The sequence below is a fragment of the Grus americana genome, chromosome 22 (genome assembly GCF_028858705.1).
Source record: "Grus americana isolate bGruAme1 chromosome 22, bGruAme1.mat, whole genome shotgun sequence".
Lineage (NCBI taxonomy): Eukaryota > Metazoa > Chordata > Aves > Gruiformes > Gruidae > Grus > Grus americana.
Genome location: NC_072873.1, coordinates 6,835,549 through 6,903,948, shown reverse-complemented (window position 1 = coordinate 6,903,948; position 68,400 = coordinate 6,835,549). Strand labels below are relative to the sequence as shown.

At 54.1% G+C, this 68,400-nt stretch overlaps 3 protein-coding genes and 5 gene segments (V, D, J or C); 5 read left to right on the top strand and 3 right to left on the bottom strand.

Moving 5' to 3' along the window:
* Window positions 1–9,244: 9,244 nt before the first annotated feature.
* On the top strand, window positions 9,245–11,879 carry LOC129195238 (T cell receptor alpha variable 26-2-like). The segment is given in 3 exon segments: window positions 9,245–9,296; window positions 9,823–10,183; window positions 11,855–11,879. Coding segments are annotated over 3 exon segments (438 nt in total).
* Window positions 11,880–12,719: 840 nt separating this feature from the next.
* Window positions 12,720–14,846, top strand: LOC129195237 (T cell receptor alpha variable 18-like). The segment is given in 3 exon segments: window positions 12,720–13,034; window positions 13,828–14,137; window positions 14,774–14,846. Coding segments are annotated over 3 exon segments (429 nt in total).
* A 6,528-nt stretch (window positions 14,847–21,374) lies between these two features.
* On the bottom strand, window positions 21,375–22,216 carry LOC129195372 (feather keratin Cos1-1/Cos1-3/Cos2-1-like). The gene is made up of 2 exons (XM_054801316.1): window positions 22,087–22,216; window positions 21,375–21,709 (listed from the first exon to the last, which is right to left on the bottom strand). The coding sequence occupies exons 1-2, from the start codon at window positions 22,214–22,216 to the stop codon at window positions 21,375–21,377; spliced, it is 465 nt and encodes a 154-aa protein (XP_054657291.1).
* A 7,290-nt stretch (window positions 22,217–29,506) lies between these two features.
* LOC129195371 (T cell receptor alpha variable 4-like) lies at window positions 29,507–33,333 on the top strand. The segment is given in 3 exon segments: window positions 29,507–29,558; window positions 29,927–30,226; window positions 33,193–33,333. Coding segments are annotated over 3 exon segments (450 nt in total).
* A 6,202-nt stretch (window positions 33,334–39,535) lies between these two features.
* LOC129195370 (feather keratin Cos1-1/Cos1-3/Cos2-1-like) lies at window positions 39,536–40,386 on the bottom strand. Its single transcript, XM_054801314.1, has 2 exons — window positions 40,248–40,386; window positions 39,536–39,870 (listed from the first exon to the last, which is right to left on the bottom strand). The coding sequence occupies exons 1-2, from the start codon at window positions 40,375–40,377 to the stop codon at window positions 39,536–39,538; spliced, it is 465 nt and encodes a 154-aa protein (XP_054657289.1). The 5' UTR covers window positions 40,378–40,386.
* A 7,243-nt stretch (window positions 40,387–47,629) lies between these two features.
* On the top strand, window positions 47,630–51,751 carry LOC129195236 (T cell receptor alpha variable 3-like). The segment is given in 3 exon segments: window positions 47,630–47,681; window positions 48,048–48,413; window positions 51,531–51,751. Coding segments are annotated over 3 exon segments (639 nt in total).
* A 6,993-nt stretch (window positions 51,752–58,744) lies between these two features.
* LOC129195369 (feather keratin Cos1-1/Cos1-3/Cos2-1-like) lies at window positions 58,745–59,541 on the bottom strand. Its single transcript, XM_054801313.1, has 2 exons — window positions 59,457–59,541; window positions 58,745–59,079 (listed from the first exon to the last, which is right to left on the bottom strand). The coding sequence occupies exons 1-2, from the start codon at window positions 59,527–59,529 to the stop codon at window positions 58,745–58,747; spliced, it is 408 nt and encodes a 135-aa protein (XP_054657288.1). The 5' UTR covers window positions 59,530–59,541.
* Window positions 59,542–67,472: 7,931 nt separating this feature from the next.
* Window positions 67,473–68,400, top strand: part of LOC129195368 (T cell receptor alpha variable 4-like) — a 4,320-nt gene continuing 3,392 nt past the window's right edge. Inside the window, 2 exon segments of the V gene segment in view lie at window positions 67,473–67,524; window positions 68,210–68,400. The exon segment at window positions 68,210–68,400 is cut by the window's right edge and continues 109 nt beyond it. Of these exon segments, the coding sequence occupies window positions 67,473–67,524; window positions 68,210–68,400 (243 nt within the window).

The window sequence follows — 68,400 nt, the reverse complement described above, 5'->3', positions numbered from 1 at the left end:
ACAGAGCAACACCCTTCTCCTTTGGCAGTATGGGGAGTGTCCACAGAGGGAAGGACCACAAGGCAGCCAGGCTTGAATGCAGCAGAACTTTAATGAGTCAAAAGAGGGAAACAATATCACACCAAGTGATGGACAGCAGTGCGGGGCACACCAAGGTCAGCCAATTGTCTGCAGTCCTTGGCCATGGAAAAGTTCTTACATGGTGTCCGAATATCTGCACAACAGGTGGGAACAGATGCTCTGACCAAGCAGGCTGTGGTGGGACTTTGCTGCCAAGGGGAACCAAACCACAGGGAAAGAGAGGCACAGCCATGCCGCTATTCTGAAAACACATCCAAAATCTCGATCGTCTGCCCAGCACCATCTTCTGAGTTCCTCAAGGTCTCTCAGTGGGGTGTTTCTAGCATCTTTCTCAGAGGAGGCACCTCCTGCCACCATAGCGGCTAGAAATGCCAGAGAGGTCACAGCACCCAGAGGTGATGGGCACTCCATCACAGCTGAGGATGCTGCCAACAGCAGCAGAGGTGGACGAGCCCACAACGGTGCTCTGTGGGAAGGAGCTGAGGATGGGGCCGGGCAGGGTCACCACCACAGCAGGCAGCTCAATAACAACTGTGGAATTCTGGCACTGCCTGACACAGGGCTCGTTGCAGCTGTTGGCCAGTGGGGTCAGGCCACTTGGCTGGCATGGCAGGCACTGGTTGTAGCAGGACATGTCTCTAAGGGTGGAGGTGCACCTGGCAGAGAGGGCAGGGAGGAAGAAGATCACAGGGGTGGGTGAGGAGCAGCCTTGTATTTTCTGTGTCACAAAGGAGCCAAGGCCACCCCTGAGTGGGGAGCCGGAAACTGTGCCAGGAACCACACGGTCTTCATCATCCTATAAAGAGCAGCCTGCCTCAGACAGGGTCTCTCCTAATGTGTATACAAAACCCACCTCAGCCTCGTACCAGGCTCTGTGTAAGGAAACCGTCTCTGCACTTTCCTCTGTCATGACAAGAAGATCCAAACTCCAGGGCTGGACAGAGCCAGTATCAGGTGGGATGCCTATCAAGTGGAGATCTCACTTTGGACGAGGAGGAGAAGGGGCTCCAGACTCACCTGGTTCCCGAGGAGAAGGAGACAGGAGAAGAGGATGAGAGAGCAGGGGCTTGGGCTGGCTTTTATACCTGCCCTGTGTTGCTGCAGGACCAGAGGCAACCTTTGCAGAGGTAACAATTTTCTGACAAGCTCGTCTTGCATGCAAAACATCACAGCTAATGATACGGGCTGTGCTTTCTTTTCCAACACTGCTGCCTTTTCATTTCCAAGTTTGTGCCATGCCCATTCCCTGATGAAGGCTTCTTCTGAGCGCTGGGGTGAAAGGCCCTAAAATTTCTAGGGCAGGAATGCAGCAGTATGGGCAGAAGACTCAGCTCAAGTGCTGGATGGGTCCAGAGCAGGCAAGTGACACAAGCCTGAGTCCCTCTGTTGGGACTGTTTGCAGTGTCGTTCTTAGGATGAAGCCCCAGCAATCCTCAGCTGGACAACCATGGGATCCCGTGCATGAGGACGTGCCACATCCGTCTCTTTCCCTCCCTCCTCAGCTCACTCTGATGCTCACTTGCTGTTGCCTCCAGAAGTGTTTGGGTTGTGCTGCTAGGTTTTGACCCCATCCTGCCTAACACTCATCAGTCCCCAGGGGTCCTCAGCAGAGTCCATGGTTCGTTGCGTTCCTACATGTGTTCTTGTCTTGTGTGTGCTTGTATGCAGACAGGTTTGTGTGGATGCATGTGGGAGCACAAACCTCTGCATGATTGAACGACGATGGCACCAGCCTGCTAGAGATCTGTCCAGGGAAGAGGCCCTGAAATGCCACCCCTGCCTCTTGAGACCACTTTTCCCAGCCTCTCCAAAGCTCACACTTCACTGCTGCTGATTCCAGGCCCCAACAAGGATGGTTTCGCTCCAGCTTGAATCCTTAGTCTACATTCAGTGCTCTCCCTAGCAATAAAGAGTTCCAAAGGATGGGGTTTGCTTTATGCGCAAGTAGAAAGGCTGACGAATGCTGCTGACCATGTGCTGGCCATCCCTGAGTGGATCTGCTTCCACTGCAGTCTTGGTGGTGCCTGGGGTGGGACACAGGTCCTCTCTCATGTCCATGTCAATGTCAAATGTACTTGTGCAGTTCATCAGGCCGATGCTGTGCCAGGCAGGCACTGAGACTGTGGATCAAACAGGTACTGAATGAAAGGAACTTGAAGCCTGATACTGCTTTCTGTGAGTGGAAGGACCAACCCTGTGGCTTGCGCAGGAAAGCAAATGACTTGACGGCCACTTTGGACTTCAGCCTACAAAGACATTAATGCGCTGCACTAGAATCTCATTTTATTATTGAAAAAGAGTGGAATCAGGTTTGAGGCCATGTTTCCCAAAGTTTGCTACTCTCCCAGTCATGTCCAGAACAGACCCTTTTCTGACAAGGGCTGTTGTGCACAGTGGGTAAATTTCTGAAGCCCATCTCCCCTCCGGAATGTCTGTCAGCCTGAGCTCACGTCTAAGTTGCACGCAGTGCAGCCAAGGGCTTCTCTCCTCCCCTTTAGTGACCTTCATGAGATCAGTGCCAGGGAGCTCTGCTGGGAGAGCTCAGCCAGGGCTGATTCCCCTCTCCATGGAGCTGCTTTTGAGCTGAGGCTCTCGTGTAGATGAGGGCCCACCTCATTGCTTTCTCAGGAGGTCACAGGCACTGTGGAACCAGAGTAGGGCAGGAGAGGAGTGTACCTACAACTTAGAGCTTTGACACAATTCTTCACTCCTTTATGATCAAATTAGTGAGAAATAATAAACACAGTAAGAGTATGATAAGGTGTGTGGGAAATTGGCTGGATTACCAGGCTCAGAGAGTTGTGACCATGGTGCAAAGCCCAGCTGGCCGATCCTTATTACTGGGGTCTAGCAGTAGAGACAAAGTAGCAGGAGCAATAGTGTTTCATGTTTTCATGAACACCATGAGTAATGGGCAGTGGGGAATTAGCAGCAGGTGTGTGGATAATACCTGGGGAGGTAGTATGTGTCGGACACAGCTCCTATTCAGAGGACCTGGACAAGCTGGAGACATGGGCTGACTGGAAGCTCACAAAGGCCAAAAAGAGCAAGGGCAAGGTTTTGCTCCTGAGGGAGGAACCAGCCCATGTGGTCATGCAGGCTGGGGGCTGGCTGCCTTGGCAGCAGATGCACAGAAAAGGATGTGCGGTTTTAGGAGACACCCAGCTGAACGGGAGACAGCAGTGTGCCCTTGCAGCAAACGGGACCAACTGCATCCTGAGCTGTGTTAGTCAAAGTGAGGCCAGCAGGTGCAGGAAAGTGACCCTGTCCCTCTGGCCCTTGTGAGACCACCTCTGCAGTACTGCATCCAGGTTGGGGCTCCCTGGTCCAAGAAGGATATTGACAGAGTGAAGTGAGTCCAACAAAGGCCACCAAGTAGATTAAGGGGGCTGACAAACATGACGTGCAAGGAGAGTCTGAGAGAATTGGGCCTGCTCTTCTTGGAGAAGAGCTGTCTCAGGGGAGACCTTCTTGCCTTCTACAGCTACTCTTCAGAGGATACAGAGAAGATGGACCTGGTTCCTGGAAGTGCCCAGGAGGCAGAACATGAGGAGTTCTGATAGTTGGGGTTGTTCAGCCTGGAGAAGAGAAGGCTCTGGGGAGACCCAAATAGCAGCCTTCTAGTATCTAAAAAGGCCTACAGGAAGTGTGGTGGCCACCAATTATAGAATCATAGAATCATAGAATGGTTTGTGTTGGAAGGGACCTTAAAGATCATCTAGTTCCAACCCCCCTGCCATGGGCAGGGACACCCTCCACTAGACCACATTGCCCAAAGCCTCATCCAACCTGGTCTTAAACACTTCCAGGGATGGGGCATCCGCAACCTTTTTGGGCAACCTGTTCCAGTACCTCACCACCCTCACAGTAAAGACTTTCTTTCTAACATCTAATCTAAATCGACCCTCCTTCAGCTTAAACCCATTACCCCTTGTCCTGTCACTACACTCCCTGATAAACAGTCCCTCACCATCTTTCCTGTAGGCCCCCTTCAGGTACTGGAAGGCCACAATTAGATGTCCCGGCAGCCTTTTTTTCTCCAGGCTGAACCAGCCCAACTCTCTCAGCCTGTCCTCATAGGAGAGGTGCTCCAGCCCTCTGATCAGCTTCGTGGCCCTCCTCTGGACTCGCTCCAGCAGCTCAATGTCACTCCTGTACTGGGGCCCCCAGAGCTGGATGCAGTACTCCAGGTGGGGTCCCACAAGAATGGAGTAGAGGGGCAGGATCACCTCCCTCGACCTGCTGGTCACACTTCTTTTGATGCAGCCCAGGACATGCTTGGCTTTCTGGGCTGCAAGCGCACACTGCCAGCTCATGTTGAGCTTCTCAATCAATACCCCCAAGTCCTTCTCCTCAGGGCTGCTTTCAATCCATTCCTCACCCAGCCTATAGTTGTGCTTGGGATTGCGCCGACCCATGTGCAGGACCTTGCACTTGGCCTTGTTGAACTTCATGCAGTTTGCACGGGCCCACCTCTCCAGCCTGCCAAGGTCCCTCTGGATGGCATCCCTTCCCTCCAGCGTGTCGACCACACCACACAGCTTGGTGTCGTCGGCAAACTTGCTGAGGATGCACTCGACCCCATTGTCCATGTCACTGACAAAGATGTTAAACAGTGCCGGTCCCAGTACCGACCCCTGAGGAACGCCACTCGTCACCGTTCTCCACTTGGACATTGAGCCGTTGACCACAACTCTTTGAGTGCGACCATCCAGCCAATTGCTTATCCACCGAGTGGTCCATCCATCGAATTCATGTCTCTCCAATTTAGACACAAGGATGTCTTGTGGGACAGTGTCAAATGCCTTGCACAAATCCAGGTAGATGATGTCAGCTGCCTGTCGCTTATCCACTGACACTGTAACCCCATCACAGAAGGCCACCAAGTTTGTCAGGCACGATTTGCCCTTAGTGAAGCCGTGTTGGCTGTTACTAATCACCTCCTTATCTTCCACGTGCCTGAGCATAGTCTCCAGGAGGGTCTGCTCCATAATCTTGCCAGGCACGGAGGTCAGACTGACCGGCCTGTAGTTCCCTGGGTCTTCCTTTTTACCCTTCTTAAAAATGGGGGTTATGTTCCCCCTCTTCCAGTCAGCAGGAACTTGGCTGGACTGCCAGGACTTCTCAAATATGATGAAGAGTGGCCTGGCCACTTCATCCACCAGTTCCCTCAAGACCCGCGGATGCAACTCATCAGGTCCCATGGACTTGTGCACCTTCAGGTTCCTTAGATATTCTCGAACCTGATCTTCTCCTACAGTGGGCGGTTCTGCATTCTCCCAGTCCCTGCCTTCTGCGACCTGGGCAGTGTGGCTCAAGCACTTCCCAGTGAGGACTGAGGCAAAGAAGTCACTGAGTACCTCAGCCTTCTCCATATCCTGGGGAACCAGGTCACCCGTTTCATTACGAAGGGGACCCACATTTTCCCTCGTCCTCCTTTTCTCACTAACATACCTATAGAAGCTTTTCTTGTTGTCCTTGTCATCCCAGGCCAGACTCATTTCTATCAGGGCTTTGGCTTTCCTAACCTGATCCCTGGCTGCTCGGACAGTTTCTCTGTATTCTTCCCAGGCTACCTGCCCTTGCTTCCACCCTCTGTAGGCTTCCTTTTTTCATTTGGCTTTGCCCAGGAGCTCCTTGTTCATCCACGGGGGCCTCTTGGTGCTTTTGCTTGACTTCCTCTTTGTTGGGATGCATCGCTCCTGAGCTTGGAGGAGGTGACCCTTGAATATTAGCCAGCTGTCTTGGGCCCCTCTTCCTTCCAGGGCTTTGTCCCATGGTATTCTACCAAGCAGATCTCTGAAGAGGCCAAAGTCTGCTCTCCTGAAGCCCAGGGCAGTGAGCTTGCTGCGCACCCTCCTCGCTGCCCTGAGGATCCTGAAGTCCACCATTTTGTGGTCACTGCAGTCAAGGCTGCCCTTGAGCTTCACATCCCCTACCAGGCCCTCCTTATTGGTGAGAATAAGGTCCAGCAGGGCACCTCTCCTCATGGACTCCTCTATCACTTGGAGGAGAAAGTTGTCATCGACACATTCCAAGAACTTCCTGGATTGCTTGCGCTCAGCTGCATTGTCCCTCCAGCAGATGACAGGGTGGTTGAAGTCCCCCATACGGACCAGGGCTTGCGAGCGTGAGGCTGCTCCTATCTGCCTATAGAAGGCTTCATTGGCTCAGTCCCCCCTGGTCAGGTGGCCTGTAGCAGACCCCCGCTGTGATGTCCCCTGCCCCAGCCATCCCTTTAATCCTGACCCATAGGGTCTTGGTTGGCTCCTCATCCCTCCCCAGGTGGAGTTCCATGCACTCCAGCTGGTCAATGACATAGAGGGTGACGCCCCCTCCTCGTCTGCCCTGCCTGTCCTTCCTAAAGAGCCTGTACCCTTCCATCCCAACACTCCAGTCACAGGACCTATCCCACCACGTCTCTGTAATGCCAATAGGGTCATAGCCTTGCAGGCACACACACGTCTCCAGCTCCTCTTGTTTATTCCCCATGCTCCGTGCATTCGCGTAGAGGCATTTCAGTCGTGCCCCCGATGAGGCTGACTTATTGGCTGGGGTGGCTGGAATTCTTTTGATGTATCTTCCCAGTGTTACCCCATTGGCTCCCATTGCATCCGGAGCCCCCGGCTTGTCTCCTCTAGGCTTCGAGCATGCTGTAGTGCATCCAGCACGTCTCTGAGTAGTAGGCCGAGGGCCCTCGCCAGCGCCCCGTCCCTCCAAGCTGGGCACATCATCCCACAACACGTCGCTGGCAAGCCTGATGTTATCCCCCTCCCCCTTCGAGCCTAGTTTAAAGCTCTGTCGATGAGCCCCGCTAGTTCCTGGGCAAAGATCCTCTTCCCCCTTTGAGAGAGGTGAATCCCATCAGGGTTCATCAGGCCTGGTGCCGTGTAGGCCGTCCCATTGTCAAAGAACCCAAAGTTGTGGCGTTAACACCAGCCACGGAGCCATGTATTTATGGACTGCATCCGCCTGTTCCACCCAACATTGCTGCCCTCAACTGGAAGGAAGGAGGAGAATATTACCTGTGCCCCCGAATCCTTCAGTGACTGTCCTAAGGGCCTGAAGTCCCTTTTGATTGCTTTTGTGGTACATGTCTCTGCTTCATCCCCACCCACATGGAGGAGCAGCAGTGGGTAGTAGTCAGAGGGCTGTACCAGGATGGGGAGTTTCCTAGAGATGTCCTTGACAGGGGCCCCAGGGAGGCAGCAGAGTTCTCTGAGAGGAGGGTCTGCCCTGCATATTGGGCCCTCTGTACCCTTCAGAAGGGAGTCCCCTACGACTATAACTCTCCTTTTCTTCTTTGTTGGGGTGGTCACGACCCGAGGCATGGGCCTTTTGGGCCTAGGTGCTACCTCTGGAGTAGCTTGACTGACATCCATATCCTCGCTCGAGTCGCCTTCCACAGCCAGAGCCTGGTACCTGTTGCACAGGGGTACGTGGGATGGCAAGGTGGGTGAGGAGGTCTCAAGTATGTGAGGACGGGATCACAGAACATTGTGCACAGCATGGCTACTGACTTCTGCACTGGAACAGGCTACCCAGAAAGATTGTGGATGCCCCATCCCTGGAAGTGTTCAAGGCCAGGTTGGATGGGGCTTTGGGCAACCTGGTCTCGTGGAGGGTGTCCCTGCCCATGGCAGGGGGTTGGAACTGGATGAGTTTTACGGTGCCTTCCATCCCAAACCATTCTATGAGTCTACAGTCTTCCTTGACATGGGGTTCATCACTATGACCCATTTCAGTATCCATCCTCACCTCCTGTTGGTGTGTCATCTCATCTGTCCTGAGGGTCCACTCTGCCTTAGGCAAGTGTCATACCTTCTCCATCTGCACTGCCTACCTCAATGTAATGGCCCCCAATTCTGTGCCCGTGGCCTCAAGTACCTGAGGACAGGATCCCAGAACCCTGCACACAGCATGGCTGCTGACTTCTTGCACCACAAGGATGCCCCTGTTGAATCCCCTCATGTTCAGCCTGAGGAATCAGGAGATGAAAGCTGACCTCACCAGGTGGTCTTGCAGGATGGGGCTAGGCTAGAGTCAGTAGGAATTCTCCCTCTACATGAGACACCTGTGGACTGAGGAAGAGGAGGGAGGATCATGGAGTTGTGAGTCATGATGCCAGCTGGGGAGAGAAGCTGCCTGAGAAAGTGCTGGAAAGGAGGGCTGGGTTTGTTCTTGTGTTTGAGAGGCAGGAAGGCTCCAGCTGGCTCCAGAAAGGTGCTCTTTCTCTCCCAGCAGCACTGATTTGTCCTCTCAGAGGTTCAGCTCCTCCCCCTGTACTTGTCCCACCTCCCCTGCTCCCACCACCTCCTCCTCTGCTCGCCCTCCTTGCCCTGAGAACTGCCCTTCAGCACTTGCTTCCTCCTGCATTCGTGCCTGACAGTCCACACCTGCATGGCATCCCCTGGAGACTTGACCTGAGAGCTTGCTTTTCCTTTCATCTTGATGGATGCGAGCACCCAGCAGAACCCCGTGCCCTTTCCTTCCAGGTGTCGTTTCAAATGCCCAGTTTCCCAATGAGACACTTGGAGGAAATAAGAGTGCTGTAAAACCAGCAGGTACTTCACTTCCAAAACGTCCTGCCACGCCCTGTTGCTGTGCGGTTCCCGCTGGCCAGCAACACCTTCCCCGTGGCCGAGGTGCCCGTGCCGGGGACAGCCTCTGCCCGCACTCCCGCACACCCAGTGCCGCTGCGGGCAGCTCCGCTGCGGCCGCTCTGTCCCGCGGCGCCGCCTTCCTGCTGGCTCCGTGCTGCCAGCGGCTGCTCGCGGGGCCGCTGCCGACCGTTCACGGGCCACTCGGCCGGCGACAGCGGCTGCAAGGGCGGCAGGAGCAGCCGGAGGGGCCCCGGGGCGGGGTCGGTGTGGTTTTGGGGTGCCTTGTCCCCGGGCAGCAGCACCTCCCGACCCGTTGCCGGGGTTCATGAGCTACGGCAGCGCCGGATGTCCCCGCGACGGCGGCTCGTCCCGCTTCGGTCTGCGGCGGGTGGTGCGGGAGGACCAGGGCTCGGCAGCGCCGCGCTCCCCGGCCCCGGCAGGGCTCAGCCCCGGGGCGGAGCTGGGAGGGGAAGAGGGGGAAGGGGAGAGGAGGCGGGGTGGGCGGAGCAGAGAGCCGGGGCTGGCGGGGGGCAGCGAGGCGCGGGCGGCGGAGCGGCGGGATGCGGCGGTGCCGGGGCGCAGGGCTGGCGGGGCTGGCCGCGGTGCTCCTGGGTGCGTGGGGCTGGCGGTGGTGGGGGCGGGGGACCGGGCCGGTGCTGAGCTTGGGGTGTTCCCCGCAGGTCCCTGGAGGCTGCCGTCCCCTCTGGCTTCTTCACGGACCTCGGCTCCCGAGCCATCCTCCCGTCCATCTCTCCCTCTGCTACCATTCCACATTCCCTCTGAAAACTCAACGCTCTATTCTTTGTCGAACACGCCCTATTTTCTACTCCCCCCCGTGCCTTTCCATATAATTCATGCAATCATTCCCTCCCACTTGCTACTTTCTTTCTTTCCTTTATCCCCCTTTTCTCTTCAGTGACTCCCCCCTCTTCCACCTATCATTCATACCTTCCTTTCTCCACCAAGTATTAATGGGCACTTACTGCACATTTGGATATCCTCTGAAAACCCGTCTCCTCCTCATCTCTGTATGGTCCTGGCTGCTTCTGCAGGATTTCCTCTGGGAAACGGCAGGCAGGACTGGGCAGAAAGCAGGTTTTGAAATTTTTTTCCCCTCTCTTTTTCTGCTTTCTGGCAGTGGCTGTGGGCAGAGCCCAGGTGCAGCAGGAGCCGTCGGCAGAGACCACCGAGGGCACCGGCATCAACATCACTTGCTCACACCCCAAAGTTCAAGCGAACAACGTTCAGTGGTACCGTCGGCTTTCAGACCAGGCACCGCAACACATTGTGACAGGAGTCACTGGAGCTAAACCAGTGCCGGACCCGCCGGGGCGGCTGTGGGTGGCGGCAGACCGCCGGTCCAGCGCCCTGTGGCTCGCCCGGCCCCGGCGCGGGGACGCGGCGGTGTATTACTGCGCCCTGAGAGACACGGGGAGAGGAGCCGGGGCTGCGGCCGGGCACGAACCACGAAGCAGGAAGGGCGGCGGGCGGGGCCGGGCGTGTGTGTCGGGGGCGGGGGGACAGCCCCGGCCGGGCCCGCCAGGGGGCGCTGCCGCTCCGCCCGCCGGGGCCGCCTCGCCCCGCCCGGCCCCGCCCGGCCCCGGGCCCCGCGCCCCTTCCCCCGCCCGACCGGCACCGGCACCGGCACCAGCATCGGGCCCGCCGAGGCTCCGCAGACCCCGCGCCACGCAGCCCTGCCAGGGACGTGCCCCCAACGCGGATCCAGAGACGCCCCCCGGGCAGAAACCTTCTCCCGCCCCTCACCCCATGCTCACCCCCGCACTCCCACCGAGGCGCAGACAGAAATCCCCCGGCACGGTGCCGGCAGCGGAGCAGGAATCGCGGCCGGAGCGGTGGCGGTGTCCGGCGGTGCCCGGGCAGGAGCGATTGCAGCCGCCGGCCCCGCTGGCTCCCGGAGAGGAGCAGCGCCTTGCTGCTGTGCAGGGGGAGGCGGGCAGCAGAGATCCTCCTGCCCACGGGCAGCCGGACAGCCCTCGCTCCTGCCGCAGGGACCAAGGGGGCATGGCAGCGCCTGGGCATCTCTTTCATCCCACTGACATTGCCAGGCCCTGGTCGAACAGAAAGACCCAGCTGAACCACTGCCAATACAAGGCCTTGCTTTGAAACCTCAACCAGAAATGCTTTCTTGGTAACTCTGTAAATCAGCTCTGAGACACAGTTACAAACTGATTCCTCCGGCTCCACAGTCCACTTCCCGATTGCTCCTGTGGGTGTTGGAGAGGCATCCTTTCGAGCCCGTAGTTCTACCTGGCCACCAATGTGAGAAAGAGATACTGATTCTCACAGACACCTACAAGTGTATCCCACAGTGGCTAGTGCTCAGGACAGAGAGCTTGTTGCACAGGATTCCCCTTTACCTCCGATTAAGAGCCTTTGGTGTTGAAGTCCAGGAGGCAGGAGAGAAGCTTGGGCTGGGCACTTGTTGAATGACACATCTGAGACTCAAGGTCCAAGCTCAGCAGTGAGCCACAAAGAGATTTGCTAAGTTGCCCTATGGGGCTGAAGGTCTGAGGTGAGTGAGAACTGGAAAGAGACCCCTGATCATGGGGTCCTGGGCCCCTCCAGTCCCCAATGTGGCCTGTGTGGCTGTAGGAGCTGGCTCAACTGTGAACGTCCGTGTTCACAGGCTTCCAAGGCAGGCAGGAAAGGTTCAGCCCTCTTCCCTGCTTCAGCTGGGGACTGGTGTGGCAGCTGTCGCTGTATTACAAGGGAACTGCTTTGCAGTCACTGGAGAGCAGAGGGCAGTCCACTGTCCTGCTGCCATGGTCTCGACAAACAACAGGATGCTGAAGGCGTTGTGGGAGCAGGGTTGTGAATGGGGGCTGCTATGCTGATAACCTGCTTCCTGCAGTCCCTGCCAAGCGTGTGAGCAAAGGTCCCTGGGTGAGAAGTGGCAGAGGAGCCCTGCTCCAGACATTAAAACCAAGTGGCCCTTTTGCTTGCCTGAGTATTGGATTTCTGGGGCCCAGGGTGGGACAAGCAGCTGGGGGTTGTGGGTAATGTGGGTAGGCGAAGGGACACAGAAGGACTGCCTGTACAACAGAGAGCTGTGTTGCAGAGTCTTCTTCCTGCCAGAGGGAGGGAGCGTGTCTGTCCCTGTGCGGCTGTTTTCTGCAGCAGATGCTCTTTACAGTTGTGTTTCTCTTCAGGTGCCTCCTCTATGGCCAGAGGTGAAGGGAAAGAGTGTGCAACACCTGGGCCCAGGCACTTCCTTGTGTGCCTGCTCCTTTCTCCATCCGGACACTCCCAGGGACAGGGTGGACATGGGTGGGTGCAGGGGTGCCTTCTCCATCTCCTGCAGGGCTGGGTGCAGGCCTGTGCAGCTGGCTAGGTGGTTGATGTCAGGAGAAGTTTGTGAGGGATGCCTGTCCCTTTGATGGACACGTCATACTGAAACCATGAGTCTGTAATCTCTCTGGAGGGTTTTGAATCAAAAAAAATTCACTCGATAACCAATGTGATTATTAAGCAGGTATCCTTTATTGCAGTGCTGGGAATCACACCGGGATATTTCCACGAGTGTGCGTCTCGACGAGGCACAAATTGTACGTGATTTATATTACAAAACAGTTACATATTCATTAGGTTTCTGATAAATTTAATACATATTAATTATTATTCCGGGAACTCATGAATATATGCTACTGTCCTGATACGCCTGCACAGTTTCTTTCTCGGGTGGTCGTCAGGGGTCGTCCTCGTCAAATCTTCCTCTTTCTCCTCTTCTTCAGTGTACACAGCTGGGTGACCTCTTCTTCATTATCTCCATTTTGCAAGCTCAGCAACCTTGTTATCCGTCCTGCCCAGATGGTCCCAGGCTTGTTGGCATATCAGGCCCCCTTTATCAGGATGCCTCAAACTTTTTGTCTTTTTTCTAGTTCGTACCCAAGGACTGTTCCCTAATTTACGGCTTCTCTTATCTGGTTTCTACATTCCAACTATTTTACTAATTGTTTTCTTTCATACTGGAGCATGAGACAGGTGAACCCTGAGTTTGTGGGGCCTGACGCAAGTGTTGCCAAACTATATATTCTGTTTTAAAATTGTTCTACGCTAATTAGTTTCCCTTATTCAGCTTTCCCAAGACGGGTCCATGGTAGAGTTTGGGGGAAAGACCCAAAGAGGCCTGCCTGGAGCAGCAGGGAGAGAGTTTTGCTCCACCCTCTGGGCTGTGGTTTGGAGGCCTCTTTGATCTGGCAGAGGCAGCAGAAGACGGGAAGTTGCAAGCATCAGGACCCTCGTGCTGGCAGGTCCTTGGGCACCCCACGAAGGGAGAGCGTGACATGGTCCTCATTTTCCTGGCAGCCCTGGTGGAACTGGCAGACTTTGGTGAGATGTGACTTTCAGGCTGGGGAGAATGAGGCAAGGGTTTGTGCAGCTGGTGGTGGAAGCGGGGAGACGTGAGTCCTGACTCCCCAGGGAAACTGGGAGTGTTTCTGTAGGGAGAGCAGGGGCTGCAGACGGGTACAGCAAATAATCTGGGACATGTCAGGAGGAATGGGCATAAGGGGAGGAACATGACCTCACTTTACATTGGCAGGTACTGAGCATTCCTGCATGTGCCGCTAATACATAGGCAGCCTGAAAGAAGGAAAGCTGCTAGGGAACGGAGCAATGAGGCATCTAGGAGCTTCTCTCCTAGATGTATTGCAGACAATGCTACCAGTCTCTGTAGGGGTGGTCGTAAACCTTGGGGGACAAACAGTGAAGGCTAACTCGGTGCAAGAGGAGCTGAAATGCCATACAAGGACAGGGCAAGGTCAGAGGACGTGTTGTGCCATATGGAGGAGCTGTTCTAGCAAGAAGATATGGTCAGAGGTGGGAGAGGAGCAGCTCACGTCTTCTACTGCTGAAGGAGAGACGAGCAGTTAACATAGCTCAGAGGCAGATATGGAGAGAATCAGTGGACTGAAAGACCAGCATGAAAAGCAGGGAGATGGGGGTGGGGGGGGGAGAAGTGACAAGAACCTGCAGAAAGAAGTGTGCAGGGACAAACAGCTCAGCATTTCAGAGGCTTCAGAGAAAAGTGAGATGGGAAGTGGGGACAGTTAGCAAGCTGATGAAGTGACAGATGGACACAGACACAGGCAAGCAAAGCTGAAAGCTCTTTCTGGCTTTACAGGTCATGCCCAAAAGGACTCTGTGCTCCAGTTCCCAGCAGAAATGACCATCCAGGTGGGACACAACGCGACTCTGCACTGCAACTTCTCCACCAGTGATCCCAATCCATACATGTTTTGGTACCAGCAGTGCCAGACTCAGTCCCCTCAGATGCTGCTGCGGGTGGACAAATGGAAACCTCAAGTGAATTCAGAGAGGTTCTCCTCTACACTGTCTGTGGAGACCTCCCAGGTGTTTCTGCATGTGCGGGATGCCGAGCTCCAGGACGGCACTGCCTATTTCTGTGCACTGAGCCCACAGCAGTGCCCACAGTATGCAGCACTGCACAGAAACGTGGGGCATGCTCTGAGGGGCGCTTCCCTCCCTGCCACTGCTTGCATATAGCTCTGAGCTCAGCCTGCCCAGCAGTGGCACCTGGAGGCTGTGGTGAGGCTGGGTCTCTGCCTCCCTGGCCTGTGCTGCTGTGTAGCACATGGCAGCGTGACTTTTACAGCTGTGTCTAGATCCAGGGTCTTTGATGATGAAAAGGATCCAAGAAACCTGACCTGGAGCAGACCCATTGCAGGTTACACCACGCACAAGCCAAACCAGGCATGTAAATGCCCTCTCCTTAAAACAGCTGGTACACTGGAGCGAGTACTCAGGGCAAGCAACCTATCAGTTTGTCTTCTTGTTCCCTTTCCCTGTGCCTCCACTGATGGCCACAGCTGGAGAAGGAAGCTTGTGTTAGGAGACACAACTGCTCTTATGGTTTTGCCACGTGGCCATAGTAGCCCAAGAAGGGAAGAGCTCTTCCTTGCCCAGCATCTGGATGTCAGCTAAACCCTCAGCAAGTGAAAAGACCCATCAGCCAGACACAGGACAAGATTCTCTGTTCAAGCCCTTCCTGCACTCGTCCACTGCTGGAGAAGGGTCCTGCTCTTTTTCATGTCTCTTCTCCTTCTCAGGGGAATCACCAGTGCTGGAGGGAGCCCCTATGTTCCTGAGTCCATGACAGTTTCTCTGTCCAACAGCTGGTAACCACATCTCTGTGATCTTGTTTTCTCCCAGAGGCAACAGGAATGGCTCTGGGGACGTATTCCCAGGCAATCCCAGCCCAGCACTGCATGTGGAAGCTCATCTGGAGGGTGCTGACTTTCCAGCTTGATCTCACCCTCTGAGTTGGAATCTGTTGCTCCTGAAGCATCATCCAGGTCACCTGAGAAGCCCCAGGGTACTTAGTTGTTGTCCTACTGCTGTTCCAGGATGGCCTGCCTCTCCCAAGTGATGTGGGTCTGCTCTGCCAGCCCTGGTGGAGGCTTTGCGTGCCCCTATTTATCTCAGGGGACTCTAGGCAGCATTGATGGAGTGTGGACAGCAGCCCTCAGGGGCCTGCACTCCACTGTGTCTCAGGTCCCTTGAACATTTCATGTCCTGCTTGTGGTTGATCTCCAGGGCTGCAGAGGGCTTCAACACACCACAGACACGATTCTCCCCCCAAACCAACATCATCCCTAAGGAGGATTGAAAAGCAGTGATGGCTGCCTGGGGACAGATCCAGGCTCAGGTAAAATGCTGTCAGCCTGTGTAGGAATGGCCCAACTCGTGAGGGGAAGGCTGGGTCAGTGCAAGGAGCGTTGAAATTCCTTTCTGCCTGTACAGGTGACGTGCCCAAGGACTCTGTGCTCCAATTCCCTCCAGAAAGGACCATCCAGGCAGGACACAACACAATGCTGCACTGCAATTTCTCCACCACCGATCCCAATCCCTACATCTACTGGTACCAGCAGCTCCCAAACCAGTCCCCTCAGGTGCTGCTGTGGTGAGCAAGTACAAAGCTTGCATGGATTCGGGGAGGTTCTCCTCTGTGCAGTCTGCAGAGGACTCCCAGGTGCTTCTGTGTGTGCAGGATGCAGAGCTCCATGACAGCACTTTCCCTCTGGATTCTGAGCCTACACCCGTGCCCTCAGTGTGCAGTACTGTGCAAAAAGGGGAGGGTGTACCCTGGGGAGCAATTCTTTCCCCACCTCTCCTTGCATGGAGGTCTAAGCTCATCCTGCCCAGAACCCACACACTGGTGCTGTGGTGAGGCTGGGTCTCTGCCTCCCCAGCCTGTGCAGCAGGGAGAAAAGCTGAGCATATTTCAATGAATCGCAGAATTGCTTATGCTGGGAGGCACCTTTTGAGACCATGCAGCCCCTGTTCAAGCCAGGTCACGTAGAGCAGGGTGCCCAGGACCATGTTTGGTCAGGTTTGTCAACTGGTGCCCACTGCTGCTTCTCCTGTCAGTTGGCACTACTGAGAAGACTCTCCTCTTCATTCCCTCCCATCACATATTTACACACATTGCCAAGATCCCCCACGAGCTTTCTCTTCCCCATGCTGAACACTGCCAGATCTCTCAGACTTTCTTCACCGGAATGACGCTTCAGTCCCTGCACCATTTTCCTGGGCTCACTCTGACATCTTTTTTGTACTTGGGAGCCCAGAACTGGCACTCCAGAGGTGGCCTGACAAGCGCGAAGTAGAGAGGAAGAGTCAGGTCCCTTGTCCTGCTGGCCACGCTCTTCCTACTGCAGCCCAGGATGCTGTTGGCCTTCCTTGCCCCCAGGCTGCATTGCCACGGCAGGCTCAGAAACAACACTGATCTGCTGAAACCGAGCAGGACACAGCAGTGAGTATTCAGGAGAAATACCCCAGCTGCTTGTCCAGCTCTAACTCTTCCCTCAGTGTCCACCAATGACAACTGCTGGAGAAGGGGGCTCTTGGTAGGAGACATGACTGCTCCTGTGGCCTTCCCTCCTAGCCAAAGAAATCCAAGGAAGAAAAACGTCCTCCTAGCTGGGCATCTGGGGATCAGTGAAAGCCTCACCTTGTGAGCAAGACCCATCCGTCAGGCACTGGACAAGATTCCCTGTTCAACTGCCTGAGCTGTCCCCCTGCTTCTCATGTTTCTCCTCCAGCTCTGGGGACTCACCAGTACTTGGCTGGGGGGAGTCCCTGTGTCCCTGAGTCCCTCTGGATTCTCTGCCCAACACAAAAATGCTAGTGGATGCATTTCTGGGATGTGCATTACTGGGATCTAGTTTGTCCCTCTTTGCACACCTGTCTTGTTGCGCTAATTCTGTTTTGGAAAGCAAAGAGCTGGCCCTGGAAGGGGGAAAGCTCTGGGGGAAGCTGACAAAAGCAGCCATGGTGGCAGGCCGGTATAGTCTAGTTCCTGCAGTGATGTCCCCTCAGTAGGCCATGTCAGTGGCTGTTGGCAGTGAGGCCTTCCGAGATGGCAAAGGAAGTTTAGGTTTTGTGGAAGAGATGGAATGGGGAGTATATCCAAAGGAGACATGGGTCAGAGGGAAAGAGAAGGAGGCAAAGAGAGTGAGTCACCTAGAGAAAAGTGTCTCTGTGAGGTACTGGAAGGTGGATGAGAAGCCCCATTCCCACCTGGATGAGGTAAGAAAGTGATGATTTGGATCCCACCTGGAGGTGGAATTCAGGTCTGTCCTCATGCTGGGCTGTACAGAAAGACCCACAAGAGAGGATTCCGGGTCTTGTAGGAAACGCAGTATATCTGGGGAGAAAACAATACAGATTTTGGAATATGGCAGTGCAAACTAACTTCTTCCAGAGTGGTATTTCAAGTGACCTGAGTGTGTTACTACACCCACCTTACATCTCGAACCGTTTGCTCATTCGTCCAATTTTTCCCTTTTCCTTCATGTTTGCAACCTCTCAGGCATCCTGAAAAGTGACTGCCATGGATTAGCATTGCTGCAGGTGTTGCAGGGAGACACTTGAAAGGTTGAACTCAAGATGGGGTTTCATCCCAGAGCCTACCTTCAAAAGATCCAGCTTTCTCTGGGAACAGGAGCCTTTCAGCATCTTGAGGAACTCACACACCTGAGGAACTTCAGCAGAGGTCACTGTAAAGGTGTGTGGAAGGTGAAAAGAGGTGGTTCACTAAGTCTGTTAGATGTAGTCCCTTTTCCATTCAAAGGAGCTGGGACCATGACTCCGGAAATAGCTGGGCACTGGTGGTCTGTGGGTGGTGAGCAATTGTGCTCTACATCACTTGTTTTCTCTAGTATTTACCATCATTATTGTTGTTGTTGTTATTTTCCTCCTTTTCTGGCCTATTAAACTGTCTTTATGTCAACCCATGAGTTTTACCTTTTTTTGCACTTCTTTTCCCCATCCCACTGGGTGGGGGAGTGAGCGAACAGCTGTGTGGTTGTTTTAGCTGCCTGGTGGGTTAAAACACAACAGCCATACATGTCTTATCCTTGCAAATGTGAACAACAGCTCTTTAATGTCCCTGCAAAGCCTGACCTTCCTTCCTGAGATCATACACTTTTGCCATGCCTTGCCTCCCCTCGCCTCACCTTTTCTTTCCTTCACCATGCCAGGGGTTGCCCTTACCTTAATACTAGAGGCAGACACTGCCTCCTTCTCCACTGCACTGGGGCTTTGGGGCTCATCAAGCTGCCAGAGAAAATCCTCTCTATCTCCCTTTCACCTGCTCCAATGCTGTGCAGCTGGCTCACTTGCAGCTGCTTGCTCACTGGTGAATGCCAACCGCTTGCTCTCTATTAGGCCTGAGAATGTTCTCTGGGGTTACAGTTCCCACCAACTGCTGTAGCAGGATGTGCTCTGTAAATAGCCCGTTATCAAATTTGTGGAGGACTCTTCTGCTCATTACTGGGCTTTTGGTAAAGGAGGGATGGACAATGTGGAAAAAATATATCTGGTGCCTGCAAATTAGTTCAAGCAGCTACAAGTGCTGCTGTTACCCAGGGAAGACATGAGGGCTGATACAGTCTATTCTTTGCATGCTGAAACGAGGGACATTTTCCAGAAACCAGGTTTGGTGGCCTATGAGAAACCTAAGGTCTCTACAACTGCTCTTCAAAAATACTTGGCACAAGAGAGCAGAGCAATCAGAAAAGGGGGAAAATAACTCCTGCCTTTCTAGAAGAAAACAAGAGAGAGATGGAAAAGCCCCTGGAGACTCCTGAGGACTCCAGCCCTGTTGTTCAGTAAGTGCCTGGTAATATGCATACATGGTATTGGAGGAATGCACAAGTTCCCCTAGTTAAACCAGGGCAGCACAAGCATATTTGTTCTTGGGAAAACCAGGAAAGTTTTGTATACAAAGGACATGGCATTAAGGGTCCAGCCTATTTGATTGAGTGCTTATGTGTCCTTCAGACTTGTGGCCCATCTAAGAAGGCCTGAAGACTGGAGTGTTTTTATGAAACCCATAGCTGCGCTAAATGTCTCATCTTCTGTCATGGGTCATACAACAATCACATTCACTAGGAACAACTAAAAGTGACTGTATGATGCCTAGAAGCATCACACACACCACTTAGGAAGAGGAAGATCGTAGAACCCAGTGGCACACCTTATAGAGTTTATTGTTGAATCTAAAATATTCATACAATCATGGAATCATAGGATGGTTTAGATTGGAATGGACCTCTCAAATGTCATCTAGTTCAATCCCCCTTGCCATGGCAAGTTTATATTCATAAAATCTTGAAAATTTGCTGTCTGTAGTGACCATTTCAAAAATATGTTGAGGTGCAATGGGGCTGAGCTTAAAGAGCACACGCTCAGCCTTGCAGCTGAGTTGCAAATTTTATTTACAGAATACCTTTATGAAAATAGCCAAAAGAGAGGCTGTTTGGAGTCTTCAGAAACATATTTCGAGTAGCTGTAGTAATGGGGAAATCTCCATCTTCCTAATTTACAAAACATGTCAGCATCTATAAGGCCTGAGTAGTGACCCTGGGCCAGGGACCCAGCCAGAGCTGGGACCCATGGTTGCATTGGGTCTAGGTGGGCTTGGTCCTGATGCTCATTGTCCTTGTGTTACCATAGGACTCAGCACTGCCTCCCACAGAACCTGGACTGGGGAGAGGTGCCCCCCATCCTCACCCCATGCAGGAATGACCCTGTCCTCCACCCTGGTCCTGTGGTGCTGGCAGTGTGTGGGGTCTGTGTGAGAGCAAACCCCCACACCACAGAGTCCCAGGGTCTGCAGATGAGGGAAGGCCTTGGCCTGAGTGTGGGGAGCAGTGGTGCTGCACGAAGCACCGGGGCCACTTCAGCCCCAGGGCTCTGGGAATGCTGAAGGGGCTTGGTGCCTGGGGGAAGGCACTCCAACCTGTGCCCTGTGGTTGGGCTGGTGCGTGCCCTGGGCCATTCAGGGACAGCTCATGATTCATGCTGAGTGAAGAATCAAATCCCGCTGTGACTGCCAGGTCTCTGCAGAGCTGGGGGTATCTCCTCTCGCACAGCACCTTTCTGGACCAGAGTTGCGTTGTGGCACTTGTGGGGCCATTGAGGTCCTGGGCCTCAGGAAAGCTGTGCTGGAGGAAGGCAAGGCAACAGAGAGCAGTGTTGCATGTCTGAGCAGCAGTCACTGTCCTGGGGCTGCCTTCACCCGAGAGGGTGCTGGGTTCAGAGGGACAGGGGACTCCAGTGCACGGCCTGCTGTTGCCGATATCAACACTAACTTGTGAACACCTCAGCCAAGAGGTTGGCAACAACTGGGCCATGCCAGATGCTGTGCTGAAGGGGGATAGGGCTGCATGGGGAAGCTGTCCCTGCTGCCCATGCCCAGGTGTGATGACAATGGCCCCAAGATCAGATGATGGAGAGATGGGACAGGTAGAGTGAGGACTGTGGGCCATCTGCATGGCTATTTTCCCATTCCCAATTCCAGCCATCCTTTAGCAACGTATTCTTCTGACTCTCCTTCTCCAGTACACTCCTCCCAAAGCAAGAGGAGCACTCTTCCCCATGACCTTGGGGGACCTCCCTGGGACAGCCCACATGCCCACAGTTCCTCTCTGGAGGACAGCAGTTGTCAGGATTCCTGTTCACATGACATGCTCCAGGGCCAAGGGGGTATTTCTGAGAGGAGACACAGCAAGGCAAGGACTGGTGGCCATTGGCTGTGGTGTAACTAGGGTTGTCTTCCTCAGCCTCACGAGGCAGAACCTGAAAGAAGACTTCCTGCAGTGTGTCCCACCCTCCAATGCCTGTATAGGAGTCATGATGGCTCCTCCTAATTGCCGCTCAAAGCAATGTCATTCTCTCTCGGCGGTCAGTATGCAGATGGAAAGACCACCGGAGGGAAACAGACAAGGTTGCATCAATTTATTACTGAGTCTAAAGAGGGAAATGAGGTCAATCCAAGTGGAGGTCCCCAGTGCGGGGACAAGCAGGAGCAGCAAAGAATCTGTTTCCCTTTTCCTGTTGACAGAGTTCCCCCAGGACCAACCTGTTGACCTGCCTGGCAAAGGGAGACAGGCAAGAAGATTACTCCATGCTGTGAGGTAAGCACAAGGCACCAAAGACAAGAGAGGAAAAGTGTGAGGGGAAGAGAGGAAAGGTAGGCATTGGCCGTAGTTTCAGAGAGCTCAGGCTGGCCCAGTCTTGCCCTTGCTGTGCAAGCCAGAGATGGTCAGCTGCCCTTAAAACAATGCCACAAAGCTTGATCCTCTGTCCAGCATCATGTTCAGAGTTCCTGGGGGTCCTTGTCCGAGGCCGTTGCCAGTATCTTTAGCAGGGGGGGCATCTGCAGCCACAGTAGCAGCTGGTGATACAGGAGAGGTCACAGCACCCAGAGGTGATGGGCACTCCATCACAGCTGAGGATGCTGCCAATGGCAGCGGAGGTGGACGAGCCCACAACGGTGTTCTGTGGGAAGGAGCTGAGGATGGGGCCGGGCAGGGTCACCACCACGGGGGAGGGCTCAATGACGACGGTGGAGTTCTGGCACTGCCTGACACAGGGCTCATTGCAGCTGTTGGCCAGCGGGGTCGGGCCACAGGGCTGGCAGGGCAGGCAGGGCTGGCACTGGTCGTAGCAGGACATGTCTTGGGGCAGAGGTGCACCTGGGAGAGAGAGTAGGGAGGAAGCAAAACATGGGGATGTGTGAGGAGCAGCCTGTCACCACACCATGAGGGAGCCAAAGAACATGCAGGGCCAGGAGGTGGAGGCTCGGCAGAGATGTATGAGAGCTTCTTGGCCTCGTTCTGCCAGGGCCCATAAAAGCCACAGAGCTCCTATGCAGCCACTGTTTAGCCCCTGATTCCAGAAGCCATCTCAGTACAGTCCCAGCTTTCCTCCATGCCTAACCTTCTCCCCACTTCCCTCTCTCGTGACAAGCAGCCCCAACATCTGGCACAGAACAAAGCTGGTGTCACCTGAGAAGCCCACTGAGATGAGACCTCCTTTTAGAGAAATCAGAGAAGGAGAAGGAGCTTCCGACTCACCTGGTTCCCAAGGAGAAGGAGGCAAGAGAAGTGGCTGAGGAAGTGAGGAGTTGGGTTGGCTTTTATCATGGACCTTTGCTGCCAGAGGCATCCCTTGTAGAGGTGATTATTTTCTGACAAGCTCATCTTGAATGCAGATCATCCCAGCAAATGCTGTGGGCTGTGTTCTGGCTTCCTGCACTGCTGTCTCTTCATGTCCTGCTTTATGTCAGGCACATTCCTCAGTGAAGGCATCTTCTGTGTGACAGGATGAGAGGCCCAAGCATTTCTGGTGCAGAACACGTCAGTGTGGGCAGAGGACTCATCTCACATGCTGGAAGAGTCCAGAAAAGATCACTCAAGATGAAGTAAACAGCTGGCTCAGACAACACACACGCACAGACACACACACAGGCACACACACAAATCTAGCCCTCTAGACATGTAGAGTCAATTGGGAAGACTCAAGACACCCAAAGAGAGGCTGTCTGCACTGCCCAGGGCCACTGCACAGGTCGTGGACTTGACAGAGTCTTCTTCTGCATGTCCTGTGTCCAAGGGTTCAGTGTGGCTGAGGGAAGACTGGTCTGCACTCGGTGAGAGCCGGAGATGCAGCTGATGAGAGTGAGGTTCCCAGCATGACACTTTCACTGACACAGAAGGCCTCTCCCTGCTCTCTGTCTGTCCTAGAGTACCCTGGACATGGATATGGCCTTTAGCCATGGCATGGAGGTGGTGTAAGGGCTGGTAGGAGAGTTTGTGTGTTCACTTCTGATCATCGCATGATGAAGCAAGCCGTGCAGAGGTGACCAGGTAGGCAGGCCATGATACGAGCTCATGCTAGCTGGGGAGTTCAGAGGCCACAAATGATGAAATGCAGGATCAGTGTCTCCAGAAGGATGGTTTGTCCCATTTACCATGCACATCTGCTTTGGGATGGGCTAAGTCCAGTGTGCGAGCTGATGTCTCCTCACTGACTGTGGGGAGAGTCTACAGAGTCTGTTAGAGCAGGTCCAGAGGAGGGCCACACAAATGATGGGAGGGATGGAACCCCTGCCCTATGAAGAAAGGCAGAGAGAGGTTCTCCTCAGATTTTAATGACACGGCTTCTCCGCAAGTCTACCACATCCCTAAGACTCCCAGCAGACTCTCTGAGAATGAAGCAGCACCCACAGTAGAAGAAGAAAGACCTAGGGAGTTCCTACTGCCATTTGGACATGCACAAGTTCACTGGATGATGCATCAAAGGGGGTTCTGAGAGCTGACTGGGCAGCCCCTGGAAGGAAGATGGAGCAAATACTCTCACACTCACTCACAATGTTTGTGTACACTCATGCTTGCATTACAATTGAAGAAACTCCTCCAAACTTACATGTTCCCATCTACCCTTAGTGATCTCCTTAAGGGAGATGTGGGGGTTTGAGACCAGCCCTAGATCTGGAAAGGAAGTGGAGTTTCACTGGGGTATTTACACAGCCGCAGAACAGGGTGTGTCTAGGACAAGCCAGACTCCCCACAGCCTGCAAACACTGAGGCTGGGACTCCAGAGGTGAGTGTGACTGGTCCCAGTAACAAAAGGCACTCAGACTCTTCAAAGCATTCCTTCAAATGCCGTCTATTAGCGCTAAGAACAGAAAGAAAGAGAGGACAGTATGGGTAACCTTACCTCCCTTCAGATGCTTAGAACCCTGAGCTGCTCTATGTCAGCTGCTCTGACAGAATGAGAGAATCACAGAAGAGTTGAGGTTGGAAGGCACCTCTGGAGGTCATCTGGTCCCACGCCCCTGCTCAAGCAGGGCCACCTAGAGCCAATTGTCCAGGACCGTGTCTGGGTCAGTTGTGAATATCTCTAAAGAAGGAGACTTGGCAACCTCCCTGGGCAACCCGTGCCAGTGCTCTGGCACTTGCACAATACAATATGTTGCCCCCTTGCCAGGGACAGGACACTGTGCAGATCCCATCCACAGAAGGGTTACCCTATTGTGGTCAGTTGTGCTTTGAGAGCATTTTCTCAATCGGAAACACCTCTAGTCACCATTTCTACTGTCAAACACTACAACCTTGCCAGCTGTTTAGTACAGGTGAACAACTACCAGCAGCTTTCACATCCCTGTTTCTTAGGGTGTAAATCAAGGTGTTCAGCAGGGGAGTCAGAGTGGTGTAAATAACAGCTGCATCTCTGCCTGTAGATGGTTTGAACCACCATAGAAAAAAGGACCTCTGGCAACAATACACTTAGACTGAACTGTAACACCCACATAGATCTTGTGCCCTTTTCCTGCCTTTGCAAGATCAATTTTCTTGGACAGGCTAACCAGGGGTCATGCCAAGAGCCACGAGCAGCTGTCCCTTCTGTCACAAGACATGCCATCCCTCCCTCTTCAACCAGGATAATTGCTGATGGTATCAATCTGAAGAAGGACCTTCTGCTTATTACGAGGTCTATTGTGGGAGGGATAGGAAGTCCAGCTGTGCTGCTGGAGATGATGGGTATTGATAGCATGACTAGGGAAGAAGGATTTCTGACATGGAAGTGAAATGCCTTTATAAAAGTTTGGCCTTCAGTTGTTTTGAGAGATGTTTCCTTAGGCATAAGTCCCTGGTGCAGGACAGTGGAAGGGGGTTTTCCGTTCTTCCACTTGTACACTCTTGTCAGGACATCTGGATTTTCATGCAAGCAATAGGATACGAGGCTGTAGTGGCTGCCAAGAGACATTTCCACCCATCAGAAGGGTTGAGATTTGCAGGTATAAAATCTCTTTGCTTCCCCCAGAATGGCAGCCAGTTCCTGAGCAGAAATTCTCAGGTGGGGGGAATCATGAAGCAGTGAAGAGATGTGCCTTCCCCTTCAGCTCTCTTGGGAAGTGCACCCAATACCCTCATCCTTGCTGATCTTCACATTCTCCTGCAAGCTCTGTGTCAGAGCAATTTGATCTCCCTCAGAAATACACCGTTTCTCTGTCCCCATTTCTGTGCTGACTGCCCTCACCTCCCACATGCTCAGCTCCAATTTCCAGCATCGACGCATTCAGCAGCATGGGCGACATTTCCCTGCTACTCCTGCCCATGCATGCTGGCCAGGTCCCCTAGATTGGATGGTGGAGTGGAGATGAAGGTGGTGTGGTGGCTATGGGCCATCCCAAAGGCTGTTCCCTGCTTTAACACTTGTGCCATTCTGCAAAGCAAATCATCTTCCTGAGCCCCACACCCCCTGCCACCGCAGTGCAGTTCCAACCATAGCGAGATGAACGCCCTTCCTCAAGAGCTCATGGGGATGCTGACCCCTCAGGGCATCCTGCCTTTCTGGGCCTTTCTGGGCAGAGACAAGGCATGGCAAGGCCTGATGGTCACTGGCAGCAGAGCATCCAGGGATGTCTTCGACAGCTCCGAGTGACAGTGTCCAAAAGAGGAGCCACTGCAGGCTGTCCCAACCTCCCATTCCTCTGTGAATGGAGAATGTGCCCTCACCCCCTTCATCCCCAGAGCAACACCCTTCTCCTTTGGCAGTGTGGGTAGTGTCCACAGAGGGAAGGACCACATGGAGGCCAGGCTTGAATGCAGCAGAACTTTAATGAGTCAAAACAGGGAAACAAAGTCACTCCAAGTAAAGCAGAGCAGTGCAGGGACCCCTGGAAGCAGCCAAGAGTCTGTGGTCCTTGGCCATGGAGAAGTTCCTGCCTGCTGTCTTTCCGCCTGCCCCATAGCTACAGAGGAGACAGATGGTGCCCACCAGGCTGCTCTTGGTGAGACCTTGCTGCCAAGGGGAACCAAAGCAAACAAGGAAGAGGGAGAGAAAAGCAAAGCCATCCAGCTATAGTGAAATCAACATCCAAAATCTCAATCCTCTGCCCAGCACCATCTTCTGAGTTCCTCAAGGTCTCTCAGTGGGGTGTTTCTAGCATCTTTCTCAGAGGAGGCACCTCCTGCCACCATAGCGGCTGGAAATGCCAGAGAGGTCACAGCACCCAGAGGTGATGGGTACTCCATCACAGCTGAGGATGCTGCCAACAGCAGCAGAGGTGGACGAGCCCACAACGGTGCTCTGTGGGAAGGAGCTGAGGATGGGGCCGGGCAGGGTCACCACCACGGGGGAGGGCTCAATGACAACGGTGGAGTTCTGGCACTGCCTGACACAGGGCTCGTTGCAGCTGTTGGCCAGCGGGGTCGGGCCACATGGCCGGCATGGCAGGCACTGGTTGTAGCAGGACATATCTCTAAGGGTGGAGGTGCACCTGGAAGAGAGGGCGGGGAAGAAGCAGAGCACAAGGGTGGGTGAGGAGCAGCCTGCTATTTTCTGTGTCAAAAAGGAGCCAAGGGCACTCCTGAGTGGGGAGCTGGAAACTGGACCCACACAGTCTTCATTTCCCTACAAAGAGCAGCCTGGTCCAGGGAGTCTCTCTCCTAATTCGGAAACCAAAAGTCCTCTCAGCCCTGTCCCAGCATCTCTCTAAGCATACCTCCTCCCCACTTCTCTTTCCTGTAGTAACATGCTTCAAGCCCCAGCACAGGACAGAGCCAGTATCAGCTGAGAGATCCATCAAGGAAATCTCTCACTTTGGAAGAGGAGGAGAAGGGGCTCCAGACTCACCTGGTTCTCAAGGAGAAGGAGACAGGAGAAGAGGATGAGAGAGCAGGGGCTTGGGCTGGCTTTTATACCTGCCCTGTGTTACCGCAGGACCAGAGGCACCCTTTGCAGAGGTAACAATTTTCTGACAAGCTCGTCTTGCATGCAAACCATCACAGCTAATGATACGGGCTGTGCTTTCTTTTCCAACACTGCTGCCTCTTCATTTCCAAGTTTGTGCCATGCCCATTCCCTGATGAAGGCTTCTTCTGAGCGCTGGGGTGAAAGGCCCTAAAATTTCTAGGGCAGGAATGCAGCAGTATGGGCAGAAGACTCAGCTCAAGTGCTGGATGGGTCCAGAGCAGGCAAGTGACACAAGCCTGAGTCCTTCTGTTGGGACTGTTTGCAGTGTCGTTCTTAGGATGAAGCCCCAGCAATCCTCAGCTGGACAACCATGGGATCCCGTGCATGAGGACGTGCCACATCCGTCTCTTTCCCTCCCTCCTCAGCTCACTCTGATGCTCACTTGCTGTTGCCTCCAGAAGTGTTTGGGTTGTGCTGCTAGGTTTTGACCCCATCCTGCCTAACACTCATCAGTCCCCAGGGGTCCTCAGCAGAGTCCATGGTTCGTTGCGTTCCTACATGTGTTCTTGTCTTGTGTGTCCTTGTACGCAGCCAGGTTTGTGTCGATGCATGTGGGAGCACAAATCTCTGCATGATTCTGTGCTGGTGTGAATAAGCATGGGGGGGGGGGGGGTGTCCTTGTGTGTCCCTCATCACAAGGGAATACGCTGCTCTTGGCAGGGACACTCTCCAGTGCTCTGTCCATCAGCGCCACAGAGCAGCAGATTCCCAGCCTCAGAAGGAGCCAGACTGCAGATTGAACGGCGATGGCACCAGCCTGCTAGAGATCTGTCCAGGGAAGAGGCCCTGAAATGCCGCCCCTGCCTCTTGAGACCACTTTTCCCAGCCTCTCCAAAGCTCACACTCCACTGCTGCTAATTCCAGGCCCCAACAAGGATGGTTTCACTCCAGCTTGAATCCTTAGTCTACATTCAGTGCTCTCTCTAGCAATAAAGAGTTCCAAAGGATGGGGTTTGCTTTATGCACAAGTAGAAAGGCTGACGAATGCTGCTGACCATGTGCTGGCCATCCCTGAGTGGATCTGCTTCCACTGCAGTCTTGGTGGTGCCTGGGGTGGGACACAGGTCCTCTCTCATATCCATGTCAATGTCAAATGGAACAGGCTGCCCGGAGAGATTGTGGACGCCCCATCCCTGGAAGTGTTCAAGGCCAGGTTGGATGGGGCTTTGGGCAACCTGGTCTCGTGGAGGGTGTCCCTGCCCATGGCAGGGGGTTGGAACTGGATGAGTTTTACAGTGCCTTCCATCCCAAACCATTCTATGAGTCTACAGTCTTTCTTGACATGGGGTTCATCACTATGACCCATTTCAGTATCCATCCTCACCTCCTGTTGGTGTGTCATCTCATCTGTCCTGAGGGTCCACTCTGCCTTAGGCAAGTGTCACACCTTCTCCATCTGCACTGCCTACCTCAATGTAATGGCCCCCAATTCTGTGCCCGTGGCCTCAAGTACCTGAGGACAGGATCCCAGAACCCTGCACACAGCATGGCTGCTGACTTCTTGCACCACAAGGATGCCCCTGTTGAATCCCCTCCTGTTCAGCCTGAGGAATCAGGAGATGAAAGCTGACCTCACCAGGTGGTCTTGCAGGATGGGGCTAGGCTAGAGTCAGTAGGAATTCTCCCTCTACATGAGACACCTGTGGACTGAGGAAGAGGAGGGAGGATCATGGAGTTGTGAGTCATGATGCCAGCTGGGGAGAGAAGCTGCCTGAGAAAGTGCTGGAAAGGAGGGCTGGGTTTGTTCTTGTGTTTGAGAGGCAGGAAGGCTCCAGCTGGCTCCAGAAAGGTGCTCTTTCTCTCCCAGCAGCACTGATTTGTCCTCTCAGAGGTTCAGCTCCTCCCCCTGTACTTGTCCCACCTCCCCTGCTCCCACCACCTCCTCCTCTGCTCGCCCTCCTTGCCCTGAGAACTGCCCTTCAGCACTTGCTTCCTCCTGCATTCGTGCCTGACAGTCCACACCTGCATGGCATCCCCTGGAGACTTGACCTGAGAGCTTGCTTTTCCTTTCATCTTGATGGATGCGAGCACCCAGCAGAACCCCGTGCCCTTTCCTTCCAGGTGTCGTTTCAAATGCCCAGTTTCCCAATGAGACACTTGGAGGAAATAAGAGTGCTGTAAAACCAGCAGGTACTTCACTTCCAAAACGTCCTGCCACGCCCTGTTGCTGTGCGGTTCCCGCTGGCCAGCAACACCTTCCCCGTGGCCGAGGTGCCCGTGCCGGGGACAGCCTCTGCCCGCACTCCCGCACACCCAGTGCCGCTGCGGGCAGCTCCGCTGCGGCCGCTCTGTCCCGCGGCGCCGCCTTCCTGCTGGCTCCGTGCTGCCAGCGGCTGCTCGCGGGGCCGCTGCCGACCGTTCACGGGCCACTCGGCCGGCGACAGCGGCTGCAAGGGCGGCAGGAGCAGCCGGAGGGGCCCCGGGGCGGGGTCGGTGTGGTTTTGGGGTGCCTTGTCCCCGGGCAGCAGCACCTCCCGACCCGTTGCCGGGGTTCATGAGCTACGGCAGCGCCGGATGTCCCCGCGACGGCGGCTCGTCCCGCTTCGGTCTGCGGCGGGTGGTGCGGGAGGACCAGGGCTCGGCAGCGCCGCGCTCCCCGGCCCCGGCAGGGCTCAGCCCCGGGGCGGAGCTGGGAGGGGAAGAGGGGGAAGGGGAGAGGAGGCGGGGTGGGCGGAGCAGAGAGCCGGGGCTGGCGGGGGGCAGCGAGGCGCGGGCGGCAGAGCGGCGGGATGCGGCGGTGCCGGGGCGCAGGGCTGGCGGGGCTGGCCGCGGTGCTCCTGGGTGCGTGGGGCTGGCGGTGGTGGCGGGGCGCTGGACCTGGGGCTGCTTGGGACCGGCGCTGGGCAAGAGGCTCGCCTCTGGCCCTCCTGCTTCTCTCTTTCTCCCTTGCTCTTCCTGTCTTCTCCTTCCTTTCTCCCCTCAATGACTCCCCCCTTCCAACTCTCATTCCTACACTCATCTCTCCACCAATTCTTAATGGGCACTTCCATTACTGCACATGTCGAGAGCCTCTGGAAACCCTGCACCTCATCATCTCTCTATGGTCCTGGCTGCTTCTGCAGGATTTGTTCTGAAAAACAGCAGGTAGGGCTGGGTAGAAACTGGTTTTTGATTTCCCCTTCCCTCCCTCTTTTTCTCCTTTCTGGCAGTGGCTATGGGCAGAGCCCAGGTGCAGCAGGAGCCGTCGGCAGAGACCACCGAGGGCACCGGCATCAACATCACTTGCTCACACCCCAACATACAGACAGGAGACCTCATCTACTGGTACCGTCAGCTCCCGGGCCGAGGCCCCGCATTCCTCACGTTCGGTCATAAAGGGACCAAAGAGGTGCCGGACCCGCCGGGGCGGCTGTGGGTGGCGGCAGACCGCCGGTCCAGCGCCCTGTGGCTCGCCCGGCCCCGGCGCGGGGACGCGGCGGTGTATTACTGCGCCCTGAGAGACACGGGGAGAGGAGCCGGGGCTGCGGCCGGGCACGAACCACGAAGCAGGAACGGTGGCGGGCGGGGCCGGGCGTGTGTGTCGGGGGCGGGGGGACAGCCCCGGCCGGGCCCGCCAGGGGGCGCTGCCGCTCCGCCCGCCGGGGCCGCCTCGCCCCGCCCGGCCCCGCCCGGCCCCGGGCCCCGCGCCCCTTCCCCCGCCCGACCGGCACCGGCACCGGCAGCACCACCTCCTCCTTGCAGTCGGTGCCTGCGCTCGGCACCTCTTCTCCTTGATGGCTGCTGCAGAGCTGTGCTCCTGGAGGCAGCAAACAGCCACGCTTGCTCAGCGCTACACATGCAGACTGACACGGTCCCTGCAAGGCAGGGAGGGCAGTAGGGTGTGTCCCACGAGGCTCTCTTGCTTCCCCAGAAAGGGCTCAGAGCGTTCTGGCTAACGTGACATCCTCTGGCCTGTCTGTAAAGGCCTGCTGCCAGCGTTGTCTCAGCAATGCATCTCAGAAGGCACAGATTCCCATCCTGCCCGTGTCAGGCTGGTTCTTCTCTTGCCTCTGTCCTCCCCTTGCCAAGGCTGCTCAGCTGGTTTTGCCTTTTTTGAAGGCAAAGTGACAGCTGTACGTTCTTCACGTGAGGACATGGCACAGGGATTTCATGGTGCCATGAGTAAACTGAATTCAAATGCTCCAGAGAGATGCTCGTTCGCCAGCGGACATCGGGCCACAGGGTCAGCATGGCAGTCACTGGTCATAGCAGGACATGTTTCAAGTCCAGAAGTGCTCCTAGGAGACAGAACAGAGGGGAAGCAGAGCACTCTCTGAATGAGACTTTCACCCCTCTACTCCCTCTCATGGCAAGCAGCACCATGACTCAGCATAGGATGGAGGAGTACACTTCTGCATGAGCAGAAAAAGGACGTGGGGAAAGGGCTTCAGACTCACCTGGTTCCCAAGGAGAAGGAGGCAAGAGAAGTGGATGAGAGATCAAGGAGCTGGGCTGGCTATTATGGTGGCCCTGACCTGCCCCACTGTGGTGGGTTGACCCTGGCTGGGGGCCAGGTGCCCACCAGAGCCTCTCTATCATTCCCCTCATTCACTAGACAGGGGAGAAAAGGTATAATGAAAAGCTTATGGGTCGAGATGAAGACAGGGAGAGATCACTTGCTAATTATCGTGATGAGCAAACCAGACTGAACTTAGAGAGGGAATTAATCTAATTTATAACTAAGCAAAACAGAGTAGAGGAATGAGAAATAAAATGAAATCTTAAAACACCTCCCCCCACCCCTCCCATCTTCCCGGGCTCAACTTCACTCCTGGCTTCAACCTCCGCCCCCCTCAGCGTGACAGGGGGACGGGGAATGGGGGTTACGGTCAGTTCATCACATGTTTCTTCTGCCACTTCTTCCTCCTCAGGGGGAGGACTCCTCTCATCGTTCCCCTGCTCCAGCATGGAGTCCCTCTCACGGGACGCAGTCCTTCACGAACTTCTCCAACTTGGGTCTCCCACAAGGTGCAGACCTTCAGGAGCAGATTGCTCCAGCGTGGATCCCCCACAGGGTCACAAGTCCTGCCAGCAAACCTCTGGCGTGGGCTCCTCTCTCCACTGGTCCACAGGTCCTGTCAGGAACTTGCTCCAGTGTGGGCTTCCCACGGGGTCACAGCCTCCTTCAGGTGCCTCCACATGTCCGGCGTGGGGTCCTCCATGGTCTGCAGGTGGAATCTCTACACCCCCTCATCCTTCCTCCATGGGCTGCAGGGGGACAGCCTGCTTCACCATGCTTTTCACCAGGGGCTGCAGGGGGATCTCTGCTCCGGCGCCTGGAGCACCTCCTGCCCCTCCTTCTGCACTGACCTTGGTGTCTGCAGAGTTTCTCACATCTTCTCACTCCTATCTCCGGCTGCAAACTCTCTCTCTCTAACTTGTTTTTTTTCCCTTCTTAAATATGTTATCACAGAGGCGCTGATTGGCTTGGCCTTGGCCAGTGGTGGGTCTGTCTTAGAGCTGGCTGGCATTGGCTCTATCAGACACAGGGGAAGCTTCTAGCAGCTTCTCACAGAAGCCACCCCTGTAGCCCCCCCCACTACCAAAACCTTGCCACACAAACCCAACACACCCAGGCCCAGAGGTAGCTTCGAAGGAAGTGGCAATTTTCTAAGGTGCTCATGATGAACGGAAAACATCCAAGGTAATAACTTGGGCTGGGTGGTTGTTTTCCTTGATGCTGCCTTTTCATTTCCTGGCTCTTGCCATACCCATTCCCTCATGGAGTGCTGGGATTGAGAGGCCCCAGGATTTCCGGGGCAGGAATGTGTCAGTGCCAGCAGACGACTCAGCTCAGGTGCCGGAGGGGTGCAGTGCAGGCAAGTGATGTTGTCCTGGGGTATGCTGGTGGGGTTGCCTGTGGCTACATTGACAGGAAGGGGCCCAGCTGCTCCCAGCCCTGCAATCCTTGGCTGCTCACCCAAGGGCTTCCTTGTGTAAGGCTGTCCCGTGTCTTTCTCTTTCTCTCCCTCCCAACTCACTCCAATGGTCACTTGGAGGGAGTAGGTGGGCTGCACTGCTAGATTTCATAGAGTCTAAATCTTTTACCCATGCAACTAAGCAGCCTTCCCCAAGATTTGGGTATCGAGGCCTGCAAAGTTTATGATGTCCCTCGTTTTTTCAATGCTGCTGAAAATCAAAGCTATGTGGGCCCTCTTCTACCACTGGGAAATTATGGGGTAGACAGCATGATGCTGGAAGAGAAAAATCAATTTTGGGTATGGCACATAGCCCTTCTTGATGCCTTTGACATCCGTTGTCAGATTCAGTTCTAGCTGAGCTTTGGCTTTCCTAACCTCATCCCTACATGCTTGGACAGTGCCTCTGGATTCCTCCCAGCTTACCTGTCTTGGCTTCCCTCTCCTGTTTTCTTCCTTCTTCTGTTCTGGTTTGGCCAGGAGCTCCTTGTTCATCCCTACAGGCCTCCTGGCATGCTTTCCTGACTTTCTGGTCTTTGGGAATGGACTGCTCTTGAGCTTGCAGGAGGTGTTCCTGGGATGCTCAGCAGCTTTCTTGGGCCCTTCTAGCCTCTAGGGCCTTACTCCACAGGACTTTCCCAAGCAGACCTTTAAAGACACCAAAGCCTGCTGCCCCAAAGGCCTGGATTGTGAGCTTGCTATTTACCCTCCTCCCTCCCCTCAGGATCCTGACCACCTCCACCATTTCATTGTCACTGCAGCCCAGGCTGCCTTTGATCTTCACATCCCCAACGAGCTCTTCCTTGTTGGTACATATGAGGTCCAGCAGAACACCTGTCCTTGTTGGATCTTCTCTCACTTGGGTGATGAAGTTGTCGTCCATGCACTCCAGAAAACTCCTGGCTTCCTTATGTCCTGCTGTGTTGTCCCTCTAGCAGATATTGTGGTGGCTGAAGTTCCCCATGAGGAGCAGGGCCTGTGAATGTGAGGCTGCTCCTGTCTGTCTGTAGAAGGCCTCATCCACTGGCTCTTCCTGGTCAGGTGGCCTGTAGCGGATACGCACTACAATGTCACTCTTACCTGTGCTCTCTTTAATGCTCACCAATATGCTCTCAGCTGCTGCATCACCTATCCCCAGGCAGAGCTCCATGCACTCCAACTGCTCTCTCACAGAAAGGGCAAGCCCCCTTCCTTGTCTTCCCAGCCTGTTCTTCTGAAGCAGCCTCTGTCCCTCCATTGCAACATGCCAGTCATGGGAGACATCCCACCCCGGTTCCGTGACCCCAGTGTGATTGTGTCCCTGCAGCTGCACACAGATCTCTAACTTCTTGTGTTTACTCCCCATACCGCATGCATTAGGGTACAGGCAATTGACAGAGGAGTCCAGCACGTTGACGTCCTAGAAAGGGTTTTGGGGACTTCTCCACAATGATGCCTTGTAGGCACTTCCTTGCTTACATGCAGCTGCTAGAGGTGAGCCCACTTAAGCCCTGTTTTCTTGATCTTGTTCAAAAAACAGGGCTTCAAGGCACACGTGGCTCCTCTTTAGCTGTGTGGGCAGTGAACCTACTTTGTAGTTGTAAGCCCTTCGGTGGGGCAGGAGCCTTCCCCTTGGTGTTAGAAGTCACCAGGTTCCATGCTGGGGTTGTCCCCTCAGAAACTGCTCTTAGGAGTGTAAGGCCCTGATAACAAGTGAATGTCCAAACACCCATCTTGACATGGACAGGGATGGGCTGATGATGACCAGGGAGTGTTGAACAAGAACGCAGCCTGCGGAGGCAGGATAACGTCTTGTGAGACCGCTCCTCTATTCCTGAAACACGTGAACAATGACCATCTGTGCCCTGTGCACCATGTGCCTGTGAAAGATCACCAGTCACTTGGTCAGCCATAAAAGGGGGGGGGGGGGGGGCATTGAGACCCCGAGGATCCCCCCCAACCCACTGACTCATTTCTAGAACATTTCTGAACATTCCTGAGCACATACTGCGCCTGCTCAGTGATGACAGACCCCCGCATATGCGGCGGGCACATCGGCTTATAAAAAGGGAAAACGTAAGTTTTTGGCGTGCGCCCACCACCTGAAGACTACAACTATGAGCAGAGAACATCGCTGGATCCAAGGGTGGTGATATCTTTTCTCTCCCTCTCTCTTTTCTTTCTCTCTTTTCCTCTCTATCACTCTCTTTGTCTCTAACTTAATTTTCGGCATGTTAGGGTAATATCGTCACATGTTTTGCTGAAACCTTACCTTTCATAGTTCTGCTAAATTTTCAGCATTGTTATGACCTTTACCAAGCCTCTATCTTTTGTAGTTCCACTGAGTTTTAAGTAAATTTATAGTTGGTTTGAACCTCTAAAGTAATTGTCATTACTTCTGCTTACTGCGCAGAGAATTAAAAAGTTAACTCACTCTCACCCCCTGAATGGGATTGGACAAGGAGTCTACAAGTGCTGGTCAGTTTTTCAGAACCACCTTTTAAAAACACAGGCACAGGCATTCCATTGTGTTGAAAGTGAAGCAAGCGGGGCAGAAGACCAGCCTGGCTGAACAGGGAACTCCTCGCAGAGCTCAAGAGGAAAAAGAACTTGCAAGATCTTTAGAAGGAAGGTCAGGCTTTGCGGGGAGAATACAGAGCTGTCGTTCGCTTATGCAGGGAGGAGATATGAAAGGCTGTGGTGGTTTAACTTGGCAGGCAGCTAAAACAACCGCACAGCTGTTCGCTCACTATCCCTGCCCACAGTGGGATGGGGGACAGAATTGAAAAGAAAAAAGTTAATACTCCTGGCTTTAGAAAAAGACAGTTTAAGAGGACAGAAAGGAAGGGAGGAAGAGGAGAAGTAGTAGTAGTAGTAGTAATAATAATAATAATAATAAAAAAAAAATAATAATTAAAAAAAGTATATAGAAAATAAGTGATGCACAGCACAATTTCTCACCACCCGTAGCCGATGCACAGCTAGTTCCTGGGCTGCTGCACCTCCTGGCCAACCCCCCAGTTATATACTGTGCATGATGTCATATGGCATGGACTATCCCGTTGGCCAGTTTGGGTCAGCTGTCCTGGCTGTGTCCCCTCCCAGCTTCTTGGATGCCCCCTGCCTTCTCCTTGGCAGGCCAGTATGAGAAGCTGAAAAGTCCTTGACTGCTTGGCAGCAACTAAGAACATCAGTGTGTTATTAACATTATTCTCTCTCTAAATCCAAAACACAGCACTCTACCAGCTGCTAGGAAGAAAATTAACTCTACCCCAGCTGAAACCAGGACAAAGGGCAAAGCTCAATTAGAGTTGAAACTGCTAGTGTGATGTCAGACAACAAGAAAGGCTTTTTGGAAGCATGTTAACAGCAAGAGGAGGCCTAAAGAAACCATTGGGCTGATACTTGTTGAAGATGGCCACCTGACTAATGGGAATGAAGAAAAAGCAGAGGTATTCAACGCTTTTTTTGCCCCAGCCTTTAACAGTACCGGTAGACCTTGAGCTGCCTGGTCCTCTGAGTCAGAGGACAACAGCTGCGGGAAAAGTGACTTTCCATTGGTGGATGCTGAAATTGGAAGGGACCAGTTGTATCAGCTGAATGTTCATAAGTCCATGGGGCCAGATGGGATTCATGCCAAAGTACTGAAGGAGCTGGCGGATGTTATGGTAGGACCCCTTTCAATCATCTACCAAAAGTCTTGGAGGTCTAGGGAGGTCCCTGCTGACCGGAAGCTTGCCAATGTTATCCCAATTTACAAGAAGAGCCTGAGGGAAGACCCAGGAAACTACAGACCTGGTAGCCTAACCTCAGTTCCTGGAGAAATAATGGAGAAGATTATACTAGTTGCAACTGAAAGGCATTTAAAGCGCAATGCAGTCATCAGGCAGAGTCAACATGGGTTCACAAAGGGAAAGTCCTGTGGAACTACTGTTCTTCTGTGATAAGGTCACCTGCCTAGTGGATGAAGGGAAGGCAGTGGATGTAGTTTTTCTGGATTTTAGTAAGGCTTTTGATACTGTCCCTCACAGCATGCTTCTGGACAAGTTGTCCAACTGTGAGATGAGCAGGTACACGATGTGCTGGGTGAAGAACCGGCAGAACGGCAGGGCTCAAAGGGTTGTAGCGAACAGGGCTAGGTCTGGCTGGTGACCAGTCACCAGCAGTGTGCCTCAGGGCTCAATTCTAGGGCCAGTTCTTTTCAATATTTTTATCAGTGATCTTCATGCAGGAGTTGAATGCACCATGAGCAATTCTGCTGATGATACCAAACTGGGAGGTGCTGTTGACTCTCTTGAGGGACAAGAGGCCTTGCAGGGGGATCTAGATATTTGGAGCACTGGGCAATCATCAAAGGCATGAAATTTAATAAGATCAAATGCAGGATTCTGCACCTGGTACGGAGCACTGCCAGACACAAGTATAAATTGGGAGAGCAGCCCTGCAGCAAGGGATCTGGGGATGCTGGTTAACAGCCAGCTCACTATGAGTCAGCAGCATGCCCTGGCAGCCAAGAGGGCAAACCACATCCCGGGGTGCATCAAACCCAGTATAACCATCTGGTCAAGATTGGTGATTATGCCACTGTACTTAGCATTGGTGCAGCCTCACCTAGAGTGCAGCGTGTAATTCTGGCTCCCACAACTTAAAAAAGATGTTAAGATACTTGAATCTCTCCTCTCCTCTCCTCTCCTCTCCTCTCCTTCCCTTCCCCATGCCAGAGGTTGCCCTTACCTTAACACTAGAGGCAGACACTACCTCCTTCTCCACTGCTTTGGGGCTCATCAAGCTGCCAGAGAAAATCCTCTCTATCTCCCTTTCACCTGCTCTGATGATGTGCAGCTGGCTCACTTGCAGCTGCTTGCCCACTGGTGAATGCCAACCGCTTGCTCTCTGTTGGCCTGAGAATATTCTCTGGGGTTACAGTTCCTGCCAACCGCTTTAGCAGGAAGCGCTCTGTAAATAGCCTGTTATCAAATCTGTGGAGGACTCAAGTTTTGCTCATTACTGGGCTTTTGGTAAAGGAGGGATGGACAATGTGGAAAAAGCATACCTAGTGCCTGCAAATTAGCATCAGCATCTATGAGGCCTGAGCTCTCATGGAGACCCTGAGCCAGGGGCCAAGCCAGAGCTGGGACCCATGGTTGCATTGGGTCTAGGTGGGCTTGGTCCTGATGCTCATTGTCCTTGTGTTACCATAGGACTCAGCACTGCCTCGCACAGAACCTGGACTGGGGGGAGGTGCCCCCCATCCTCACCCCATGCAGGAATGACCCTGTCCTCCACCCTGGTCCTGTGGTGCTGGCGGTGTGTGGGGTCTGTGTGAGAGCAAACCCCCACACCACAGGGTCCCAGGGTCTGCAGATGAGGGAAGGCCTTGGCCTGAGTGTGGGGAGCAGTGGTGCTGCACGAAGCACCGGGGCCACTTCAGCCCCAGGGCTCTGGGAATGCTGAAGGGGCTTGGTGCCTGGGGGAAGGCACTCCAACCTGTGCCCTGTGGTTGGGCTGGTGCGTGCCCTGGGCCATTCAGGGACAGCTCATGATTCATGCTGAGTGCAGAATCAAATCCCGCTGTGACTGCCAGGTCTCTGCAGAGCTGGGGGTATCTCCTCTCGCACAGCACCTTTCTGGACCAGAGTTGCGTTGTGGCACTTGTGGGGCCATTGAGGTCCTGGGCCTCAGGAAAGCTGTGCTGGAGGAAGGCAAGGCAACAGAGAGCAGTGTTGCATGTCTGAGCAGCAGTCACTGTCCTGGGGCTGCCTTCACCCGAGAGGGTGTTGGGTTCAGAGGGATTCCAGTGCATGGCCTGCTGTTGCCGATATCAACACTAACTTGTGAACACCTCAGCCAAGAGGTTGGCAACAACTGGGCCATGCCAGATGCTGTGCTGAAGGGGGATAGGGCTGCATGGGGAAGCTGTCCCTGCTGCCCATGCCCAGGTGTGATGACAATGGCCCCAAGATCAGATGATGGAGAGATGGGACAGATAGATGACTGTGGGCCATCTGCATGGCTATTTTCCCATTCCCAATTCCAGCCATCCTTTAGCAACGTATTCTTCTGACTCTCCTTCCCCAGTACGGTTCCTCCCAAAGCAAGAGGAGCACTCTTCCCCATGACCTTGTGGGACTGATGACCTCCCTGGGACAGCCCACATGCCCACAGGTCCTCTCTGGAGGACAGTAGTTGTCAGGATTCCTGTTCACATGATGTGCTCCAGGGCCAAGGGGGTATTTCTGAGAGGAGACGCAGCAAGGCAAGGACTGGTGGCCATTGGCTGTGGTGTAACTAGGGTTGTCTTCCTCAGCCTCACGAGGCAGAACCTGAAAGAAGACTTCCTGCAGTGTGTCCCACCTTCCAATGCCTGTACAGGAGTGATGATGCCTCCTCCTAATTGCCGCTCAAAGCAATGTCTTTCTCTCTCGGCGGTCAGTATGCAGATGGAAAGACCACCGGAGGGACACAGACAAGGTTGCATCAATTTATTACTGAGTCCAAAGAGGGAAATGAGGTCAATCCAAGTGGAGGCCCCCAGTGCGGGGACGAGCAGGAGCAGCAAAGAATCTGTTTCTCTTTTCCTGTGGCAGAGTTTCCACAGGTCATCTGTCGACCTGCCTGGCGAAGGGAGACAGGCGAGAAGATCGCTGCATGCTGTGGGGTAAGCACAAGACACGAAAGAAAAGAGGAAAAGTGTGAGGGGAAGAGAGGAAAGGTAGGCATTGGCCGTAGTTTCAGAGAGCTCAGGCTGGCCCAGTCTTGCCCTTGCTGTGCAAGCCAGAGATGGTCAGCTGCCCTTAAAATAATGCCACAAAGCTTGATCCTCTGTCCAGCATCATGTTCTGAGTTCCTGGAGGTCCTTGTCCGAGGCCGTTGCCAGTATCTTTAGCAGGGGGGGCATCTGCGGCCACAGTAGCAGCTGGTGATACAGGAGAGGTCACAGCACCCAGAGGTGATGGGCACTCCATCACAGCTGAGGATGCTGCCAACGGCAGCAGAGGTGGATGAGCCAACAATGGTGTTCTGTGGGAAGGAGCTGAGGATGGGGCCGGGCAGGGTCACCACCACGGGGGAGGGCTGGATGACGACAGTGGAGTTCTGGCACTGCCTGACACAGGGCTCATTGCAGCTGTTGGCCAGCGGGGTCGGGCCACAGGGCTGGCAGGGCAGGCAGGGCTGGCACTGGTCGTAGCAGGACATGTCTTGGGGCAGAGGTTCACCTGGGAGAGAGGGTAGGGAGGAAGCAAAACATGGGGATGTGTGAGGAGCAGCCTGTCACCACACCATGAGGGAGCCAAAGAACATGCAGGGCCAGGAGGTGGAGGCTCGGCAGAGATGTATGAGAGCTTCTTGGCCTCGTTCTGCCAGGGCCCATAAAAGCCACAGAGCTCCTATGCAGCCACTGTTTAGCCCCTGATTCCAGAAGCCACCTCAGTACAGCCCCAGCTTCCCTCCATGCCCAACCTTCTCCCCACTTCCCTCTCTCGTGACAAGCAGCCCCAACATCTGACACAGAACAAAGCTGGTGTCACCTGAGAAGCCCACTGAGATGAGACTTCCTTTTAGAGAAATCAGAGAAGGAGAAGGAGCTTCCGACTCACCTGGTTCCCAAGGAGAAGGAGGCAAGAGAAGTGGCTGAGGAAGTGAGGAGTTGGGTTGGCTTTTATCATGGACCTTTGCTGCCAGAGGCATCCCTTGTAGAGGTGATTATTTTCTGACAAGCTCATCTTGAATGCAAAACATCCCAGCTAATGCTGTGGGCTGTGTTCTGGCTTCCTGCACTGCTGTCTTTTCATGTCCTGCTTTATGCCAGGCACATTCCTCAGTGAAGGCATCTTCTGTGTGACAGGATGAGAGGCCCAAGCATTTCTGGTGCAGAACACGTCAGTGTGGGCAGAGGACTCATCTCACATGCTGGAAGAGTCCAGAAAAGATCACTCAAGATGAAGTAAACAGCTGGCTCAGACAACACACATGCAGAGACACACACACAAATCTAGCCCTCTAGACATGTAGAGTCAATTGGGAAGACTCAAGACACCCAAAGAGAGGCTGTCTGCACTGCCCAGGGCCACTGCACAGGTCGTGGACTTGACAGAGTCTTCTTCTGCATGTCCTGTGTCCAAGGGTTCAGTGTGGCTGAGGGAAGACTGGTCTGCACTCGGTGAGAGCCGGAGATGCAGCTGATGAGAGTGAGGTTCCCAGCATGACACTTTCACTGACACAGAAGGCCTCTCCCTGCTCTCTGTCTGTCCTAGAGTACCCTGGACATGGATATGGCCTTTAGCCATGGCATGGAGGTGGTGTAAGGGCTGGTAGGAGAGTTTGTGTGTTCACTTCTGATCATCGCATGATGAAGCAAGCCGTGCAGAGGTGACCAGGTAGGCAGGCCATGATACGAGCTCATGCTAGCTAGGGAGTTCAGAGGCCGCAAATGATGAAATGCAGGATCAGTGTCTCCAGAAGGATGGTTTGTCCCATTTACCGTGCACGTCTGCTTTGGGATGGGCTAAGTCCAGTGTGGCAGCTGATGTCTCCTCACTGACTGTGGGGAGAGTCTACAGAGTCTGTTAGAGCAGGTCCAGAGGAGGGCCACAAAAACAATCAGAGGGATGGAACCCCTGCCCTATGAAGAAATACAGAGAGAGGTTCTCCTCAGATTTTAATGACACGGCTTCTCCGCAGGTCTACCACATCCCTGAGCCTCCCAGCAGACTCTCTGAGAATGAAGCAGCACCCACAGGAGAAGAAGAAAGACCTAGGGAGTTCCTACTGCCATTTGGACATGCACAAGTTCACTGGATGATGCATCAAAGGGGGTTCTGAGAGCTGACTGGGCAGCCCCTGGAAGGAAGATGGAGCAAATACTCTCACACTCACTCACAATGTTTGTGTACACTCATGCTTGCATTACAATTGAAGAAACTCCTCCAAACTTACATGTTCCCATCTACCCTTAGTGATCTCCTTAAGGGAGATGTGGGGGTATGAGACCAGCCCCAGATCTGGAAAGGAAGTGGAGCCTCACTGGGGGATTTACACAGCAGCAGAACATTGTGTGTCTAGGACAAGCCAGACTCCCCACAGCCTGCAAACACTGAGGCTGGGACTCCAGAGGTGAGTGTGACTGGTCCCAGTAACAAAAGGCACTCAGACTCTTCAAAGCATTCCTTCAAATGCCGTCTATTAGCGCTAAGAACAGAAAGAAAGAGAGGACAGTATAGGTAACCTTACCTCCCTTCAGATGCTTAGAACCCTGAGCTGCTCTATGTCAGCTGCTCTGACAGAATGAGAGAATCACAGAAGAGTTGAGGTTGGAAGGCACCTCTGGAGGTCATCTGGTCCCACGCCCCTGCTCAAGCAGGGCCACCTAGAGCCAGTTGCCCAGGACCGTATCTGGGTCAGTTGTGAATATCTCTAAAGAAGGAGACTTGGCAACCTCCCTGGGCAACCCGTGCCAGTGCTCTGGCACTCGCACAGTGCAATGTGTTGCCCCCTTGCCAGGGACAGGACACTGTGCAGATCCCATCCACAGAAGGGTTACCCCATTGTGGTCAGTTGTGCTTTGAGAGCATTTTCTCAATCGGAAACACCTCTAGTCACCATTTCTACTGTCAAACACTACAACCTTGCCAGCTGTTTAGTACAGGTGAACAACTACCAGCAGCTTTCACATCCCTGTTTCTTAGGGTGTAAATCAAGGTGTTCAGCAGGGGAGTCAGAGTGGTGTAAATAACAGTTGCAGCTCTGCCAGTAGATGGTGTAAATCATCATTAATAAAAGGACCTCTGGCAACAATACCCTTTGATTGAATTGTAAAAACCACTTAGATCCTGTGCCCTTTTCTGCCTTTCCAAGATCAATTTTCTTGGACAGGCTAACCAGGGGTCATGCCAAGAGCCACGAGCAGCTGTCCCTTCTGTCACAAGACATGCCATCCCTCCCTCTTCCACCAGAATAATTGCTGATGGTATCAATCTGAAGAAGGACCTTCTGCTTATTACGAGGTCTACTGTGGGAGGGATAGGAAGTCCAGCTGTGCTGCTGTAGATGATGGGTATTGATAGCATGACTAGGGAAGAAGGATTTCCGACAGGGAAGTGAAATGGCTTTATAAAAGTTTGGCCTTCAGTTGTTTTGAGAGATGTTTCATTAGGCATAAGTCCCTGGTGCAGGACGGTGGAAGGGGGTTTTCCGTTCTTCCACTTGTACACTCTTGTCAGGACATCTGGATTTTCATGCAAGCAATAGGATACGAGGCTGTAGTGGCTGCCAAGAGACATTTCCACCCATCAGAAGGGATGAGATTTGCAGGTACAAAATCTCTTTGCTCCCCCCAAAATGGCAGCCAACTCCTGAGCACAAATTCTCAGTGGGGGGACCCGTGAAGCAGTCAAGAGATGTGCCTTCCCCTTCAGCTCTCTTGGGACATGCACCCAGTACCCTCATCCTTGCTGATCTTCACATGCTCCTGCAAGCTCTGTGTCAGAGCAATTTGATCTCCCTCAGAAATACACCGTTTCTCTGTCCCCATTTCTGTGCTGACTGCCCTCACCTCCCACATGCTCAGCTCCAGGTTCCAGCATCGACGCATTCAGCAGCATGGGCGACATTTCCCTGCTACTCCTGCCCATGCGTGCTGGCCGTGACCCCTAGACTGCATGGTGGAGTGGAGATGAAGGTGGAGTAGTGGCTATGGGCCGTCCCAAAGGCTGTTCCCTGCTTTAACACTTGTGCCATTCTGCAAAGCAAACTATCTTCCAGAACCCCACACCCCCTGCCACCGCAGTGCAGTTCCAACCATAGCGAGATGAACGCCCTTCCTCAGGAGCTCATGGGGATGCTGACCCCTCAGGGCATCCTGCCTTTCTCGGATTTTGTGGGCAGAGACAAGGCATGGCAAGGCCTGATGGTCACTGGCAGCAGAGCATCCAGGGATGTCTTCCTCAGTTCCAAGTGACAGTGCCCAAAAGAGGAGCCACTGCCGGCTGTCCCAACATCCCATTCCTCTGTGAATGGAGAATGTGCCCTCACTCCCTTCATCCCCAGAGCAACACCCTTCTCCTTTGGCAGTGTGGGTAGTGTCCACAGAGGGAAGGACTACGTGGAAGGCCAGGCTTGAATGCAGCAGAACTTTAATGAGTCAAAACAGGGAAACAAAGTCACTCCAAGTAAAGCAGAGCAGTGCAGGGACCCCTGGAAGCAGCCAAGAGTCTGTGGTCCTTGGCCATGGAGAAGTTCCTGCCTGCTGTCTTTCCGCCTGCCCCATAGCTACAGAGGAGACAGACGGTGCCCACCAGGCTGCTCTTGGTGAGACCTTGCTGCCAAGGGGAACCAAAGCAAACAAGGAAGAGGGAGAGAAAAGCAAAGCCATCCAGCTATAGTGAAATCAACATCCAAAGACTCGATCCTCTGCCCAGCACCATCTTCTGAGTTCCTCAAGGTCTCTCAGTGGGGTGTTTCTAGCATCTTTCTCAGAGGAGGCACCTCCTGCCACCATAGCGGCTGGAAATGCCAGAGAGGTCACAGCACCCAGAGGTGATGGGCACTCCATCACAGCTGAGGATGCTGCCAACAGCAGCAGAGGTGGACGAGCCCACAAGGGTGTTCTGTGGGAAGGAGCTGAGGATGGGGCCGGGCAGGGTCACCACCACGGGGGAGGGCTCAATGACGACGGTGGAGTTCTGGCACTGCCTGACACAGGCCTCGTTGCAGCTGTTGGCCAGCGGGGTCGGGCCACATGGCCGGCATGGCAGGCACTGGTTGTAGCAGGACATGTCTCTAAGGGTGGAGGTGCACCTGGAAGAGAGGGCAGGGAGGAAGCAGAGCACAAGGGTGGGTGAGGAGCAGCCTGCTATTTTCTGTGTCACAAAGGCGCCAAGGGCACTCCTGAGTGGGGAGCTGGAAACTGGACCCACACAGTCTTCATTTCCCTACAAAGAGCAGCCTGGTCCAGGGAGTCTCTCTCCTAATTCGGAAACCAAAAGTCCTCTCAGCCCTGTCCCAGCATCTCTCTAAGCATACCTCCTCCCCACTTCTCTTTCCCGTAGTAACATGCTTCAAGCCCCAGCACAGGACAGAGCCAGTATCAGCTGAGAGGTCCATCAAGGAAATCTCTCACTTTGGAAGAGGAGGAGAAGGGGCTCCAGACTCACCTGGTTCTCAAGGAGAAGGAGACAGGAGAAGAGGATGAGAGAGCAGGGGCTTGGGCTGGCTTTTATACCTGCCCTGTGTTGCTGCAGGACCAGAGGCACCCTTTGCAGAGGTAACAATTTTCTGACAAGCTCGTCTTGCATGCAAACCATCACAGCTAATGATACGGGCTGTGCTTTCTTTTCCAACACTGATGCCTCTTCATTTCCAGGTTTGTGCCATGCCCATTCCCTGATGAAGGCTTCTTCTGAGCGCTGGGGTGAAAGGCCCTAAAATTTCTAGGGCAGGAATGCAGCAGTATGGGCAGAAGACTCAGCTCAAGTGCTGGATGGGTCCAGAGCAGGCAAGTGACACAAGCCTGAGTCCCTCTGTTGGGACTGTTTGCAGTGTCGTTCTTAGGATGAAGCCCCAGCAATCCTCAGCTGGACAACCATGGGATCCCGTGCATGAGGACGTGCCACATCCATCTCTTTCCCTCCCTCCTCAGCTCACTCTGATGCTCACTTGCTGTTGCCTCCAGAAGTGTCTTGGTTGTGCTGCTAGTTTTTGACCCCATCCTGCCTAACACTCATCAGTCCCCAGGGGTCCTCAGCAGAGTCCATGGTTCGTTGCGTTCCTACATGTGTTCTTGTCTTGTGTGTCCTTGTATGCAGCCAGGTTTGTGTCGATGCATGTGGGAGCACAAATCTCTGCATGATTCCGTGCTGGTGTGAATAAGCATGGGGGGGGGGTGTCCTTGTGTGTCCCTCATCACAAGGGAATACGCTGCTCTTGGCAGGGACACTCTCCAGTGCTCTGTCCATCAGCGCCACAGAGCAGCAGATTCCCAGCCTCAGAAGGAGCCAGACTGCAGATTGAACGGCGATGGCACCAGCCTGCTAGAGATCTGTCCAGGGAAGAGGCCCTGAAATGCCGCCCCTGCCTCTTGAGACCACTTTTCCCAGCCTCTCCAAAGCTCACACTCCACTGCTGCTGATTCCAGGCCCCAACAAGGATGGTTTCACTCCAGCTTGAATCCTTAGTCTACATTCAGTGCTCTCCCTAGCAATAAAGAGTTCCAAAGGATGGGGTTTGCTTTATGCGCAAGTAGAAAGGCTGACGAATGCTGCTGACCATGTGCTGGCCATCCCTGAGTGGATCTGCTTCCACTGCAGTCTTGGTGGTGCCTGGGGTGGGACACAGGTCCTCTCTCATGTCCATGTCAATGTCAAATGGAACAGGCTGCCCGGAGAGATTGTGGACGCCCCATCCCCGGAAGTGTTCAAGGCCAGGTTGGATGGGACTTTGGGCAACCTGGTCTCGTGGAGGGTGTCCCTGCCCATGGCAGGGGGTTGGAACTGGATGAGTTTTACAGTGCCTTCCATCCCAAACCATTCTATGAGTCTACAGTCTTCCTTGACATGGGGTTCATCACTATGACCCATTTCAGTATCCATCCTCACCTCCTGTTGGTGTGTCATCTCATCTGTCCTGAGGGTCCACTCTGCCTTAGGCAAGTGTCACACCTTCTCCATCTGCACTGCCTACCTCAATGTAATGGCCCCCAATTCTGTGCCCGTGGCCTCAAGTACCTGAGGACAGGATCCCAGAACCCTGCACACAGCATGGCTGCTGACTTCTTGCACCACAAGGATGCCCCTGTTGAATCCCCTCCTGTTCAGCCTGAGGAATCAGGAGATGAAAGCTGACCTCACCAGGTGGTCTTGCAGGATGGGGCTGGGCTAGAGTCAGTAGGAATTCTCCCTCTACATGAGACACCTGTGGACTGAGGAAGAGGAGGGAGGATCATGGAGTTGTGAGTCATGATGCCAGCTGGGGAGAGAAGCTGCCTGAGAAAGTGCTGGAAAGGAGGGCTGGGTTTGTTCTTGTGTTTGAGAGGCAGGAAGGCTCCAGCTGGCTCCAGAAAGGTGCTCTTTCTCTCCCAGCAGCATTGATTTGTCCTCTCAGAGGTTCAGCTCCTCCCCCTGTACTTGTCCCACCTCCCCTGCTCGCCCTCCTTGACCTGAGAACTGCCCTTCAGCACTTGCTTCCTCCTGCATTCGTGCCTGACAGTCCACACCTGCATGGCATCCCCTGGAGACTTGACCTGAGAGCTTGCTTTTCCTTTCATCTTGATGGATGCGAGCACCCAGCAGAACCCCGTGCCCTTTCCTTCCAGGTGTCGTTTCAAATGCCCAGTTTCCCAATGAGACACTTGGAGGAAATAAGAGTGCTGTAAAACCAGCAGGTACTTCACTTCCAAAACGTCCTGCCACGCCCTGTTGCTGTGCGGTTCCCGCTGGCCAGCAACACCTTCCCCGTGGCCGAGGTGCCCGTGCCGGGGACAGCCTCTGCCCGCACTCCCGCACACCCAGTGTCGCTGCGGGCAGCTCCGCTGCGGCCGCTCTGTCCCGCGGCGCCGCCTTCCTGCTGGCTCCGTGCTGCCAGCCGCTGCTCGCGGGGCCGCTGCCGACCTTTCACGGGCCACTCGGCCGGCGACAGCGGCTGCAAGGGCGGCAGGAGCAGCCGGAGGGGCCCCGGGGCGGGGTCGGTGTGGTTTTGGGGTGCCTTGTCCCCGGGCAGCAGCACCTCCCGACCCGTTGCCGGGGTTCATGAGCTACGGCAGCGCCGGATGTCCCCGCGACGGCGGCTCGTCCCGCTTCGGTCTGCGGCGGGTGGTGCGGGAGGACCAGAGCTCGGCAGCGCCGCGTTCCCCGGCCCCGGCAGGGCTCAGCCCCGGGGCGGAGCTGGGAGGGGAAGAAGGGGAAGGGGAGAGGAGGCGGGGTGGGCGGAGCAGAGAGCCGGGGCTGGCGGGGGGCAGTGAGGCGCGGGCGGCGGAGCGGCGGGATGCGGCGGTGCCGGGGCGCAGGGCTGGCGGGGCTGGCCGCGGTGCTCCTGGGTGCGTGGGGCTGGCGGTGGTGGCGGGGCGCTGGACCTGGGGCTGCTTGGGACCGGCGCTGGGCAAGAGGCTCGCCTCTGGCCCTCCTGCTTCTCTCTTTCTCCCTTGCTCTTCCCTTCTTCTCCTTCCTTTCTCCCCTCAATGGCTCCCCCCTTCCAACTCTCATTCCTACACTCATCTCTCCACCAATTCTTAATGGGCACTTCCATTACTGCACACGTCGACAGCCTCTGGAAACCCTGCACCTCATCATCTCTGTATGGTCCTGGCTGCTTCTGCAGGATTTGTTCTGGGAAATAGCAGGCAGGGCTGCGTAGAAAGCAGATTTTCAGGTGTTTTTCTTTTTTTTTTTCTCCTTTCTGGCAGTGGCTATGGGCAGAGCCCAGGTGCAGCAGGAGCCGTCGGCAGAGACCACCGAGGGCACCGGCATCAACATCACTTGCTCACACCCCAACATACAGACCAGCGACTTCATCTATTGGTACCGTCAGCTCCCGGGCCGAGGCCCCGCATTCCTCACGTTCGGTCATAAAGGGACCAAAGAGGTGCCGGACCCGCCGGGGCGGCTGTGGGTGGCGGCAGACCGCCGGTCCAGCGCCCTGTGGCTCGCCCGGCCCCGGCGCGGGGACGCGGCGGTGTATTACTGCGCCCTGAGAGACACGGGGAGAGGAGCCGGGGCTGCGGCCGGGCACGAACCACGAAGCAGGAAGGGCGGCGGGCGGGGCCGGGCGTGTGTGTCGGGGGCGGGGGGACAGCCCCGGCCGGGCCCGCCAGGGGGCGCTGCCGCTCCGCCCGCCGGGGCCGCCCGGCCCCGCGCCCCTTCCCCCGCCCGACCGGCACCGGCACCGGCAGCACCACCTCCTCCTTGCAGTCGGTGCCTGCGCTCGGCACCTCTTCTCCTTGATGGCTGCTGCGGAGCTGTGCTCCTGGAGGCAGCAAACAGCCACGCTTACTCAGCGCTACACATGCAGACTGACACGGTCCCTGCAAGGCAGGGAGGGCAGTAGGGTGTGTCCCACGAGGCTCTCTTGCTTCCCCAGAAAGGGCTCAGAGCGTTCTGGCTAACGTGACATCCTCTGGCCTGTCTGTAAAGGCCTGCTGCCAGCGTTGTCTCAGAAATGCATCTCAGAGGGCACAGATTCCCATCCTGCCCATCTCAGGCTGGTTCTTCTCTTGCCTCTGTCCTCCCCTTGCCAAGGCTGCTCAGCTGGTTTTGCCTTTTTTGAAGGCAAAGTGACAGCTGTACGTTCTTCACGTGAGGACATGGCACAGGGATTTCATGGTGCCATGAGTAAACTGAATTCAAATGCTCCAGAGAGATGCTCGTTCGCCAGCGGACATCGGGCCACAGGGTCAGCATGGCAGTCACTGGTCATAGCAGGACATGTTTCAAGTCCAGAAGTGCTCCTAGGAGACAGAACAGAGGGGAAGCAGAGCACTCTCTGAATGAGACTTTCACCCCTCTACTCCCTCTCATGGTAAGCAGCACCATGACTCAGCATAGGATGGAGGAGTACACTTCTGCATGAGCAGAAAAAGGACGTGGGGAAAGGGCTTCAGACTCACCTGGTTCCCAAGGAGAAGGAGGCAAGAGAAGTGGATGAGAGATCAAGGAGCTGGGCTGGCTATTATGGTGGCCCTGACCTGCCCCACTGTGGTGGGTTGACCCTGGCTGGGGGCCAGGTGCCCACCAGAGCCTCTCTATCATTCCCCTCATTCACTAGACAGGGGAGAAAAGGTATAATGAAAAGCTTATGGGTCGAGATGAAGACAGGGAGAGATCACTTGCTAATTATCGTGATGAGCAAACCAGACTGAACTTAGAGAGGGAATTAATCTAATTTATAACTAAGCAAAACAGAGTAGAGGAATGAGAAATAAAATGAAATCTTAAAACACCTCCCCCCACCTCTCCCATCTTCCCGGGCTCAACTTCACTCCTGGCTTCAACCTCCGCCCCCCTCAGCGTGACAGGGGGACGGGGAATGGGGGTTACGGTCAGTTCATCACACGTTTCTTCTGCCACTTCTTCCTCCTCAGGGGGAGGACTCCTCTCATCGTTCCCCTGCTCCAGCATGGAGTCCCTCTCACGGGACGCAGTCCTTCACGAACTTCTCCAACTTGGGTCTCCCACAAGGTGCAGACCTTCAGGAGCAGATTGCTCCAGCGTGGATCCCCCACAGGGTCACAAGTCCTGCCAGCAAACCTCTGGCGTGGGCTCCTCTCTCCACTGGTCCACAGGTCCTGCCAGGAACTTGCTCCAGTGTGGGCTTCCCACGGGGTCACAGCCTCCTTCAGGTGCTTCCACCTGCTCCGGCGTGGGGTCCTCCATGGTCTGCAGGTGGAATCTCTACACCCCCTCATCCTTCCTCCATGGGCTGCAGGGGGACAGCCTGCTTCACCATGCTCTTCACCAGGGGCTGCAGGGGGATCTCTGCTCCGGCACCTGGAGCACCTCCTCCCCCTCCTTCTGCACTGACCTTGGTGTCTGCAGAGTTTCTCACATCTTCTCACTCCTATCTCCGGCTGCAAACTCTCTCTCTCTAACTTGGGTTTTTTCCCTTCTTAAATATGTTATCACAGAGGCGCTGATTGGCTTGGCCTTGGCCAGTGGTGGGTCCGTCTTAGAGCTGGCTGGCATTGGCTCTATCAGACACAGGGGAAGCTTCTAGCAGCTTCTCACAGAAGCCACCCCTGTAGCCCCCCCCACTACCAAAACCTTGCCACACAAACCCAACACACCCAGGCCCAGAGGTAGCTTCGAAGGAAGTGGCAATTTTCTAAGGTGCTCATGATGAACGGAAAACATCCAAGGTAATAACTTGGGCTGGGTGGTTGTTTTCCTTGATGCCACCTTTTCATTTCCTGGCTCTTGCCATACCCATTCCCTCATGGAGTGCTGGGATTGAGAGGCCCCAGGATTTCCGGGGCAGGAATGTGTCAGTGCCAGCAGACGACTCAGCTCAGGTGCCGGAGGGGTGCAGTGCAGGCAAGTGATGTTGTCCTGGGGTATGCTGGTGGGGTTGCCTGTGGCTACATTGACAGGAAGGGGCCCAGCTGCTCCCAGCCCTGCAATCCTTGGCTGCTCACCCAAGGGCTTCCTTGTGTAAGGCTGTCCCGTGTCTTTCTCTTTCTCTCCCTCCCAACTCACTCCAATGGTCACTCGGAGGGAGTAGGTGGGCTGCACTGCTAGATTTCATAGAGTCTAAATATTTTACCCATGCAACTAAGCAGCCTTCCCCAAGATTTGGGTATCGAGGCCTGCAAAGTTTATGATGTCCCTCGTTTTTTCAATGCTGCTGAAAATCAAAGCTATGTGGGCCCTCTTCTACCACTGGGAAATTATGGGGTAGACAGCATGATGCTGGAAGAGAAAAATCAATTTTGGGTATGGCACATAGCCCTTCTTGATGCCTTTGACATCCGTTGTCAGATTCAGTTCTAGCTGAGCTTTGGCTTTCCTAACCTCATCCCTACATGCTTGGACAGTGCCTCTGGATTCCTCCCAGCTTACCTGTCTTGGCTTCCCTCTCCTGTTTTCTTCCTTCTTCTGTTCTGGTTTGGCCAGGAGCTCCTTGTTCATCCCTGCAGGCCTCCTGGCATGCTTTCCTGACTTTCTGGTCTTTGGGAATGGACTGCTCTTGAGCTTGCAGGAGGTGTTCCTGGGATGCTCAGCAGCTTTCTTGGGCCCTTCTAGCCTCTAGGGCCTTACTCCACAGGACTTTCCCAAGCAGACCTTTAAAGACACCAAAGCCTGCTGCCCCAAAGGCCTGGATTGTGAGCTTGCTATTTACCCTCCTCCCTCCCCTCAGGATCCTGACCACCTCCACCATTTCATTGTCACTGCAGCCCAGGCTGCCTTTGATCTTCACATCCCCAACGAGCTCTTCCTTGTTGGTACATATGAGGTCCAGCAGAACACCTGTCCTTGTTGGATCTTCTCTCACTTGGGTGATGAAGTTGTCGTCCATGCACTCCAGAAAACTCCTGGCTTCCTTATGTCCTGCTGTGTTGTCCCTCTAGCAGATATTGTGGTGGCTGAAGTTCCCCATGAGGAGCAGGGCCTGTGAATGTGAGGCTGCTCCTGTCTGTCTGTAGAAGGCCTCATCCACTGGCTCTTCCTGGTCAGGTGGCCTGTAGCGGATACGCACTACAATGTCACTCTTACCTGTGCTCTCTTTAATGCTCACCAATATGCTCTCAGCTGCTGCATCACCTATCCCCAGGCAGAGCTCCATGCACTCCAACTGCTCTCTCACAGAAAGGGCAAGCCCCCTTCCTTGTCTTCCCAGCCTGTTCTTCTGAAGCAGCCTCTGTCCCTCCATTGCAACATGCCAGTCATGGGAGACATCCCACCCCGGTTCCGTGACCCCGGTGTGATTGTGTCCCTGCAGCTGCACACAGATCTCTAACTTCTTGTGTTTACTCCCCATACCGCATGCATTAGGGTACAGGCAATTGACAGAGGAGTCCAGCACGTTGACGTCCTAGAAAGGGTTTTGGGGACTTCTCCACAATGATGCCTTGTAGGCACTTCCTTGCTTACATGCAGCTGCTAGAGGTGAGCCCACTTAAGCCCTGTTTTCTTGATCTTGTTCAAAAAACAGGGCTTCAAGGCACACGTGGCTCCTCTTTAGCTGTGTGGGCAGTGAACCTACTTTGTAGTTGTAAGCCCTTTGGTGGGGCAGGAGCCTTCCCCTTGGTGTTAGAAGTCACCAGGTTCCATGCTGGGGTTGTCCCCTCAGAAACTGCTCTTAGGAGTGTAAGGCCCTGATAACAAGTGAATGTCCAAACACCCATCTTGACATGGACAGGGATGGGCTGATGATGACCAGGGAGTGTTGAACAAGAACGCAGCCTGCGGAGGCAGGATAACGTCTTGTGAGACCACTCCTCTATTCCTAAAACACGTAAACAATGACCATCTGTGCCCTGTGCACCATGTGCCTGTGACAGATCACCAGTCACTTGGTCAGCCCTGAAAGGGGGGGGGGGGGGGCAGTGAGACCCCGAGGACCCCCCCCCAACCCACTGACTCATTTCTAGAACATTTCTGAACATTCCTGAGCACATACTGCGTCTGCTCAGTGATGACAGACCCCCACATATGGGGCGGGCGCATTGGGTTATAAAAAGGGAAAAGGTAAGTTTTTGGCGTGTGCCCATGTGGTGGGTTGACCCTGGCTGGAGGCCAGGTGCCTGCCAGAGCCGCTCTCTCACTCCCCTCATTCACTAGACAGGGGAGAAAAAGGCATAACAAAATGCTTGTAGGTTGAGATAAGGACAGGGAGAGATCACTCACTAATTGTTGTCACGAGCAAAACAGACTGAACTTAGAGAGGGAATTCATCTGATCTATTACTAAGCAAAACAGAGTAGAGGAATGAGAAAATAAAATGGAATCTTAAAACACCTCCCCCCACCCCTCCCATCTTCCCGGGCTCAACTTCACTCCCGGCTTCAACCTTCCCCCCCTCAGCGGCACAGGGGGACGGGGAATGGGGGTTACAGTCAGTTCATCACACGTTGTTTCTGCCGCTTCTTCATCCTCAGGGGGAAGACTCCTCTCATCGTTCCCCTGCTCCAGCATGGAGTCCCTCTCACGGGGTGCAGACCTTCAGGAGCAAACTGCTCCAGCGTGGGGTCCCCCACGAAGTCACAACTCCTGCCAGCAAACCTGCCCTGGCGTGGGCTCCCCTCTTCACGGGTCCAGAGGTCCGGCCAGGAACTTGCTCCAGTGTGGGCTTCCCACGGGCCACAGCCTCCTTCAGGTGCTTCCACCTGCTCCAGCGTGGGGTCCTCCACGGGCTGCAGGTGGAATCTCTACACCCCCTCATCCTTCCTCCATGGGCTGCAGGGGGACAGCCTGCTTCACCATGCTCTTCACCAGGGGCTGCAGGGGGATCTCTGCTCCGGTGCCTGGAGCACCTCCTCCCCCTCCATCTGCATTGACCTTGGTGTCTGCAGAGTTTCTTACATCTTCTCACTCCTCTCTCCGGCTGCAAAAGCTCTCCCTCTCTAAGTGTTTTTCTTCTTCTTAAATATGTTATCACAGAGGCACTGATTGGCTTGGCCTTGGCCAGCAGCGGGTCCGTCTTGGAGCCAGCTGGCATTGGCTCTATCAGACACAGGGGAAGCTTCTAGCAACTTCTCACAGAAGCCACCCCTGTAGCCCCCCCACTACCAAAACCTTGCTACGCAAACCCAACACAGCCCTCCACCTGAAGACAGAAGAACAGAGCAGAGAACATCGCTGGATCCAAGGGTGGTGATATCTTTTCTCTCCCTCTCTCTTTTCTTTCTCTCTTTTCCTCTCTATCACTCTCTTTGTCTCTAACTTAATTTTCGGCATGTTAGGGTAATATCGTCACATGTTTTGCTGAAACCTTACCTTTCATAGTTCTGCTAAATTTTCAGCATTGTTATGACCTTTACCAAGCCTCTATCTTTTGTAGTTCCACTGAGTTTTAAGTAAATTTATAGTTGGTTTGAACCTCTAAAGTAATTGTCATTACTTCTGCTTACTGCGCAGAGAATTAAAAAGTTAACTCACTCTCACTCCCTGAATGGGATTGGACAAGGAGTCTACAAGTGCTGGTCAGTTTTTCAGAATCACCTTTTAAAAACACAGGCACAGGCATTCCATTGTGTTGAAAGTGAAGCAAGCGGGGCAGAAGACCAGCCTGGCTGAACAGGGAACTCCTCGCAGAGCTCAAGAGGAAAAAGAACTTGCAAGATCTTTAGAAGGAAGGTCAGGCTTTGCGGGGAGATTACAGAGCTGTCGTTTGCTTATGCAGGGAGGAGATATGAAAGGCTGTGGTGGTTTAACTTGGCAGGCAGCTAAAACAACCGCACAGCTGTTCGCTCACTATCCCTGCCCACAGTGGGATGGGGGACAGAATTGAAAAGAAAAAAAGTTAATACTCCTGGCTTTAGAAAAAGACAGTTTAAGAGGTCAGAAAGGAAGGGAGGAAGAGGAGAAGTAGTAGAAGTAGAAGTAGCAGTAGTAATAATAATAATATTAATAATAATAATATTAATAATATAAATAATATTAATAATAATAAAGTATATAGAAAATAAGTGATGCACAGCACAATTTCTCACCACCCGTAGCCGATGCACAGCTGCTGCACCTCCTGGCCAACCCCCCAGTTATATACTGAGCATGATGTCATATGGCATGGACTATCCCGTTGGCCAGTTTGGGTCAGCTGTCCTGGCTGTGTCCCCTCCCAGCTTCTTGGATGCCCCCTGCCTTCTCCTTGGCAGGCCAGTATGAGAAGCTGAAAAGTCCTTGACTGCTTGGCAGCAAGTAAAAACATCAGTGTGTTATTCACATTATTCTCTCTCTAAATCCAAAACACAGCACTCTACCAGCTGCTAGGAAGAAAATTAACTCTACCCCAGCTGAAACCAGGACAAAGGGCAAAGCTCAATTAGAGTTGAAACTGCTAGTGTGATGTCAGACAACAAGAAAGGCTTTTTGGAAGCATGTTAACAGCAAGAGGAGGCCTAAAGAAACCATTGGGCTGATACTTGTTGAAGATGGCCACCTGACTAATGGGAATGAAGAAAAAGCGGAGGTATTCAATGCTTTTTTTGCCTCAGCCTTTAACAGTACCGGTAGACCTTGAGCTGCCTGGTCCTCTGAGTCAGAGGACAACAGCTGCGGGAAAAGTGACTTTCCATTGGTAGACACTGAAATTGGAAGGGACCAGTTGTATCAGCTGAATGTTCATAAGTCCATGGGGCCAGATGGGATTCATGCCAAAGTACTGAAGGAGCTGGCGGATGTTATGGTAGGACCCCTTTCAATCATCTACCAAAAGTCTTGGAGGTCTAGGGAGGTCCCTGCTGACCGGAAGCTTGCCAATGTTATCCCAATTTACAAGAAGAGCCTGAGGGAAGACCCAGGAAACTACAGACCTGGTAGCCTAACCTCAGTTCCTGGAGAAATAATGGAGAAGATTATACTGGTTGCAACTGAAAGGCATTTAAAGCGCAATGCAGTCATCAGGCAGAGTCAACATGGGTTCACAAAGGGAAAGTCCTGTGGAACTACTGTTCTTCTATGATAAGGTCACCTGCCTAGTGGATGAAGGGAAGGCAGTGGATGTAGTTTTTCTGGATTTTAGTAAGGCTTTTGATACTGTCCCTCACAGCATGCTTCTGGACAAGTTGTCCAACTGTGAGATGAGCAGGTACACGATGTGCTGGGTGAAGAACCGGCAGAACGGCAGGGCTCAAAGGGTTGTAGCGAACAGGGCTAGGTCTGGCTGGTGACCAGTCACCAGCAGTGTGCCTCAGGGCTCAATTCTAGGGCCAGTTCTTTTCAATATTTTTATCAGTGATCTTCATGCAGGAGTTGAATGCACCATGAGCAATTCTGCTGATGATACCAAACTGGGAGGTGCTGTTGACTCTCTTGAGGGACAAGAGGCCTTGCAGGGGGATCTAGATATTTGGAGCACTGGGCAATCATCAAAGGCATGAAATTTAATAAGATCAAATGCAGGATTCTGCACCTGGTACGGAGCACTGCCAGACACAAGTATAAATTGGGAGAGCAGCCCTGCAGCAAGGGATCTGGGGATGCTGGTTAACAGCCAGCTCACTATGAGTCAGCAGCATGCCCTGGCAGCCAAGAGGGCAAACCACATCCCGGGGTGCATCAAACCCAGTATAACCATCTGGTCAAGATTGGTGATTATGCCACTGTACTTAGCATTGGTGCAGCCTCACCTAGAGTGCAGCGTGTAATTCTGGCTCCCACAACTTAAAAAAGATGTTAAGATACTTGAATCTCTCCTCTCCTCTCCTCTCCTCTCCTCTCCTCTCCTCTCCTCTCCTCTCCTCTCCTCTCCTCTCCTTCCCTTCCCCATGCCAGAGGTTGCCCTTACCTTAACACTAGAGGCAGACACTACCTCCTTCTCCACTGCTTTGGGGCTCATCAAGCTGCCAGAGAAAATCCTCTCTATCTCCCTTTCACCTGCTCTGATGATGTGCAGCTGGCTCACTTGCAGCTGCTTGCCCACTGGTGAATGCCAACCGCTTGCTCTCTGTTGGCCTGAGAATATTCTCTGGGGTTACAGTTCCTGCCAACCGCTTTAGCAGGAAGCGCTCTGTAAATAGCCTGTTATCAAATCTGTGGAGGACTCAAGTTTTGCTCATTACTGGGCTTTTGGTAAAGGAGGGATGGACAATGTGGAAAAAGCATACCTAGTGCCTGCAAATTAGCATCAGCATCTATGAGGCCTGAGCTCTCATAGAGACCCTGAGCCAGGGGCCAAGCCAGAGCTGGGACCCATGGTTGCACTGGGTCTAGGTGGGCTTGGTCCTGATGCTCATTGTCCTTGTGTTACCATAGGACTCAGCACTGCCTCGCACAGAACCTGGACTGGGGGGAGGTGCCCCCCATCCTCACCCCATGCAGGAATGACCCTGTCCTCCACCCTGGTCCTGTGGTGCTGGCGGTGTGTGGGGTCTGTGTGAGAGCAAACCCCCACACCACAGGGTCCCAGGGTCTGCAGATGAGGGAAGGCCTTGGCCTGAGTGTGGGGAGCAGTGGTGCTGCACGAAGCACCGGGGCCACTTCAGCCCCAGGGCTCTGGGAATGCTGAAGGGGCTTGGTGCCTGGGGGAAGGCACTCCAACCTGTGCCCTGTGGTTGGGCTGGTGCGTGCCCTGGGCCATTCAGGGACAGCTCATGATTCATGCTGAGTGCAGAATCAAATCCCGCTGTGACTGCCAGGTCTCTGCAGAGCTGGGGGTATCTCCTCTCGCACAGCACCTTTCTGGACCAGAGTTGCGTTGTGGCACTTGTGGGGCCATTGAGGTCCTGGGCCTCAGGAAAGCTGTGCTGGAGGAAGGCAAGGCAACAGAGAGCAGTGTTGCATGTCTGAGCAGCAGTCACTGTCCTGGGGCTGCCTTCACCCGAGAGGGTGTTGGGTTCAGAGGGACAGGGGGCTCCAGTGCGTGGCCTGCTGTTGCCGATATCAACACTAACTTGTGAGCACCTCAGCCAAGAGGTTGGCAACAACTGGGCCATGCCAGATGCTGTGCTGAAGGGGGATAGGGCTGCATGGGGAAGCTGTCCCGGCTGCCCATGCCCAGGTGTGATGACAATGGCCCCAGGATCAGATGATGGAGAGATGGGACAGATGGATGACTGTGGGCCATCTGCATGGCTATTTTCCCATTCCCAATTCCAGCCATCCTTTAGCAACGTATTCTTCTGACTCTCCTTCTCCAGTACAGCTCCTCCCAAAGCAAGAGGAGCACTCTTCCCCATGACCTTGTGGGACTGATGACCTCCCTGGGACAGCCCACATGCCCACAGGTCCTCTCTGGAGGACAGTAGTTGTCAGGATTCCTGTTCACATGACGTGCTCCAGGGCCAAGGGGGTATTTCTGAGAGGAGACGCAGCAAGGCAAGGACTGGTGGCCATTGGCTGTGGAGTAACTAGGGTTGTCTTCCTCAGCCTCACGAGGCAGAACCTGAAAGAAGACTTCCTGCAGTGTGTCCCACCCTCCAATGCCTGTATAGGAGTGATGATGGCTCCTCCTAATTGCCACTCAAAGCAATGTCATTCCCTCTCGGCAGTCAGTATGCAGATGGAAAGACCACCGGAGGGACACAGACAAGGTTGCATCAATTTATTACTGAGTCTAAAGAGGGAAATGAGGTCAATCCAAGTGGAGGTCCCCAGTGCGGGGACAAGCAGGAGCAGCAAAGAATCTGTTTCCCTTTTCCTGTTGACAGAGTTCCCCCAGGACAAACCTGTTGACCTGCCTGGCAAAGGGAGACAGGCAAGAAGATTACTCCATGCTGTGAGGTAAGCACAAGACACCAAAGACAAGAGAGGAAAAGTGTGAGGGGAAGAGAGAAAAGGTAGGCATTGGCCGTAGTTTCAGAGAGCTCAGGCTGGCCCAGTCTTGCCCTTGCTGTGCAAGCCACAGATGGTCAGCTGCCCTTAAAACGATGCCACAAATTTTGATCCTCTGTCCAGCATCATGTTCAGAGTTCCTGGGGGTCCTTGTCCGAGGCCGTTGCCAGTATCTTTAGCAGGGAGGACATCTACGGCCACAGTAGCAGCTGGTGATACAGGAGAGGTCACAGCACCCAGAGGTGATGGGCACTCCATCACAGCTGAGGATGCTGCCAATGGCAGCGGAGGTGGACGAGCCCACAAGGGTGTTCTGTGGGAAGGAGCTGAGGATGGGGCCGGGCAGGGTCACCACCACGGGGGAGGGCTGGATGATGACGGTGGAGTTCTGGCACTGCCTGACACAGGGCTCATTGCAGCTGTTGGCCAGTGGGGTCGGGCCACAGGGCTGGCAGGGCAGGCAGGGCTGGCACTGGTCGTAGCAGGACATGTCTTGGGGCAGAGGTTCACCTGGGAGAGAGGGTAGGGAGGAAGCAAAACATGGCGATGTGTGAGGAGCAGGCTGTCACCACACCATGAGGGAGCCAAAGAACATGCAGGGCCAGGAGGTGGAGGCTCGGCAGAGATGTATGAGAGCTTCTTGGCCTCGTCCTGCCAGGGCCCATAAAAGCCACAGAGCTCCTATGCAGCCACTGTTTAGCCCCTGATTCCAGAAGCCACCTCAGTACAGTCCCAGCTTCCCTCCATGCCTAACCTTCTCCCCACTTCCCTCTCTCGTGACAAGCAGCCCCAACATCTGACACAGAACAAAGCTGGTGTCACCTGAGAAGCCCACTGAGATGAGACCTCCTTTTAGAGAAATCAGAGAAGGAGAAGGAGCTTCCGACTCACCTGGTTCCCAAGGAGAAGGAGGCAAGAGAAGTGGCTGAGGAAGTGAGGAGTTGGGCTGGCTTTTATCATGGACCTTTACTGCCCCAGGCTGCCAGAGGCATCCCTTGTAGAGGTGATTATTTTCTGACAAGCTCATCTTGAATGCAGATCATCCCAGCTAATGCTGTGGGCTGTGTTCTGGCTTCCTGCACTGCTGCCTTTTCATGTCCTGCTTTATGCCAGGCACATTCCTCAGTGAAGGCATCTTCTGTGTGACAGGATGAGAGGCCCAAGCATTTCTGGTGCAGAACACGTCAGTGTGGGCAGAGGACTCATCTCACATGCTGGAAGAGTCCAGAAAAGATCACTCAAGATGAAGTAAACAGCTGGCTCAGACAACACACACGCACAGGCACACACACAAATCTAGCCCTCTAGACATGTAGAGTCAATTGGGAAGACTCAAGACACCCAAAGAGAGGCTGTCTGCACTGCCCAGGGCCACTGCACAGGTCGTGGACTTGACAGAGTCTTCTTCTGCATGTCCTGTGTCCAAGGGTTCAGTGTGGCTGAGGGAAGACTGGTCTGCACTCGGTGAGAGCCGGAGATGCAGCTGATGAGAGTGAGGTTCCCAGCATGACACTTTCACTGACACAGAAGGCCTCTCCCTGCTCTCTGTCTGTCCTAGAGTACCCTGGACATGGATATGGCCTTTAGCCATGGCATGGAGGTGGTGTAAGGGCTGGTAGGAGAGTTTGTGTGTTCACTTCTGATCATCGCATGATGAAGCAAGCCGTGCAGAGGTGACCAGGTAGGCAGGCCATGATACGAGCTCATGCTAGCTAGGGAGTTCAGAGGCCGCAAATGATGAAATGCAGGATCAGTGTCTCCAGAAGGATGGTTTGTCCCATTTACCATGCACATCTGCTTTGGGATGGGCTAAGTCCAGTGTGGCAGCTGATGTCTCCTCACTGACTGTGGGGAGAGTCTACAGAGTCTGTTAGAGCAGGTCCAGAGGAGGGCCACAAAAACAATCAGAGGGATTGAACCCCTGCCCTATGAAGAAAGGCAGAGAGAGGTTCTCCTCAGATTTTACTGACACGGCTTCTCCGCAGGTCTACCACATCCCTGAGCCTCCCAGCAGACTCTCTGAGAATGAAGCAGCACCCACAGGAGAAGAAGAAAGACCTAGGGAGTTCCTACTGCCATTTGGACATGCACAAGTTCACTGGATGATGCATCAAAGGGGGTTCTGAGAGCTGACTGGGCAGCCCCTGGAAGGAAGATGGAGCAAATACTCTCACACTCACAATGTTTGTGTACACTCATGCTTGCATTACAATTGAAGAAACTCCTCCAAACTTACATGTTCCCAGCTGCCCTTAGTGATCTCCTTAAGGGAGATGTGGGGGTATGAGACCAGCCCCAGATCTGGAAAGGAAGTGGAGCCTCACTGGGGGATTTACACAGCTGCAGAACATGGTGTGTCTAGGACAAGCCAGACTCCCCACAGCCTGCAAACACTGAGGCTAGGACTCCAGAGGTGAGTGTGACTGGTCCCAGTAACAAAAGGCACTCAGACTCTTCAAAGCATTCCTTCAAATGCCGTCTATTAGCGCTAAGAACAGAAAGAAAGAGAGGACAGTATAGGTAACCTTACCTCCCTTCAGATGCTTAGAACCCTGAGCTGCTCTATGTCAGCTGCTCTGACAGAATGAGAGAATCACAGAAGAGTTGAGGTTGGAAGGCACCTCTGGAGGTCATCTGGTCCCACGCCCCTGCTCAAGCAGGGCCACCTAGAGCCAGTTGCCCAGGACCGTATCTGGGTCAGTTGTGAATATCTCTAAAGAAGGAGACTTGGCAACCTCCCTGGGCAACCCGTGCCAGTGCTCTGGCACTCGCACAGTGCAATGTGTTGCCCTCTTGCCAGGGACAGGACACTGTGCAGATCCCATCCACAGAAGGGTTACCCCATTGTGGCCAGTTGTGCTTTTGGAGCATTTTCTCAATCGGAAACACCTCTAGTCATCCTTTCTACTGTCAAACACCACAACCTTGCCAGCTGTTTAGTACAGGTGAACAACTACCAGCAGCTTTCACATCCCTGTTTCTTAGGGTGTAAATCAAGGTGTTCAGCAGGGGAGTCAGAGTGGTGTAAATAACAGTTGCAGCTCTGCCAGTAGATGGTGTAAATCATCATTAATAAAAGGACCTCTGGCAACAATACCCTTTGATTGAATTGTAAAAACCACTTAGATCCTGTGCCCTTTTCTGCCTTTCCAAGATCAATTTTCTTGGACAGGCTAACCAGGGGTCATGCCAAGAGCCACGAGCAGCTGTCCCTTCTGTCACAAGACATGCCATCCCTCCCTCTTCCACCAGAATAATTGCTGATGGTATCAATCTGAAGAAGGACCTTCTGCTTATTACGAGGTCTATTGTGGGAGGGATAGGAAGTCCAGCTGTGCTGCTGGAGATGATGGGTATTGATAGCATGACTAGGGAAGAAGGATTTCCGACAGGGAAGTGAAATGGCTTTATAAAAGTTTGGCCTTCAGTTGTTTTGAGAGATGTTTCATTAGGCATAATTCCCTGGTGCAGGACGGTGGAAGGGGGCTTTCCGTTCTTCCACTTGTACACTCTTGTCAGGACATCTGGATTTTCATGCAAGCAATAGGATACGAGGCTGTAGTGGCTGCCAAGAGACATTTCCACCCATCAGAAGGGATGAGATTTGCAGGTACAAAATCTTTTTGCTCCCCCCAAAATGGCAGCCAACTCCTGAGCAGAAATTCTCAGTGGGGGGACCTGTGAAGCAGTCAAGAGCTCTGCCTTCCCCTTCAGCTCTCTTGGGAAGTGCACCCAGTACCCTCATCCTTGCTGATCTTCACATGCTCCTGCAAGCTCTGTGTCAGAGCAATTTGATCTCCCTCAGAAATACACTGTTTCTCTGTCCCCATTTCTGTGCTGACTGCCCTCACCTCCCACATGCTCAGCTCCAGGTTCCAGCATCGACGCATTCAGCAGCATGGGCGACATTTCCCTGCTACTCCTGCCCATGTGTGCTGGCCGTGACCCCTAGACTGCATGGTGGAGTGGAGATGAAGGTGGAGTAGTGGCTATGGGCCATCCCAAAGGCTGTTCCCTGCTTTAACACTTGTGCCATTCTGCAAAGCAAACTATCTTCCAGAACCCCACACCCCCTGCCACCGCAGTGCAGTTCCAACCATAGCGAGATGAACGCCCTTCCTCAAGAGCTCATGGGGATGCTGACCCCTCAGGGCATCCTGCCTTTCTCGGATTTTGTGGGCAGAGACAAGGCATGGCAAGGCCTGATGGTCACTGGCAGCAGAGCATCCAGGGATGTCTTCCTCAGTTCCAAGTGACAGTGCCCAAAAGAGGAGCCACTGCCGGCTGTCCCAACATCCCATTCCTCTGTGAATGGAGAATGTGCCCTCACTCCCTTCATCCCCAGAGCAACACCCTTCTCCTTTGGCAGCATGGGGAGTGTCCACAGAGGGAAGGACCACATGGAGGCCAGGCTTGAATGCAGCAGAACTTTAATGAGTCAAAACAGGGAAACAAAGTCACTCCAAGTAAACCAGAGCAGTGCAGGGACCCCTGGAAGCAGCCAAGAGTCTGTGGTCCTTGGCCATGGAGAAGTTCCTGCCTGCTGTCTTTCCGCCTGCCCCATAGCTACAGAGGAGACAGATGGTGCCCACCAGGCTGCTCTTGGTGAGACCTTGCTGCCAAGGGGAACCAAAGCAAACAAGGAAGAGGGAGAGAAAAGCAAAGCCATCCAGCTATAGTGAAATCAACATCCAAAGACTCGATCCTCTGCCCAGCACCATCTTCTGAGTTCCTCAAGGTCTCTCAGTGGGGTGTTTCTAGCATCTTTCTCAGAGGAGGCACCTCCTGCCACCATAGCGGCTGGAAATGCCAGAGAGGTCACAGCACCCAGAGGTGATGGGCACTCCATCACAGCTGAGGATGCTGCCAACAGCAGCAGAGGTGGACGAGCCCACAAGGGTGTTCTGTGGGAAGGAGCTGAGGATGGGGCCGGGCAGGGTCACCACCACGGGGGAGGGCTCAATGACGACGGTGGAGTTCTGGCACTGCCTGACACAGGCCTCGTTGCAGCTGTTGGCCAGCGGGGTCGGGCCACATGGCCGGCATGGCAGGCACTGGTTGTAGCAGGACATATCTCTAAGGGTGGAGGTGCACCTGGAAGAGAGGGCAGGGAGGAAGCAGAGCACAGGGGTGGGTGAGGAGCAGCCTGCTATTTTCTGTGTCACAAATGAGTCAAGGGCACTCCTGAGTGGGAAGCTGGAAGCTGGACCCACACAGTCTTTATCACCCTACAAAGAGCAGCGTGGTCCAGGGAGTCTCTCTCCTAATTCGGAAACCAAAAGTCCTCTCAGCCCTGTCCCAGTGTCACCCTAATGAGACATCCTCCCCACTTCTCTTTCCCATAGTAACATGCTTCAAGCCCCAGCACAGGACAGAGCCAGTATCAGCTGAGAGGTCCATCAAGGAAATCTCTCACTTTGGAAGAGGAGGAGAAGGGGCTCCAGACTCACCTGGTTCTCAAGGAGAAGGAGACAGGAGAAGAGGATGAGAGAGCAGGGGCTTGGGCTGGCTTTTATACCTGCCCTGTGTTGCTGCAGGACCAGAGGCACCCTTTGCAGAGGTAACAATTTTCTGACAAGCTCGTCTTCCATGCAAACCATCACAGCTAATGATACGGGCTGTGCTTTCTTTTCCAACACTGCTGCCTTTTCATTTCCAGGTTTGTGCCATGCCCATTCCCTGATGAAGGCTTCTTCTGAGCGCTGGGGTGAAAGGCTCCAGGATTTCTAGGGCAGGAATGCAGCAGTGCAGACAGAAGGCTCAGCCCAAGTGCTGGATGGGTCCAGTGCAGACAAGTGACATTAGCCTGGGTCACTGTGTTGGGACTGTTTGCAGTGCTGTTCTCAGGAAGAAGCTCCTGCCGTCCTTAGCTGGACCCCCAAGGGATGGCTTGTATGACCATGTGCCACCTCCATCTCTTTCCTTCCCTCCTCAGCTCTCCCCCATGCTCACTTGTTCTTGCCTCCCCAGGTGTGTGGGTTGTGCTGCTAGGTTTTGACCCCATCCTGACTAACTCTGCCCTCAGGAAAAAAATTCTTGCTGGTTTTGGCTCATCCCCTCTCTGTGCATCTGTGAGTACACAAAAATTGCCATGTGCTTGCCTGGGGCCTTGTCCTTCCCCAGAGTGCTCTAGCCCTGCTGCTGTTGTTCCTAGGTGTCCTTAGCCAAGTCCATGGTTCGTTGTGTTCCTATGTGTGTTCCTGTCTTGTGTGCTTTTGTGAGCAGCTGGGTTTGTGTGGATGGGTGTGGGAGCACAAGTTTGTGCATGATTCCATGCCAGTGTGCAGGGGACTGTGCCTCTGTATGGGGGGGGTGTGTGTGTGTGTGTGTGTGTTCATGTGTCTCCTTGTGCGTTCCTCATCAGGAGGGAATGTGCTGCTTATGGCAGGGACACTCTCCACTACTGTGTCCATGAACACCACAGAGCAGCAGGTTCAAAAGATCTGAAGGAGCCGGAGTGCAGCTGAGTGGTGATGACACCAGCCTGCTAGAGATCTGTCCAGGGAAGAGGCCCTGAAATGCAGCCCCTGCCTCCTGACTCCTCTTTTTCCTGCCCCTCCAAAGCTCATGCTCCACCGCTGCCGATTTTAGGTCGCAACAAGGATGGTTTCACTCCAGCTTGGATCCCTAGTTTAATTGCATGTACACAATATTGTGAGTGCCTCAGCATGGCTGGCAGTCCCCACTCCCTGCCTCTCCAGACACCACCACAGCTGCTCTCCCCAGCGACAGAGAGTTCAAAAGGATGAGGTTTGCTTTATGGGCATGGAGAATGGCTGAGGAATCCTGCTGACCATGTGCTGGCCATCCCTGAGTGCCCCCTCTCATGTCCCAGCCAATGTCAAACGTACAACTCATTGACCTGGTGCTGTGTCAGGCAGGGACTGAGACCTTGTCCCATGGAGATACTGAATGCAGGGACCACAAAGCCTGGCATTGCTGTGCTCTGCGGAGAACGACAGACTCTCTGTCTTTTACAGGAAAGCCAAAGAGCTGATGACTGCTTTGGACTTCAGCCTACAAAGACTTTCATGCCCCCCATTGGACTCTCCCTCTGAGTGCCCAGCAACTGCTCCTGGGAAGCAAGGGACATTGGATCTGAGCCACATCCCCCAAAGCCTGATGCTGTCCCACAGGCATGTCCGGAACAGACCCTCTTTCCAACACAGGCTGTCCACAGTGTGTAAAGTTCCTGAGACCATCTCCCGTCCTGAATGTCTGCCTGCCTGGGCTCAGGTCCAACTTGGAGGCAGTGCTGTTGAGGGCTTCCCTCCTTCCCTGTAATGGCCTTTGGTGAGATGAGGGCCAGGGAGTTCTTCTGGAAGAGCTCAGCCAGGGCTGATTCCCCTCTCTGTGGAGCTGCTTTTGAGCTGAGGCTGCAGTGTAGCCAAGGGCCCACCTCAATGTTTTCTCAGGAGGTGACAGACACTGTGGAGAACAGAAGGGAGAGCAGGGTATGTGTACCTGGAGTTTAGAAGGATGTTTGACACCCTCTCCTTTACTTCCTTTCTGACCAAAAGGGAGATGCAAGGGTTCATTAAGAGGACGATAAGGTGGGTGGAAAACTGGCTGGACAACCACACTCCAAAAGTACTGACCGTGAAGAAATGGACTGACTGGAAGCTCACAGAGGCCAAAAAGAGCAAGGGCAAGGTTTTGCTCCTGAGGGAGGAACCAGCCCATGTGGTCATGCAGGCTGGGGGCTGGCTGCCTTGGCAGCAGATGCACAGAAAAGGATGTGTGGTTTTAGGAGACACCCAGCTGAACGGGAGACAGCAGTGTGCCCTTGCAGCAAACAGGACCAACTGCATCCTGAGCTGTGTTAGTCAAAGTGAGGCCAGCAGGTGCAGGAAAGGGACCCTGGCCCTCTGGCCCTTGTGAGACCACCACTGGAGTACCGCATCCAGGTTGGGGCTCCCTGGTCCAAGAAGGATTTTGACATAGTGAAGTGAGTCCAACAAGGTCCACCGAGTTGATTAGGGGGGCTGGCAAACATGATGTGTGAGGAGAGGCTGAAGGAACTGGGCCTGCCCACCTTGGAGAAGAGCTGTCTCAGGGGACACCTTCTTGCTTCTACAACTACTGAATCAGAGGGGACAGAGAAAATGGACCAAGACACTGGAAGTGCTCAGCAATAGGAGTGGAGGCAATGGACATCAGCTGGGATACGGAGAAATCAGATTAAGCAGTAGCCTAAAAGAAAGAACAACAACTGGAAGGTGTTTCCCAGGGAGGTTGTGCAACCTCCATCCTGGGAAGTCTTCAAGGCTGGACTGCATATGACCTTGAGCAACCTGATCTAATGGGATCTGTTCTGAGCGTGGGATTGATCTAGATGACCTCTGGAGGCCCCTTCTCACCTACCTTCTGACTGTGTACCTTTCACGGTGCCCTACCTGACCCCTGCATGCCCATGTCACACTTGTGCTCACATCCCCTTTACCACGACACAACTTTTAGGCATTGTGCTGGGAGTGCAGAGAGGCAGCTGGAGGGAGGCTCTGGGCCTCCTCCCTGCCATCCGCAGGGCATCAGTGGCTGCTGTTTCCAGCCCCTGAGCTCAGAGACAGCTCTGGGAAGCTGGTCCACCTCCTGGTCAGGGTCCTACAGCTGTTCCAGGCTGCAGCTGGCGCTGTGCAGGCTTCTCCTCGTTGAGGGGTCGTTGCTGGAGGATGGGGAGAGTCGGACTGGCAGGAGGCAAACTTCTGCGGGTGCAGAGCCACGGAGCACTCTCAGCCCGGTCGAGACACCGAGCGTCGCCGTGGCAGGGCTCAGCCCCGGGGCGGAGTTGGCGGAGGCGGAGAGGAGAGGAGAAGGGAGAGGAGGGGAGGAGGCACCGTGGGCGGAGCAGAGAGCCGGGGCTGGCGGGGTGCAGCGAGGCGCGGGCGGCGGGATGCGGCGGGATGCGGCGGTGCCGGGGCGCAGGGCTGGCGGGGCTGGCCGCGGTGCTCCTGGGTGCGTGGGGCTGGCGGTGGTGGCGGGGCGCTGGACCTGGGGCTGCTTGGGACCAGCGCTGGGCCCGGGTCTCACCTGTGGCCCTCCTGAACCTTCTTGAACCTTATTCCCCCTCTATCCTCCCTTCTGCAGGCATCTCTTCTGCCCTTCATGAGGGGCTCTCAGCTTCTTTCTTTCTTTCTTTCTTTCTTTCTTTCTTTCTTTCTTTCTTTCTTTCTTTCTTTCTTTCTTTCTTTCTTTCTTTCTTTCTTTCTTTCTTTCTTTCTTTCTTTCTCTCTTTCTCTCTTTTCTCTCTTTTCTCTCTTTTCTCTCTTTTCTCTCTTTCTCTCTTTCTCTCTCTTTCTCTCTCTCTTTCTCTCTTTCTTTCTCTCTTTCTTTCTCTCTTTCTCTCTTTCTCTTTCCCTCTTTTCCCCTTCTCTTCCCCTCCCTTCCCTTCACTTCTCCTTCCTTTCTCCCCTCAATGACTCCCCCCTTCCAACTCTCATTCATACATTCATCTCTCCACCAATTCTTAATGGGCACTTCCATTACTGCACATGTCGACAGCCTCTGGAAACCCTGCACCTCATCATCTCTGTATGGTCCTGGCTGCTTCTGCAGGATTTGTTCTGGGAAATAGCAGGCAGGGCTGCGTAGAAAGCAGATTTTCAGGTTTTTTTTCTTTTTTTTTTCTCCTTTCTGGCAGTGGCTGTGGGCAGAGCCCAGGTGCAGCAGGAGCCGTCGGCAGAGACCACCGAGGGCACCGGCATCAACATCAACTGCTCACACCCCAACATACAGACTTACGACTACATCCACTGGTACCGTCAGCTCCCGGGCCGAGGCCCCGCATTCCTCACGTTCGGTCACAAAGGGACCAAAGAGGTGCCGGACCCG

Excerpts from the sequence above, each read along its gene's own strand:
- LOC129195372 (XM_054801316.1), bottom strand. The coding sequence starts at position 22,216 with ATGAGCTTGTCAGAAAATAATCACCTCTACAAGGGATGCCTCTGGCAG. Across the intron at positions 21,710-22,086 it reads TCTCCTTGGGAACCAGGTGA|GTGCACCTCTGCCCCAAGAC; the intron begins GTCGGAAGCTCC and ends TCTCTCTCCCAG.
- LOC129195370 (XM_054801314.1), bottom strand. The coding sequence starts at position 40,377 with ATGAGCTTGTCAGAAAATAATCACCTCTACAAGGGATGCCTCTGGCAG. Across the intron at positions 39,871-40,247 it reads TCTCCTTGGGAACCAGGTGA|GTGAACCTCTGCCCCAAGAC; the intron begins GTCGGAAGCTCC and ends CCTCTCTCCCAG.
- LOC129195369 (XM_054801313.1), bottom strand. The coding sequence starts at position 59,529 with ATGATAAAAGCCAGCCCAACTCCTCACTTCCTCAGCCACTTCTCTTGC. Across the intron at positions 59,080-59,456 it reads TCTCCTTGGGAACCAGGTGA|GTGAACCTCTGCCCCAAGAC; the intron begins GTCGGAAGCTCC and ends CCTCTCTCCCAG.